Source organism: Vicia villosa, linkage group LG2 (genome assembly GCF_029867415.1).
Source record: "Vicia villosa cultivar HV-30 ecotype Madison, WI linkage group LG2, Vvil1.0, whole genome shotgun sequence".
NCBI classification, from domain to species: domain Eukaryota; kingdom Viridiplantae; phylum Streptophyta; class Magnoliopsida; order Fabales; family Fabaceae; genus Vicia; species Vicia villosa.
This window is the reverse complement of record NC_081181.1, coordinates 9,745,078-9,816,629: the sequence shown is the minus strand read 5'-3', so window position 1 is coordinate 9,816,629 and position 71,552 is coordinate 9,745,078. Positions and strand designations below refer to the sequence as shown.

Sequence of the window (71,552 nt, the reverse complement as noted above, 5' to 3'; positions counted from 1 at the left end):
CAACCTTCGGGCAAACACCGGAGCTCCACCTATAGAAATAATTACTTAAAATACTTTAGGACTGAGTCGTTTGAGATTTGGGCCAAAATAAAACTACACAAACGAGAACTCACCAATTATGCACTATAGTTTGCGGGTGGAGCTTTTCCGGAAACGCATTGAAGGTTTCTTCCCTGATAAGTTACATAAAAAGGTCGCATATAAATAGTATAGCTCTAATTATTGCTCAATATTCATAAGCATCATTAGATTAGATCCATAAATGATACCAGTTCACAGGAGTCCAATTTTTCGAAAGAGCCATGTTTTGTGCCTTCAATACAAAATATTCGTAAGCATCTTTAGCAGTCATGTTGCGACTCTGAAGCCTGCATTTGAGATAAAGTTGCGTCTGAATATTTTGCTAGATGCATGACAATAATCAAATTTATTTATTTTGACGGTTAACTTTCTTTGACCACGGGATACGGGGGAAAATGACTTTCTATGTCGAGGTTCACATTTCAATAAAATTTGAGTTTCCATTGTAAATTTACAGCTCTAGCCAATAAAAAAACCCACCTAGAATGCAATGAAAGAGCATAAAAGATTAAAATTTGTACCACTTATTCACACGAGAAGTATTGGTCCAGCAATCTGTCAAAATAAACAGCGGTTTCTTATAAATTATGATTATCTGTTCGGTTGTCCTAATAATAAAAATGATTCTTAGGACTTTGGTAAACAAATTAAAGATTTAGTTAAGAAAGTCATGCATACCAACCTGTATTCACTTCATCAGCACCCAAGTGAAATAGTTCAAAGGGGAATATTTTTCTCATATCTATAAATTTAGAAGAAAATAGTTAGAAAAGTAGAACAGCAAAAATTTATTTATAAGGTCAGTGTACATAGTAAGGTAAGTATGCACATTCGGAAATCGATGCATGTTTTATAGGAACTTAACCTGTCATAATGCCAGAAAGGACATCAAAGGTAGACTCCTTTGAAACATCGAGTGGGCTCTTACACGAGGGCGATGGCCAAACATCTGGATATCCAATACCCCTAAACAGAAACAAAATATAACAACCTTAAAACATTACATAGGTAAACTTAGTATAAACTGAAAAGACTATCAGCTTAAGAGAAAATTGAGCATTGCATAAGCTTTACCATGACTTTGTATGACCAGGAACATCTATTTCAGCCATTATATTTATACCTGTGATAAATCATGCAAATAGAAACTTCCATTATCTTGCAAAATCAAAACTGCAAAGTGCTCCTGTGAATAATACGAAAAGGAAACTTCAAAAGAATTTTGAGATTCCTTACCTCTCATTTTGGCAAAGCTTTATATTATGACAAAGTAAAACAGGAAAAGAGAACAGTGTTAGTCAGCAATAGATTGAGAAAGCCAACTGAAAGACATAACACGGAGTATCTTACTTGACAATTTCATATGCATCCTCAACTGTGTATCGTTCCGAATTTGAGTATGAACCTTGCCACAAGTTCGGATAGGAAGGTACTTCAAGAGGAAATGACTGTTCGTCTACAATGTGCCAATGTAAAACATTCTGCCATGTAAAACATTCCATATCAGCATTACATGAAAAAGAGCATGGTTTCAAACAACCAATAGGAAAGTATAAATGAACTCATGATATTTGTCTTACAAGTTTGGCATATGACATAGATTCAATTATCTGCTTAATAACATTAACTGGGAAATAGTGTCTTGATGTATCTGCAACACAAAGAAACCAAAGAATTGTGTCAATAGCTTGTTATCAAAGCATATGAACAAACCATATAAAATATAAACTCATCTCTTTTATGAAATATATTAGCTCACCTAACATGAGACCGCGAAAAGGAAATCTTGGTTTGTCTCGGATGGACCAAGGTGCCTTGTATATTTGTACCGTTTTCGTTGAATAATCAAAAGAACACAATTGGCTGAACGTCTACGTAAAAAGAAGAATGTAAGAAATAAGACACATATAACACAAAAGGATTAACAAGTTTGTTAATCATTTAGAAACTATCTTATGTGTTTTGTCCATAACACTCATTACTTACCTCTAATCCACGCAATGCACCAAAAACGGTATTTGCCTGCATTAAAAAAACACAAATTAAATGATCAAAGTTCCAATTGATTTGTTTGGTTCCATTCCAATTTCCACCAATAAGAAGTGAAACACAACAAAACTGTCTTAGTCAATATTAAAGACAATTGGTTGACCAAACAACAAAACACATCACAATCAACAAGTGCTTGATTGACTTGTTCTTGGCCATAAAAATAATCTATTGAATCAAAACTAAATATGTAGCACCATATGTAGCACCGACACATCTGAAAGAGCACGCTCGGTGTCACTAGCATTTGACTAGTTGAAATTGTTATAGATGTGTCCATGTTAGTGATTCATAGTAAACAACACTTGAGATTCACAAAACAATAGACAAAAACATCACCATCAGACATTAGAATTCAACAACAAAACCAAACCTCAATGATCACTTTGCCGGAACCTGTTGCTTTTGAAATCAACAAATTATAGCTTTCATCCACTCCAAGATGAAGCTGCAACAAAATTTCAAAGATCTCAAAAATCTCAAAATCGCAAAATAAAAACATCCAGAAAACCACAAGAGAAAAAAATATAAAAAAAAAGTAACCTACCTCTTCAATTTTGTTCTGAACAACAACATCCAACTTGTTAACATCGTAACCAGCTTTGCCTGCTCTAACAAAACCGTTACTGAACACTATCCCTTTGAATCTATCAAAACCGGCTTTGAGAATTGGCGAGTTAGCACTGTTTCCGATGAGAGAAAGTGTAGGATCAACGGAAAGAGTTTCATTACCGAATGCGAATTTAGCAGGGAGAGGCCAAATGAAAGGAAGTGAGAATTTGGCTGCGAATGATTGAGAAATGAAGAATGTGAAAACAATGATGAGTAATGTCTTGTAGTAGCAGCAGCAACCCATGGTTGAAGCTTAACTTTTACATGTAATGGTTTGGTGAAGGAGTTGTTAACATTTACATGTGAATTTGGATATGTTTTCTTTTGAAGAAACTGAAAATGTAAGAAACTTTAATGCGCAACAATTTTACATCAGCTCTTCCTAAAATGCCCTTTCAAATCACCATTGTTGGTTTCGTTTGATGGAAAGAGCGAACCAAAAAAACACGTTATCACCGTCAACAACACCCATGGTTGAAGCTTAACAAGCATGGTGAATTGCAGGAAAAAAAAACTGAGAGGAAGAGAGAGTAATGGCTTGGTTTGGTTTTAAGGCATTGATGAATAAATGTTGAGTGGATGAGTTACATTCATACGTGAGTTAGGATATGTCTTTTTTGAAGAATCTGAAAATGTAAGAAGCTTAACAAGCATGTTTGTTATTTTACTATATATACGTTTTCTCAGATTTTTGAGCCACTCTTTGGCCAAAATTAAACGAGGGGTGTTATTTGAACACCCAAAAGTGAACACTGTGTATCAATACCGTATAAAATTACATTCTATAAATATAGATTTAACATGAAGAGAGACAAAAAAACTATTAAAAAATTGAAACCATCTCTCCACCATCTAAATATACGGTGTTGGACACCTAAAATAATGTCCACATAACATTTCTCAAATAAAAGATCTAAATTATGCACGTTCTCTTCTTATTTTAGATTATCCTATTTTGAGCAAAATTAATTTTATTATATATACTTCTCATAAAAAATGTTTTTTTTTGTCTTAAAGTAATTATTCTTTTATAATATAAATAAAATATTTATTCTTTTTCTTAATTATCATACATTATTTATTAACTTTCACGCTACTTGTAGTGTTATATTTTCAAAAGACGTAACAAAGGCGAGAGGGATGTAGTCTTCGGAGGAGGCGACGACCATATGTCGCCTCTAAGGGGAATCGCCCCGCTCTAAAGTATCTTTCATTCGTCCAGTTATGGGAAACGTGGAGTAATATGTTTTTTAGGCAGAGAGATGTTAGAGTCAATAGCTGATCCACGTCTCCCTAGGAAATATGGATTCAACGGCCCAGTACTTTGACTAAATGGGCGGTTATCATTCCCAATCCCAAAGAAAACCTAGGTTCAATGGCCTCTATAAATACTTCTTCCCTAAAAGGAGAGATGAACAAGTCATAACTTAACCAGCATTAAGCGTATCATAGAGTCTCTCACCTCACGTGAGTTGACCTCTCATACAACCGAAAACTCCATAACACCACCATACAGGGCTTCTTGCCACCATGGGCAAGTCCTAACTGTTATAAACCTACTAAGACCTGTTATAAACCTACTAAGACCTCAGAGTATAAAAATAATTTTTGCATTTTCAATTTCAACATTAGTATAAATTGAAAAAACTATCAGCTTAAGAGAAAACTGAGCTTGGCATAAGCTTTACCATGACTTTGCATGACCAGGGACATTTATACATGTGATAAATCATGCAAATAGAAACTTTCATTATCTTATTCCAAGAAAAAATTACATTATCTTGCAAGATCAAAACTGCAAAGTGCTGTGAATAATACAAACTGGATACTTCAAAAGGAATCGGAGATACCTCACCTCTCATTTTGGCAAAGCTTTATATCATGACAAAGTAAAACATGAATGGAGAACAGTGTTAATCAGCCATAGATTGATAAAGCCAACTCAAAGATGTAACGCGGAGTTTCTTACTTGACAATTTCATATGCATCCTCAATTGTGTATCGCTCCCACTTTGTGAATGAACCTTTCCACAAGTTCGGATATGAAGGTACTTCAAGAGGAAATGACTGTTCGTCTACGATGTGTCAATGCAAAACATTCCATATCAGCATTATTACATGAAAAATAGCATGGTGTGCTAGTTTTGGAGACAGTTTTAGTTTCAAACTGTCACAAACAACCAAGAGGAATATTTCTCTTACAAATTTGGCATATGACATAGATTCCATTATCTGCTTAATAACATTAATTGGTAAATAGTGTCTTGATGTATCTGCAAGACAAAGAAACCAAAGATTTGTGTCAATAGCCTCTTATCAAAGCATATGAACAAACCAAATCAAATATAAACTTGTCTCTTTTACAAAATATATTGGCTCACCTAACATGAGCCTGGGAAAAGGAAATCTTGGTTTGTCTCGGATTGACCAAAGTGCCTTGTATATTTGTACTGTTTTCGTTGAATAATCAAAAGAACACAATTGGTCGAACGTCTACTTAATCATCATAAAATAAGTCACATATAACTCAAAAAGATTTACAAGTTTGTCAATCATTTAGAAACTATGGTTGTGTTTTGTCCATAACACTTATTAAAAACAACAAAACAACAAAACAACAGTTGTTCAATTTTGTTTTCATGTATCAGAATTTTTCATTTTTTTTTAAATGAGATGAATAAGGTGCAAATTCAATACTTACCTCTAAGCCACGCAATGCACCAAAAACAGTATTTGCCTGCATTGAAAAAACACAAAATTTAAATGACCAAAGATCCAACTTATTTGTTTGGTTTCATTCCAATTTCTACCGATAAGAAGTGAAACACAACACAAAACTATCTTAGTCAATTGTTAAGACAATTGGTTGACCAAACAACAAAACTATCTTAGTCAATCATAAAGACAATTGGTTGACCAAACAACAAAATACATCAATCAACAAGTGCTTGACTGACTTGTAGGGCATAAAAATAATCTATTGAATCAAAACTAACTATGTAGCACCGACACATCTAAACAAATGCATGCTCGGTGTCACTGTCTGACACCACACCGACACATTTGATTAGTTCAATTTACTTACTTTTTTAAACTCATTATAGGTTCGCAGTTATGCTGCTGCAAACTTTTATATCATAGAAAATGAGAAAATGCAGTTAGTGTAGTCGAAATTGTTGTTTGTTGTGATGTTAATGTTATTGCAGAGACTACAAAATCTATAATATTATACCTGCAATTACGGTTGCAGACTTTAATATTTAAGATTTTGAGGTTACTCTCATTGTAACAATTTTACAATTGCAATTTCGACTACATCGACTTCATTTTGTCACAATATAAATGTCCAGAGTCTAACAGCGACTGCAGTTTAAAATAGGGATTTCATGGAGTGAAATATAACTGAAGTTACAATTCCAAAAGTATATTTCCTTGCACGTACAGAAGATCAGTTCTATCATGGTCAAAAGATGAGGATGAGCAGCTCATCATCTCGAATAGTCAACAGGCAGCTATTCTCCCTTGATCAAATGAGTATAAATTTGTCGCCACTTGGTTTAATCCCTTAATCAAGTAACAAATATGGTAAGCAAATTATAAAACAAATAAAAAAATATAGAGCTTAGGGATGATGCTTACAGGCCACTTAGAATCATAGCAAACAGAGCTGTTATACTTTCCCAACTGTGAGCTTTTCCATGTGTAACCATGAACCTTCCAGCCCAGAGTTGTAATGCTCGAGAACTTTTTGCAAGCCCATACGTAAATCCAAGGCCAAGCCCTTGTACAAGACTATTTAATATACCATATCTAAGAGTAGCTTTCAGTGATGTTACATATGAATATTCAGTCAATGTTACATTTGTAAATGCATAAAAGATCCATATAAAGGAAATTACATGTGTAACAAGAAAATTATACAAACTAAGAACCAACAGCACTTGAATAATTCATCAAATAATGAGAATTTCACCATTTCTCCACTTCAACAAAATCAAATCATCAACAAAAAAAAGTGCAGCACATTCAATCTTACAATTAAGTAAACTTCAAGCATAGTACATGTCAACAGCTATGCAGCCTAGAGAAATCACATCTAGTAAGCTAAGTAATTAACAGTTTTGTTAACAACTACCAATGGGATAGATATCTGTCAAAGTTCTTGTTTATTGTAACATAACACTTAGCATACATAGAAGCCATTGTGGCCAATAAATTTAGGAGTCCTCACTCCATGGTTTTAAATTGTGGTTGCGGTCGCGGATACGGTTGCGATTGTGGCCATTGCGGTTACTGCGATGCGCATTGCGGCCGTTGCGGCGTGAATTTTGATTGAGAGATATTTGAAATACACCATTAAAAAACTCTTAATGTTAATATTTTACATTACAAATCACATGTAAATTGAGTTTTTGAGTTCTCAAATGTTGAGTTAAGATGAAAACATGTGAAGAAACATGGGTAAAGGTGTTTGATGTGAATTATAGTGTTGTTGAACATGTGATTACAAATCACACCGCAATTGCGGTCCGATGCGGATGCGAAGGATACCGCATCAGCAATATTGCGGCCGCAATTGCGGTTGCGGACCGCAATTTAGAACCATGCCTCACTCCCCACATATCTTAATTCATTCTCTCAGATTCAGAAAATTAGACATTGATTTTCGTTATCCAATTCTTATTTATTTCCATTAATTTCTCTAACTATCTCTCACTTTCTCAGAATAACAGGCATCCAATATTACAGATACCAACTAAACAAGAACAAAAATAGTTTTATGAACTCTAGGGTTGAATTGCAAGAGAAAAACTTAAACGTAAATCAAGATATTGATTACATATCAAATCTCCTTCCTGAGGAAAACAGTTGTCAAAACCATTTTTGTTTGCATAGAAGCCCTAATCAACTTGAAACCCTGACAAAAAAAAAAATACAAAATGGCATGTCAATTTAACTAACAAATTAAATACTAAAATCATGATTATAACATTAAAATCAATAGCAGAAACTTTCAAACACACACAAATTAAATATTAGAATCATACAGAAACTTTGAAACACACAAAATGTAATGTGCAAATACACAGAGTTACCTCTTCCACCCCCAAATCAACGACCATTTCCTTGAATGCAGCATTCTCTTTGATGTTGAACTTGTCAACAACGTCAATGACTGAAGTAATAGGCTGAATGACTAAGTCATCCATCACCAAGAAAGTAACTCCATCTCTCACAACCCCGGAGATTTGAGCTGTAGAGTTCGACGCTTTGCCGATTGTGGTTCGACGCTTTTCAAGTTGTTATATTAAGCGATCATGACATTGTTATGAATGGCAAAATGATCCGGCATTTTCATGGGCAAAACTGGAATTGCAATCCATTTCATTTTGCCGCCTAATTAGTTAAATTGCTATTATGTCATTTATTTTTTATTTTTTTATTTAAATTTAAAGTTTTAATTTTTCTTAAATTTTGGCTATATTCAACTTGAATTAGTATTTACAAAATTATAATACAATAATTTTTTTAGTATTCCATCTAAATTTTGGTTGATTAACAAAATATGATAATATATTAGTTTATTTGAATTATTACAAGTTATTCTGGATAGCTCTATTTATATATTTAATAGTATAATTAAATTATTAATATTTATTAATTAATAATAAAAAAAATAATAGAATTGTAATTTTTTTTTAAAAGTATAGGTGTTTACCTGTAGTTTTGACAAGCATTCACTTAATTTTAAATATATTATTTGAAGGGACAACAATTGTATTGAAAAATGTATTAAGTAAAATGTAAGTACGAGTTAAAAGGGACAACAATTCACTTGTCTCTGATTCATTTTCACGTGTCTCCGACGCTTCTAGATAAGATAAAAATATAATTATTTGGTTTGATTTTGAAATTTCCTTAATTGAATCTCCTTTGACCCATTGAATCAATCATCTTTAAACCTTTGGAAACTTCGCTAATTGTCAAACCAAATATTGGGCAGGTCGAACAATGACATTTCGCCTTGAATTTATTTATGGTCCAAAAAGTATAAAACCTTGTTTTTTGCTTGTGCAAAAATTTCCGACCACTTCCTCTTGTCGGGTTGACATAATAAAATTTCTCGGTTAACAAATTGTGCCTTAAAATGCCACTTTCAATTCATTTCGAGAGACATGTGGTATTTTTGAAGTTTCACCACTATTCAAAGTTATGTGCAGACACCACTACCATCATGGCTACCTATTAAAACGTCTTTTCGAGACGTGTGAAGTCAGAGAAAATCATCATGGTTCCGATTTCCTAAGAGATCGTGGGCCACACCCAGTATCAATTTCTTTTTTCTCATCTTTCGTGAGACACTTGTCAAAATATTTTTTGATTTTCTTGAAAAAAAAGTGATTGTACCTGATCAGAAAAATCGTCGTAGGCTGCTCGGACTGGATCTTCTAGGAAGGAGGAGGGGGGTGTACCTGCAAGGTACTCCGATGCCAAAGTGAGTAGACGAGCAAAGGAGCGCAAGTATTAGCTAAAGGTTAGAAAGAAGTGTGTACCTGACCCTCTACTGAGAGAGGGTATTTATAGCCCCCAGCGCTGGGCCATGATCACGCTAGTGGACTGGATTTCCAAGCCCAACTAGGAGACTGCCAGGTTTCCTAGGCGGAAATATCGGAGGTGCGTGATGCCCTCTGTCCTGGTTAACCGCTCCGGAATCCAAGGGAGACGCGGTCTTATAGGGGCCACGTGGACTCCGTAGTATTCGGAGGATTGGGTGTGAAGGACCACTGCACGGAGCAGGGTCCTCGGCAGTTAGATGCTCGCGGGGAGCTGTGTGCCGAGCATCCACCTGCTCGTGGAGAGCACTGTGCCGGAGAGCGGCAACGGGCAAAGCCGAGACGAGCATGAAGCATCGTCTGCCAGTAGCTTGGGTTGGTTTGGGCCTTTAAGCCTAATGGGCTGGAACTAGGTGGGCCAAATCTTGGCCCAGCCCAGAACAGGAGCCCCCCAAGTCGGAGTTCCGAGGAAGGAGCTTCGAGTTTTACTTCTGCTGACCGGCAGCCCCCGAGCAGCGTCACCTCGAGGGGAAAGTCGGAAGGTCGCGCATGGAGGGCACGCGCTAACGTGGCAGTGTAATGATTGCCTAGGGGTAGGAGGCGGCGCCTAGGGAATTTGTGTCAGCCGACGTGACGTTTCGTATTCCGGGTAAAACCTCCTATAAAAGGAACGAGGCTTCTCATTAGGGCATTTTTTCGCCTCTGTTCAAGTGCTCGGCGTCTGTGATCGATCTTCAAATCTCTCATTCAAGAATTTCTTCCAGCAATCGATTTTTCCCAAAATCATGTCTGGATCAGGTACGACTGTGTTTCTACTGGACTTTGAATGATTTCCTGCATTTTTATGTTAAGTTTAGCTATGAGTTTATGCCGTTTTTTGCCATCTAAGTCGGCATATTGCTGCGGAGTAGGGTATCTTTCTCGGGTTATTCATGCGATGCCCGGGGGGAACCAATGTAAATGTTAGATGCTATTTGTTTTCCGCCCGGCTTTTTCATGAATCAACTCGTCGTATTCATGGAACGGACGGCATGTTTAAGTTTCCAATCGGTTTGTTCCATAACGCTGCCGGCCTTATTGAGGTCCCGTTGAAATTTGCCGAGGTGTACCCGAGCGTCCTGGCCGCTGTTTTGGTTGATCCATTGAAGGGGTTTGGTCGGTGGCTTAATTGCTCGCTGTTCCACCCTTTCACTTGCCTCGCGGTGGAAGGGTGGATTTGATGACCCGTCGAATTCATTTTTTCCTTCTGCGTGCAGGTGAATCAGGTTCAGGGTCTAGCTCGGAGTCAAGCTCAGGGTCTAGCTCGAGCTCGTGGGATGAGTCTCAAAAGACGAGTGCGAGCAGCTCCGAGGTCGAAGTGGTAGAGGTCGAGAGCGTACCTCTATCAGTGATAGAAGAGGGTGACGATGAGGGGGTGTCCCCGGGGTCCGACGAGGAAGCTGGGTCCGACGAGGAAGCCGGGTCCGATGAAGATGTCCCCGTGACCCCCTTGTTCGAGTATGACTTTGAAGTGGACCTAGATTGGGTGGCCGAGGAGCCCCAAGTGGAGGTATCGCGATACACCGAGTCGCTGTCCAGTGCGTTCCGTGAAGTTGAAGAACGAGGGCCGAGCGATGAACTGAACTTTCAGGTGGTATGCCCGTCCGCCGACGAGCGCATTTGCTCTCACTTTCATGGAGATAGTTTCGCCATGTACGAGTATGTTTTTCGGGAGCTCGGATTTCGTCTGCCGTTCACCAGCTTCCAGGTTTATACAGTATTTTATGGCGTCCGGTTGTGCTCGAGTTTTCCGGGGACTTGCTCCAACACTTGATTGTTTTGATAGCAATATGCCGCAGTCGAGCATACCTGAGAGCTGCCTCAATATTTAGAATATTTGGAATATAATTGATAACAATTGAAATGTGCTCGGCCTTGGTCGGTTGCCCGGAGGTGTAGGGAACGATCCGGGGGCGCAGAGCAGGTGTGCGCTATTAGCGAGCGCGAGACCGCGGTTGTGGCCAAGCGTTCGCGGCGTGAACGATCCCATCGCGAGCTGGGGTTCTGCCATGCAGGTACTTCCACGGAGGGTCTATGTGTAGAATCCGCCGAGGGGTCGGTCCGTCCATCTGACGAGGGGGATCGACAGTTGCTGTCGTGGAATACTCACGTCCGTACCGACGACGTGGATCCGTGCCCGTCTGTTACCTGAGTTTGGGCCAGGTGCCGGGCGTTTTAGTTTATGTTTAACTGTAATAACGTCTGAGTTTTTCAGCGTTCCAAGGTCGAGCAAGTTTTTCGCCGAGAAGATTCTCGAGGTAGTAGGCGCCATTCTCGGTTTTGTCATAAACTCGGTATGGGCCTTCCCAGTTCGGGGCTAGTTTGCCCTCGCGCGAGTCTTTCATGTTTCTGCGGAGCACTAGGGCGCCGATTTCAAATTCGCGCTTTATAACTTTGGCGTTATGGCGAAGAGCTATTTGCTGTTTTAGTTTAGCTTCTCGGAGGGAGGATCCTGCTCGGATCTCCTCTACCATATCGAGCTCTTCCCTCATGGCCTCGTCGTTAAGTTCTTCCTCGAGGGGGGATTCGGTGCGCCGAGAAGGTTCTCGGATTTCCACGGGGATTACGGCTTCGGTGCCGTAGGTTAATCTGAAAGGAGTCTCTTCTGTGCTCGAATAGGGCGTCGTTCTATACGCCCAAAGTACACTATGTAGTTCCTCGACCCAAGCTTTTTTAGCTTCGCCGAGCCTCCTTTTCAGTCCTCGGAGGATGACTCGGTTGGCTGCCTCCGCCTGCCCGTTCGTTTGAGGGTGTTCGACTGAGGTGAAGTGTTGTTTTGTGCCGAGCTTGGCCACGAATTCTTGGAACTTCCTGTCAGTGAATTGGGTGCCATTGTCGGTGATTATAGCTTGTGGCACCCCGAACCGAGCGAGTATGTTTCGTTTGTAGAAGCGTAGCACGTTTTGAGACGTGATCTTGGCGAGAGGTTCGGCCTCTATCCATTTCGTGAAGTAATCCACGGCGACCACCAGGTACTTATTCTGGTATGATCCGACTGGGAAAGGGCCTAGGAGGTCCATTCCCCAGGTGGAGAAAGGCCAAGGAGAGGAGAGGGATTTAAGCTCGTTGGGGGGAGCTAGGTGCATGTCGGTATGCCGCTGACATCTGTCGCATTTCTGAACATGCTCTTTGGCGTCCTGCTGCATAGTCGGCCAATAATAGCCGGCTCTGAGGGCTTTCCTCGCCAGCGACCGACCGCCGAGATGCTGGCCGTTGATCCCCTCGTGAAGCTCTTGCAGTACTTCCAGTGCTTGCGAGCCGTCGATGCATTTAAGGAGGGGGACGGAGAAGCCTCGTCGATAGAGTTTATTTTCGATGACTGTGTACGAGCAGGCTCTCCTCTTAATGGCTGAGGCTTCCTTCGGGTCGTCGGGGAGCTCGCCGTTCGTGATGTATTTGTACACCGGGGTCATCCAGCAATGGTCGTCTCCGATGGCAAACACTTGTATGGCTTGCGTGTTTTTGCCTATGCTTGGATCGGACAAGATTTCTTGTATCACTGACTTGTTCCCTCCCTTCTTTCTCGTGCTCGCAAGCTTGGATAAAAGGTCGGCCCGCGAGTTGTGTTCCCGAGGGATGTGTGCGACGTCTGCCTTTGTGAATCCTTTCATCTTTTCTTTGACGAGCGATAGATACTCGGCTAGTGTGTCGTTTTTGGCCTGGTAATCGCCGCTAACTTGGGACGCGACCAGTTGAGAGTCGGTATAAATCATGACTTCCCGAGCGCCCACGTCCTCGGCGAGGCGTAGGCCTGCTAGGAGGGCTTCGTACTCGGCCTGGTTGTTCGATGTGGTGAAGGATAGGACTAAGGATACTTCGATGACGAGCCCCTCGTCGTTCTCCAAGATGATACCGGCTCCGCTGCCCGTGTGGCTTGAGGCGCCATCAACATAGATGGTCCACTTATTCTCGGTGGGTGTTGGGGAGTTGGAGATCGTCGTCATCTCGGCCACGAAGTCGGCGAGTGCTTGGGATTTTAACGCTTTCCTGCCCTCGTATTGTATGTCGAACTCGGACAGTTCGAGGGACCATCTCAGCATTCTCCCGGCCATGTCTGGTCGGCTGAGGAGTTGCTTGATCGGTTGGTCTGTCCGGACGATGATGGTGTGGGCGAGGAAGTAGTACCTCAGTCTTCTGGCGGCCGTTATTAGGGCCAGTGCGATTTTTTCTATCTGTTGATAACGGACCTCGGGCCCTTGTAGGGCTTTGCTAGTGAAGTACACTGGCTTCTGCCCGTCTTCCGTTTCTCGGATCAGGGTCGCGCTGGCCGCCTCGCCTGAAACGGCCAAGTAGAGATAGAGAACCTCGTTGCTGTCTGGTCGGGATAGCACCGGGGGTTTGGAGAGCACTTGTTTGAGGTGGGATAATGCTTGTTCGCATTCCTCGGACCACTCGAAAGCTGCTTCCTTCCGAAGAAGCTTAAAGAATGGAAGTGCATGCTGGGCGGATTTCGCGACGAAGCGGGATAATGCCGTGAGCATTCCGTTTAGTACTTGGATGAATTTTTTATTGGTGGGGGTAGGGAGGTCTGAGAATGCTCGGCACTTATCAGGGTTGGCTTCTATTCCTCGTTCTGTTAAGTAGAAGCCGAGGAATTTGCCTGCCCGTACTCCGAAGGTACACTTCTCCGGATTGAAGCGCATCCTGCAGGACCTGGCCTGCTTGAAGACCCGCTCGAGATGTAGCGTGTGGTCGGAGTCTTCTCGAGATTTGACGATCATGTCGTCCATATACACCTCGAGCGTGTCGCCAATTTCTCCTCGGAAGACCTTGTTCATCATCCGCTGGTAAGTTGCCCCGGCGTTCTTGAGTCCGAAGGGCATTACGTTGTAGTAATAATTGCCCGATTCGGTCATGAAAGCCGTGCACTGCTTGTCGCATTTCGCCATGGGAATCTGGTTGTAACCAGAATAAGCGTCCATGAAAGACAACAGTTTATAGCCGGCCGAGTTGTCGACCAGTCTATCAATATTAGGTAAAGGGTAGGCGTCTTTTGGACATGCCCAGTTAACATCAGTATAATCAACACACATTCTCCATTTTCCATTAGATTTTTTAACAAGTACAACGTTTGAGAGCCAAGTTGAATACTTGGCCTCGGAAATAAAATTTGCCTCTAGGAGGTCTTTTACAGCTTTCTCGGCAGCCTCCGCTTTCTCGGGAGACTGCCGACGCCTACGTTGTACTACGGCCTTGGCGGTCGGATTGATGGAGAGGTGGTGGCAGGCGACCTCAGGGTCGAGTCCGGGCATCTCTGCGGCGCTCCAGGCGAACAGGTCGGCATTGGCTCGAAGGCAGGCTACAAGTTGCTTCCTCGGCAGGTCAGGGATGCCTTTGCCGATCTTCACTGCTCTGTCGGGGTTGTCTCCCAGGGGGATCAGCTCGAAATCTCCGTCGGGGAAAGGCCGGACGGGATGAGGGGCCTTTGATTGCGTCTCTTCCCCGGTCTTCAGTTCTTCTTGTGTAAACCTTGCGTCGAGGTCGACTGAGCTGACGTTGGCCGTTGGAACCTGATCTTCCCGAGGATGCTTGTCTTCGGCTCTTGGTTTTTTGTTGGAGCTGGTCGGAGGGGCGATCAGCTCTAGTCCTTTGACGGAGGCATCGAAGATCCTCCTCGCAGCTTCAATGTCGGCGTTGATGGTGGCCACTTTCCCTGTCCTCGTGTAGAACTTCATCTTCAGATGGACCGTGGAGGGCACGGCGGTTAGCTCGGCCAGTGTTGGGCGTCCGATGATGCAGTTGTACAATGTTTTGCAGTCGATCACCAAAAACCTGGTTTTGACTTGTCTGGACGCTTCCCCTTCCCCGAAGGTGACAATCAGCTCGACGTAACCCCACGGTTTGGTGGTGGCTCCGTTAAAACCCTGGAGGTCGGAACCCACATAGGGAGTGAGGTGCGAGTCGTCCAGCTGAAGTGTTCGGAAGAGGTGAGAGTACATGATGTCGACCGAACTACCTTCATCTACCAGGACCCGTCGAACATCGAAGTTTGCCATTCTGGCTCGGACGAGGAGGGGAATGGTGGCGTTTGGAGCTCCGCCGGGCATTTCCTCCAGGTAGAAAGTGATTGGCTCTGACTTTCCTCGGAATTTCCGCAGAGTAGGGCCGAGATCGGCATTGGCGCTGAGTAGCTCGTCGAATTTTCTCTTGACTGAACTGACGGTGAGAGAGCCGGGGTCGCCGCCGTCGGAGATGACCATTGCGGTGGGGAAATGTTCCCAGGTGCTGAGGGCGGTCGTCACGCCGACTGAAGGGATGAAGTCTTCCGGTCGGGTTACGGACAGTGCGACTTGAAGCGGTCTGCTATCTGGCGAGTTCCCCTCGTCAGAGTTTCGAGGGACGTCTCTTCTGGAGGGTTCTCCCCTCTTGGTGTATTTTGCCAGGTGGCCCTCTTTGATCAGGGTCTCTATGGCATCTTTGAGATGTATGCATTCGTCGGTCATATGCCCGTGACTCTTGTGGTACTTACAGTACTTGGACTTGTCCGTCCCCGGTCTTGTAGGATTTGGCTTCGGGGGCCTGATGTTCCTGAACTCGGTGTTCTGGCAGTCGGCCAGGATTTTCTCCTGGGAGGTGTTCAGAGGAGTGTAGTCGTTGAACCGCCCTGCCGGTCCTCGCCGTTCCTTGACATCTCGGGACCTGTCGTCCCTTCTTTTGTCTTGTCCTCGGCGTGACCCCGGATTCTCGAGGTTTGAGCTGCGAGCGGCATCACTGCCCCTCGAGGCTTTGATCGCGGCTGCCTCGCCTTCCTCAAAGTCGATGAATGCCTTTGCTTTGCGGAGGAGGGCATTCATCGAGTGCACCTTCTCAATCTTAATGGCCTTCTTGAAGTCACTACCGGGGAGCAGTCCTCGCTCCAAGATGTATCTCTTCATGTAGTCGGCCGTCTGCACTTGGACGGCCTCCTTGTTGAATCTTTCAAGGTAATCCCGAAGAGGTTCGTTGGGTCCTTGTATCACGGCCTCGAGATTGGCTTCCGACTTCGGTTGTCGTCGGGAGGCTGTGAAGTGGCTCAAGAAGAGTTCTTTGAGCTCGGTCCAAGAATGGATGGAGTTCGGAGGGAGGTTCCTGTACCAATTCATCGCTCCCTTCCTGAGGGTGGTCGGGAAAATGCGGCACTTGATCGAGCCTCTGACGACGTGATAGTCCATGACCGCTTCGATGCTCCGAATATGGTCGTCGGGGTCAGTGGTCCCGTCGTATTGGTCCAATACTGGCGGCTTTTCCATCCCCCGAGGGAGGTGGGCTCTCCGGATATTGGCGGACAAGGGGCTGCGGAAGTCCTCCTCGTCGCTTGGTCCTGGTGAATCGTAGTGCCTGTTTCGTCGGGAATCCTCTTGGTTGTCATCCAACGCAGCTTTGGAGGGGCCCCGACGGCCCTGTTCGGGGGAGGGGCTTCTTTGTTCAGCGGTTGCAGGTTTCTGGTTCTTCCTGTTCTTTCTGGGTGGAGAACGGGAACGAGTCCTCCGGCGGCGATGTCTTCTCGGGGGAGACCTTGAAGAGGATGGGGAACGCCGACAGTATCTTCTCGGCGGCGAGCGCGAGGAGGAATAGGAGCGTGACCTGTAGTGCTTCCGCGGAGAGGGGCGACGTCGTCGCTGTCTTTCCAGTTCGTGAATTCGGTCGTCCTGAATTCTGAGGAGGCTGTTCGTCAATTGTATTTCTTTGAGCAAGCGGACAGTGATGGGGTCAGCGTCCTCGGGAATGTTGAGCGGTTCCTCTTCTTCTCCGTGACGGGGCCTCCGCCTCTCGGAGGTGTGGGTGAATGAGGAAGCATGTTGCCCATCTCGGAGGTCGGTCTCATTCACATTCTGGGCATGTTCTGGCCCATTGGTCGTTCGGATCTGCTCGCCGCCCCCGTTCTGAACGTGCCCTTCGGGAGGAACATGGTCGACATTCTGGACCTGTTGTAGGACCTGCAACAGCTGAGTGTCCTGGGTTTCATGCCCGGACCTTTGTCGCCGACGATCCCCCCGACGATGATTAGCTAGCTCGCGGGAGGATTCCTCGATCAGCTCGTGAAGGAGGAAAGGGTCAGCGCTTGGGATGTTGTTGTTGTTGTCAGCCATGACGATTGGAGATGATTAGCTTTGAACTTTGTTCGTTAAAGAAGGGGAAGCAAGATTCCCACAGACGGCGCCACTGATCGTACCTGATCAGAAGAATCGTCGTAGGCTGCTCGGACTGGATCTTCTAGGAAGGAGGAGGGGTGTACCTGCAAGGTACTCCGATGCCAAAGTGAGTAGACGAGCAAAGGAGCGCAAGTATTAGCTAAAGGTTAGAAAGAAGTGTGTACCTGACCCTCTACTGAGAGATGGTATTTATAGCCCCCAGCGCTGGGCCATGATCACGCTAGTGGACTGGATTTCCAAGCCCAACTAGGAGACTGCCAGGTTTCCTAGGCGGAAATATCGGAGGTGCGTGATGCCCTCTGTCCTGGTTAACCGCTCCGGAATCCAAGGGAGACGCGGTCTTATAGGGGCCACGTGGACTCCGTAGTATTCGGAGGATTGGGTGTGAAGGACCACTACGCTGAGCAGGGTCCTCGGCAGTTAGATGCTCGCGGGGAGCTGTGTGCCGAGCATCCACCTGCTCGTGGAGAGCACTGTGCCGGAGAGCGGCGCCGGGCAAAGCCGAGACGAGCATGAAGCATCGTCTGCCAGTAGCTTGGGTTGGTTTGGGCCTTTAAGCCTAATGGGCTGGAACTAGGTGGGCCAAATCTTGGCCCAGCCCAGAACAAAAAGGAAAAAAAAAGTCTTTTTCTTAAAGCTATAAATAGATTTCTTCTCCATTTCCTCTCTTTTCTCTTAGTTTCTCTTCTTCCTTCAGCAAAAAAATTCAGAGAACTTCAAGCTTTTCTCTACAAAAAACTTCAGAGAACTTCAAGCTTTTCTCTACAAAAAAAACTTCAATTTTCTTTATAATTCTTACTCGCTTCAACTCAAATGGCACCCAAATCAACTTGAAAATCATGTATTCCTCTTGCTGCATCTATTAGAATATCCATTCTTGTTAGAAATCAACTATTTGTTCCTAAACCTCCGCATAAGGAAGAAAAAGTCTGAGTTATTGGTTTAGAGTTTAACTCTTGATGGCTCTATTTATATATTTTATAGCATAAATAAATTGTTAATATTTATTAATTAACAACTAAAAAATAATAGTTTCTAAAATTTTAAAAAAATTGTGTAGGTAAGTAGTATCTTATGGTAATCAAATAAAAAATTTATAATTTAAAAATCTTACGGTATTTAAAATATATTACTTTCACTGTTTCAAATTATAAGTAATTTTGTAAAAAAAAAAAATACTTTCACAAATTATAAGTTAATTTTTTCCTAATATACCATCTATTATTTATTATATTTAATTCTTTTAATTTCTATATTATATATAATTAATAGATGACATTTATATAAAATTATATAAAATTTATCTTTTCCTTAAAAAATGATATCATTTTTTAAGGAGTGGGGAATACCCAAAACATCTTATAATTTAGAAATGTATAATTTTAATAAATTATTTTAAAAATGAAATTTTGTAAGACTTTTTAATTAATTTTACTTTTAAACATATTTATTAAAAAAGTTCAAAAAATGAATTTTTACCTTTGAAAAATCTTTCGTAATTTTTAATTTATAAATCAATAATCATGCATGAAAAATTGATAAATGAAACAATGCGTAATAATATAACTTTAAACCCTTCAAACCCCTCCATTTAAAATTCTTATATTCTTTTCACATTCTTTTCACTCAATTGTTCCATTTTTTTTTCAAACTCTCAAAAATCCATTTTTTTTCAAACTCTCAAACAAAGCCTGCCATGTCATGATAAAAATATCAATGAAGCCAAAAATATGGACAATTCCATGAGGGCATTATGGTGTCAACGTCTATGTTTTTAACGTTAAACTCAATGTTCAATATCTATTTAAACTAGGCCAAAAATATATTAATATTATTATTGAATTGAATACCACAATAACTTACAACATCATTACTGTCCACGGCTCTAGAATTCATCAACCACTACCAGGCAGGCATAGTAGATAAACATGAGCTACATTCAGCACCTGTCTAGAGACCTATTAGACAATATTACAAGTATGCTAAAATTATTGCTCAAAGCATGAACCTGGTCCAGTAGGAGGTGTTCTAGCATAAAAATTTCTGACAGGAGCAGCTGGAACACCTCTTCTATTCAGCAGACATCTGAAGTATTGCAGCCGCGGCAATGCAGTTAAGTTACCATTTTTGCCTGTAGTATATTGTATCGGACTCCACAAACGCTCTGTGCGAAACATGCAATTAACTGTTAATTTTTCATATTCAAAGTGTGTCTGACATTGACACGATACTGACACGTTATCAATGTCTAGATGTCGTTATCAGTGTCGTGTCTGGTGTCTATGTCTGTGTCATTACTTTTGGATTAGTAAGATAACTAACCTGCAGCTGCTGCAGCTCGAGGCCATATTGTTTGCTGAACATCTGATGTATCGGCTACCTCACCCCACATGCAAACTTCTCCTCCAATCACAAGTTTTTGTTGAGAAGCTTCATGTATTCCTTCTAGTGGATCGGCGTTATAGACAATATCCCAAGGTACATCTACATGGTCAAGATACCATACACCCTGGTTACTGAAAATACACCTCAAGCCTTTCGCAACAACCTGCGGGCAAACACCGGAGCCCAACCTAGAAAAATAATTCAAATACTTTAGGACCGAGTCATTTGAGCGACGGGTCAAAATAAAACTACATGACTACATGGACGAGAACTCACCAGTTATGAATTACTGTTCGTGGATGGAGCTTTGTGGGAAACGTATTGAAGGTTTCTTCCCTGGTAAGTTTCATAAAAAAGGATGCATCTAAATAATATGGCTACAATTATTGTTCAAAATATTCGTAAGCATCATTAGATCTATATATCATACCAGTTCACAGGAGTCCAGTTTTTCGAAAGAGCCATGTGTTGAGCCTTCAGTACAAAATATTCGTAAGCATCATTAGCAGTCATGTTGTGATCCTGAAGCCTGCATTAGAGATAAATACACGTCTGAATATTATGATTGATGTACGACAAGAATCAAATTCATTGGTTTTGATGGTTAATTTTCTTTGACCACCTGATATGGGCGGAAAACGACTTTCTATGTCGAGGTTCACATTTTCAATAAAATTAGAGTTTCCATAGTGAATTAACAGCTCTAGGCAATAAAAAAAAGTCATCATAGAATGTAAACGAATGAGTATAAAAAAGGTTAAAATTTGTACCACTTATTCACACGAGAAGTATTGGTCCAGCAATCTGTCAAAATAAACAGCGATTTCTTATAAATTAGCATTGATACAAAATGGCTTATAACTTGCACAAAAACAAATTTCTCTATGTTATTATAATTATTACTCTATCATTTTGGTTGCTATGAAGCCACGGACATTGTTACACATTTCCACATCTTAGTCAATAGACTATAGTGACAAAATTAGATCTGATAATAAAAATGATTCTTAGGACTTTGCTTTACAGATTAAAGATTCTTTGTCAAGTGGTTATTTAGCAAGTTGCAAGAAAAAGCCATGCATACTGACCTGTATTCACTTCATCACCACCCAAGTGAAATAGTTCAAAGGGGAATATTTTTCTCATATCTGTAAATTTAGAAGAAAATTGTTAGAAAAGTAAAACGGCAATAAAAATCATTTATAAAGTGTACATAGTAATGTAAGTATGCACATTAGGAAATTGATGCGTGTTTTATAGGAACTTAACCTGTCATAATGCCAGAAAGTACATCAAAGGTATATTCCTTTGAAACATCGAGTGGGGTCTTACACGAGGGCGATGGCCAAACATCTGGATATCCAATACCCCTAAACAGAAACAAAAAATAAGAATCTTAAACTATTACTACTAAGGTAAACTAAGGTTTCGTAAAAATTGAAAACACTATTCGCTTAAGAGAAAATTGAGAATTGCATAAGCTTTACCACGACTTTGCATGACCGGGGACATCCACTTCTGCCATCACATTTATACCTGTGATAAATCATGCAAATAGAAACTTCCATTATCTTATTCCGGAAAAAAAAATTAATAATATGAAATGAAAACTTCAAAAGAATTTCGAGATACCTTACCTCTCAATTTCGCGAAGCTTTATATCATGACAAAGTAAAACATGAAAAGAGAACAGTGTTAGTCAGCCATAGACTGAGAAAGCCAACTCAAAGACGTAACACGGAGTATCTTACTTGACAATTTCATATGCATCCTCAACTGTGTATCGTTCCCACTTTGAGTACGAACCTTTCCACAAGTTCGGATATGAAGGTACTTCGAGAGGAAATGACTGTTCGTCTACAATGTGCCAATGTAAAACATTCTGCCATGTAAAACATTCCATATCAGCATTACATGAAACACAGCATGGTTTCAAATAACCAATAGGACAGTATAAATGAACTCATGATATTTGTCTTACAAGTTTGGCATATGACATAGATTCAATTATCTGCTTAATAACATTAACCGGTAAATAGTGTCTTGATGTATCTGCAACACAAAGAAACCGAAGATTTGTGTCAATACCTCTCATTGTAGCATATGAACAGATGAAATAAAATATAAACTTCTCTTTTACAAAATATATTGGCTCACCTAACATGAGCCCGCGAAAAGGAAATCTTGGTTGGTCTCGGATGGACCAAGGTGCCTTGTATATTTGTACTTTTTTCGATGAATAATCAAAAGAACACAATTGGCTAAACGTCTACGCAATCATCATAAAAAAGAAAGGCTGTAAGAAATAATTCACATATACTAACTCAAGAATTCACATATCTTAGAAACCATGTTACTCCCTCTGTCCCAAAATAAGTGTCACATTTACCTTTTAGATTCATTGAATATTTAATGTATCTGGTCTCTATACAGACTAGATACATTACATATTCAATGAACCTAAAAAGTAAATGTGACACTTATTTTGGGACGGAGGGAGTATGTGTTTTGTCCACAACACTCGTTAAAAATAACAATGCTTACCTCTAATCCACGCAATGCACCAAAAACAGTATTTGCCTACATTTAAAAAAAAACAGCCTAATGTTAAAATGACCAAAGATCCAATTGATTTGTTAGGTTCCATTCCAATTTCCACCAATAAGAAGTGAAACACAACAAAACTATCATAGTCAATTTTAAAGACAGTTGGTTGACCAAACAACAAAACTATCATAGTCAATTTTAAAGACAGTTGGTTGACCAAACAACAAAACCCATCACAATCAACAAGTACTCAATTAACTTGTTCCTAGCCATAAAAGCAATCTATTGAATCAAAAATAAATATGTAGCACCGACACATTTGAAGAAAGGGCACACTCAGTGTCACTATCTGTCACTATCAGACATGACACCGACACATCTGAAGAAAGGGCATACTCGGTGTCACTATCTGACACGACACTGACACATCTAATTAGTCTAATTTACTTTCTTTTTCTCAAATCATTATAGGAGTGCCCATGTATAGTAAAAACAACACTTGAGATTGACACAACAATAGACAAAAACATCATCATCAGACATTAGGATTCAAACCACAAATGTCGGTGGCAAAAACAAAACCAAACCTCTATAGTCACTTTGCCAGAACCAACTGCTTTTGTAATGAACAAACTATAGCTTTCATCAACTCCAAGTTGAAGCTGCAACAAAATTTCAAAATCTCAAAAATCTGAAAAATCTCAAAATCAAAACATCCTAAAAACCACAACAAAAACAAAAAGTAACCTACCTCTTCACTGTTATTACGAACAACGACATTCAACTTGTTAACATCGTAAACAGTTTTAGCTGTTCTAACAAAACCGAAGCTGTAACCGTTACTGAAGACTATCCCTTTGAATCTATCAAAACCGGCTTTAACAATTGGCGAGTTAGCACCGGTTCCGGTGAGGGAAAGTGCTGGATCAACGGAAAGAGTTTCATTACCGAATGAGAATTTAGCAGGGAGAGGCCAAATGAAAGGAAGTGAATGGTGCGGTTGCGAGATTTTTGCTGCAAATGATTGAGAAATGAAGAATGTGATGAAAGCAATGATGAGCAATGTAGGTTTGTAGCAGAAGCACCAACCCATGGTTGAAGCTGAACTTTACTATGTGAGAGAGAGAGAGAGAGAGAGAGAGAGAGAGAGAGAGAGAGAGAGTAATGGTTTGGTTTGGTTAACAAAAAGTGAAGGAGTTGTTACTTTTGCTTTACACGTGAATTTGGATATGTTTATTTTTTTGTTTGAAGAAACTGAAAATGGAAGTAACGTTAATAAGGGAAACAATTTTAAATTTAATGTGCAGCGAAGCATTTTTGTTATTTTAATATATAGTACTTTATTGATTGATTATATACTATACTCTTTTTGACTAAAATTTATTTTACCATGTATACTAGTAATAAAAATGTTTTTTTTCTTAAAATAATTATTCTTTTATAATATTAATATAGTTGAGTTAATTTTATAAAATTGATTATGTTTAAAATGAAATTAAACTTGTAACATTTTGAATAAAATTTACTTTACTATGTATACTTCTAATAAAAATGTTCTTTTTTGTCTTAGAATAATAATTCTTTTATAATATTAATATAGTGGAGTTAATTTTATAAAATTGATTATGTTTAAAATGAAATTAAACTTGTAACAGTAAAGGAATTTCTTTCTGAAGCAGTATTTTAAAAATCGGATCGAACCGGCCGGAACGATTGAACTGGGAACAGGAGGGGTCATCGGTCTGGTCTGATTATTGGACCAGATATGCTATTGAACCAGTGAAAATCGACAAAAACCAGAAAAAGTCGGTAAACCGGCGATTTTAGAAAACCGGCTATCCTAATGCATGGTCTCTTTTTTCCGCACAAAATAACATTGTTTTCATGATTTTTTTTTTAAAGTAAAATTAAAATATAACTAGACTCTATTCAAATCTTATTTGGAACAATTTTTCTACTGTTTGCAATTAGACCAGGTTAAAAAAATTTAAAAATTTATATTTTGTATTATTTTTTTGTGAATTATTATTATATTTAAAATTTGAATGTAAAGAATAAACATGTGAAATTATGATATTTTAAAATTTTGTAGGTGTTTTGATTTTTTTTTATACTGAGTCATCCGGTTCAACCGATTTAATAAATATATAATACTACAATAGAGACTGATTTATTCAACCGAGTTATCTGGTTTAATCCGATTTAGTCATGCGATTTGACCAATGACCCAGTGGTTCAACCAATAAACCAGTGATCCAATACTCTCACCGGTTTGATGATCGGTCCGGTTTTTAAAACACTGGTATGAGGTAAAAGTTAATATTGAATAGTAAATGTTGATATGTAAATACAAAGTCTAATATTAAATTAAAACAAAATGTTACCCGGTCCTGTAACACCCGTATAATTTTATTATTAATTTAAATTGGAATATTTAATTAATAATTAGAATTATTAAGGATTTTGAGGAAATAATGAATAAATAATGGTTTAAAGCATTTGGGCCATGTGAGGAAATAGTAAAGATGGGGTGTAATTTAGTAAAGCTTTCACTAATCTCAATATTATTATTTTTCATAAAATAATTGGAAATTGGGAAACAAAGAAAGAACGTGAAAGAACAGAATTGGGAACAAGGAACGTGAAGGAGAACTGTAGAGGGAGAGACCAAGAACCAAGACTTTTATCTGAGGTAAGGGGAGACTCTCCGTTTAATCTCTTTTATCGTATTATGGGTGATAGTATGGATTAGGAGTATGATTGGATCCATTGATTCTATATTCTGAATTTTCATCTGTGTTCATCATTGAATTTGGACTGTTAATCCCTAATAACTGATAGATTTAGGGTATGATGCATGAAATTGATTATGGGATCATATACTATGGTTATGGACGAATTCGTATACTGTTTAGATGTGATTTTTTCTAGTTTTTAGACTCAAAATCGTGGACTGGTATGAGTAAAAACGAATGGGTTTTGGACTGTTACGAATTCTGCAGGTTCTGGGCATTTTCTGGTGTTTCGCGTATGAAACAGTGCCATACGCGTATGGGATGAGGTCATACGCGTATGGGGGACACTCCCAATGGGCTATGCGCGTATGATACGCAGTTGCCCTGTCCCAAATACCACGTACTGGTGTTTTGCGTATGAGAGCGTATGAGGATGCTCATACGCGTATGGAAATTTTGAAAGAGGAAAATGATTTTGGTGATACGCGTATGGCAAGACTGATACGCGTATGATGTTGCTTATAGGCAAAATCTGATTCTGTTGAGATGCGTATGATACGCGTATGAGGCAAGGGGATACGCGTATGGACGCGTATGGGCCCTATGATACGCGTATGGCTTCCTGTATGTGAAATTTCTGTTTTGTGATTTTTCTGGAAAGTTCGATGATGTGTAACTTTCGATTTGTAGGCCTGTTTGTATGCTGTTTGAGATTGTGTAAACCTTGTGATGTGATTCTGTGGTTTACTGATGATTGATTGTATTGAATGATGTCAATGTATATATGAACATGCTTAGTATTGACGATGATGATGATGAAATGAGTATAGATGATGCTACTCATAGAATGGTAATGATGAAAGTATGTTATATATATGTTGCATGCATTCATACACATGGGCTGAATCCTATATGATGAGAGGATTCAGCGAGGGGCAGAATTCCCATTGTGAGGAATTTGTGCTGGCAGGGCCGTATCTGGATGATGATAGATCGGTCGGTGGATGATTTCCACTGGTGACGATTGGTACCACATGCATAGTTTCAGTTTCATACATGTGCATGATTTGTTTATAGCATGATGATATATGTTATATGATGACTTGTCTGTTTATTTGTGGATGTGTGAATGACGTTTTGTCTGGATATGAAACAATTGGGTGAATGATATAACTATGAAGTGTTATTATTTATGATGCAATAACATTGGTTAACTGTGATGAGACTCACCCTTACTTGTTGTCATTTTTCAGATTGAGGATAGCGGCGTGACTTGGTGAGGATTAGCTCATAAGTCGGTTTTTAGTTATAGTGTCGGTGTCATGCTCTGGTAGATGTAACACTGGGAACACGTTTGTTTTGAGTTGATTATAACTCTAATTGGCTTTGTTGGTTGAGTCGGATACATTAATGATGAATGTTGACTCTGTGCTTTTAATTCCGCTGTGTATAACATGATTTTATTTAATGAGTTATAATTTCAGTTGTTTCAGTGAATGCATGATATGTACCAACGTGTGTTTTCTTCATTTTATGAATTGTGACACCTCTTGCATGTTTACTCTGATTAATACTTATTTAACTGCCGCGGGTTATTAGAGGGGTGTTACAATAGTGGTATCAGAGCATACTCGGTCGTTGTGACCAGAGTCTTAGTGTCAGTCTTTCTGTGTATGCGACTAATACGAGTTATTTGTCGATACTTTTGTTCTGACTGGATTGTTTGTGTAAGCAGAACAATGGCTGGAAGAGGAGGAAGAAACGATGATGCTATCGCTGAGGCTCTGGGCATGATTGCTGGTGTGCTAGGAGGGAATGCCAATGGAGCTGTGATTGGTGCTGACAGACAACTGAACAGTTTCCAGAGGAACAATCCTCCATTGTTCAAGGGCACGCATGATCCTGAGGGTGCTCAGAAATGGCTTAAGGAGATCGAGAGGATTTTCAGAGTCATTGACTGTGCTGAGGATCTCAAGGTGAGATATGGCACTCACATGTTATCTGAAGAAGCTGATGACTGGTGGATGTCAACCAGGGCTGAGCTTGATGCTGGTGGTACAGCAATTACCTGGACTGTATTCAGGAGGGAATTTCTGAGGAGGTATTTTCCTGAAGATGTCAGGGGAAGAAAGGAAGTTGAATTTCTGGCACTGGTTCAAGGCAATATGTCAGTACCGGAGTATGCTGCCAAGTTCGTGGAACTGGCAAGGTACTATGTGCACTACAATGATGACGAAGCCAGTGAGTTCTCGAAATGTGTCAAATTTGAGAATGGTCTTCGTGATGAGATCAAGCAGGGTATCAGGTACCAGAGAATCCGGAGGTTTGTTGATCTGGTAGATTGTAGCAGGATTTTTGAGGAGGATAACATCAAGCTGAGGTCATCTCACTCTCGCGAGTTGGTTGACAGAAAAGGAAAGAAACATATGGATAGAGGTAAGCCATATGGTAGAGGTAAACCTGTTGATTGGAAGAAACCCAGTGGGGGAGATTCCAGTGCTCGTATCAGGTGTTACAATTGTGGTGAGATGGGACATCGTAGGAATGAATGCAAGGTTGATCAGAAGAAGTGTTACAAGTGTGACCAAGTGGGTCATATTGCTGCTGACTGCAAGAAGAGGGTTGTGACTTGTTACAACTGTGGAGAAGAAGGTCACATCAGTCCTAATTGTCCTAAGCCAAAGAAGAACCAATCAGGAGGAAAGGTTTTTGCTTTGAACGGGTCAGAGACTACTCCAGAGGACAGGTTGATTAAAGGTACGTGTTTCATTCATGGCACACCTTTAGTTGCAATTATTGATACTGGAGCAACTCATTCTTTTATTTCTTTGGATTGTGCTATGAGGTTGAATCTTGAGATATCTGATATAAATGGAAGTATGGTTATTGACACTCCTGCGTCGGGTTCAGTAACTACTTCGTCTGCATGCTTGAATTGTCCGGTTGACATTTTGGTAGAGAATTCGGGATGGACTTAGTGTGCCTTCCGTTGAAGCAACTTGATGTAATCCTGGGAATGAACTGGTTGGAATTCAACCGTGTTCATATCAACTGTTTTGCGAAGACAGTAATTTTTCCTGAAGAGATTAGTAATGATGATCTGGAGATGACAGCTAGACAGGTGAATGAGGCTATCGGAGATGGTGCAACAGTGTTTATGTTGTTTGCATTGATGAATGTGAAGGAGAAAGTGGCGAGTAGAGTAGCGAATTACCAGTAGTGTGTGAATTTCCAGAAGTTTTTCCAGAAGATGTGAATGAATTGCCACCGGAAAGAGAAGTGGAGTTTTCTATTGATTTGATTCCGGGAACTAGTCCAGTGTCGATGGCACCGTATCGTATGTCGCCGTCTGAATTGGCTGAACTGAAGAAGCAGTTAGAGGAATTGCTTGAGAAGAAATTTATTCGTCCTAGTGTTTCACCGTGGGGTGCGCCTGTGTTACTGGTAAAGAAGAAAGAGGGTTCAATGAGACTGTGTGTAGATTACAGACAATTGAACAAGGTTACTATCAAGAATCGGTATCCATTGTCGAGGATTGATGATTTGATGGATTAATTGGTTGGAGCACGTGTATTTAGTAAGATTGATCTGAGGTCTGGGTATCATCAGATACGTGTGAAAGATGACGATATTCAGAAGACTGCTTTTAGAACGAGGTATGGACATTATGAGTATTCTGTAATGCCGTTTGGGGTTACAAATGCACCCGGTGTTTTTATGGAATATATGAACAGGATCTTTCATCCTTATCTCGATAAGTTCGTGGTGGTATTTATAGATGATATTATGATATATTTTAAGAGTGAGGAAGAACATGCAAAGCATCTCAGAACTGTGTTAGAATTGTTGAAAGAGAAGCAACTTTTTGCCAAACTGTCGAAGTGTGAATTCTAGTTGGAAGAAGTCAGTTTTCTTGGACATGTGATTTCTAAGGATGGTATTGTTGTTGATCCTACAAAGATAGAAGTTGTGTCTCAGTGGGACAACATCTCAATGGATTTTGTGTCGGGCTTGCCGAGAACTGTCAGAAATTGTGAAGCTATTTGGTGGCATATGCTGATCGAAGTGGTGGTTATAGCAATAATGGTGGTTGTATTATTCATGAGCAGAGACATATAGAATGAAGTGGGCTTGCCCCAACACAGATACACAACTTCACTAAATTTCGCCTAGTAGCCCAACACTTTGAATAATTTACCTCTTACTCCTCCTCAATTTTAAACTCCCATCTTACACATTATCAAAAAATTATTTTACCATTTTAAAATTTCTGAAAAAAATAGTTATTTTAAAAATTAAATATTTAATAAAAGAATTACTTTACCATTTTCAGCTTTACATTATGTTTTAAATTAGCGATTAAATCTTTTAAAATAATTAAAATTCATTTAAAAAATTATTTTTTATCACTACATGATTATTAATACATGTAGTGATAAAAAATTTAAATATATATCATTTATATTAGAATTTAATTGAAATATATTAACCGTGTAAAAAAGTTTTATGCTGTCAGTAAAAATTAAATAATAAGAAATTTAAATATATATCATTTATATTAGAATTTAATTGAAATACATTGACTGTGTAAAGAAGTTTTATGCTGTCAGTGAATCTCAACCGTTGATCTGTTAAAATATTTAACTTTTATTTTAATTTTTATTAAAGTAATTCATTTGAATGATAATGATGTATTGTTGGTGTAAAAGTTTTTACACTATCAATGCATACCAATTAAAATTTCTGTAGATATTCTACCGACAGTGTTAAGCAATTCTACTTCAAATCATAACCGTAAATTTTTATAGATGTTTGGTTTTTTGAATTATATAAAAGATTACTTATAAATAGTACTATAACACCTCGTACATATACGTCTAGAATAATATGTAGTGATGCTAAAAATTGGTAAATGAAACATACATAGGCGGAAAAGACAAGGAAAAATAAAATCGTATACAAATAAATTCATGTTCAAAATGTATACAATACACTTGTCCATAACACTGCACAACAGAAAAATATCGTCTGATTTCATGTATCTTGTAGAACCGAGTCAACTCATAAGATAGGGGAACTCACTGAGATTTAGTAATCTCACTTCAATCCTATCATTTTTTCAGGAACAAGTTAGAATTAGAAGAATTGCTATGATCCTTATTGAAGACGGTGGACTAGCAGATATCAGAGGATATTTTTCTGCTGTGCAGTGTTATGAACAATGTTATGAACAAGTGTATTGTATATATTTTGAACAGGAATTTATTTATATACAATTTTATTTTTCCTTGTCTTTTCCGTTTATGTATATTTCATGTACCAATTTTTAACATCAGTACATATTATTCTAAACTGATTGTATAAAATATTTTACACTAAAAACATATAATTATTCTCTCTATAGATAATACTACGTAGTAGTATAAGACAAATATAATGGTCATTTAGAATCTCCTCTAATCCTCTCCCAACCAATTAGCACTTATCTCTCACGTGGGGCACTGGGTCCCATGCATCCCCACCACTCTCTTCATGCATCAGCTCACAGCTTCACTTACTTTATATTCTATACATTTTATTTCTTCTAGCTCTACACATTTAGCACAACAAATCTTGTAACATAATACAATACTAAAAGCTATAGTTTGAATCATGGGAGACTCATCTTCTTCTTCTTCGGCTTCTTACATTCACTTGGTATATATATAGTTTTGTGTTACTCTATATCTATAATTATCTTTTTGTTGTGACCTATAGTTAGTTAAATGGTGATCATATATTCTCATACATGCAAGTTGACAGAGTTTATTAATTATAGGTGCAGCACCTGATCGAAAAGTGTTTGATCTTTCACATGACTAAGGAAGAATGCATGGAAGCTCTCTCTAAACATGCAAATATTAATCCAATTATTACATCCACGGGTATGATCTTAATTTAATTATACTGATCCTTGGCGTGAGAAAATCAAGAGATACAATTCAGATCATAATTGGATTAATATGACACTTTGAAAGAAAGATATGATGAGAAGCCTAAATGAATTTGATCAAAAATTGAAATTATAATACTTTATGGCATAAGTCATTTTTTTCTTTATGGGGAATAGTATTCTTAATCTGAAGTCTACTTAGAATTTAATAAAATTAAATAAAAGTTTATTTTATTCAAAATTTGAATGTGAGCTCTTCTGAATGATTTGTCTTCAAAAATTCATTAATTCCTTGCATTAAATTAGTACGTTAATAAAATGCGATAATAATTTTTTACCATATAATATAATGTTTCTATTGTAAAAAAATTAATATATACTATTTTTGTCCATTAAAGGAATCACAAATCATATATTTTATGACCTTAAATACATGTGAAAATTTAATATTAAATTTGTTGATAATTTTAAATACATTTAAAATTTTGATTTGTTTCTTAATCTTCAACTCTATATATAAAACACACAAGCCTAAAACGACTTCTCAATCCCCTTGATATTTTCTAGGACTTTTTAAATTCTAAAAACTAGAATGAATTGTACCCTTGCCTTTTTTTTGTTTTTTAATAGAATTCATACTCTCTTCAGCTTTAAAGTCATGAAGGATGTAAAGACAATAATGATAAAGTCATATTTATAATTATTGAAATTCAACAGATCTTTAACGAATCTAAAACACAATCCATTAACGAATGGATACGCAAAACAAAATAACCAAATCTAATACAACCGAGCCGACTAAACCAGACCTGATGTCGGACGAACATAAACTGCCTTGTCGAATTCAATATGGTGTGGCAACCGTCTGACCTTCATCGGACTCCTTGGCTTCATTGCTTGCGATCGCAGCCTCCGCCGCCTGCCGACTTCCAATCAGCCTACGGTTTACCGCCCCCGCGACTCAGGTGTCTTCCGTCGACATTCATGTTGTTTTTCTACTTTTTTATTTTTAGGAATCTTGAAATTTGTTTCATTTCTCTTCATCGTTCTTGGTTTTAAGGAATACTTATACAATTCTCCACCTTGACTTAAAATATGGTGATACCAATTTACCCTTCAATCACTTTGCTACTCTCTACCATGTTGAAATCATTATTCAACAACTTGATCAAGTTCAATCCATGCCCAAACCTTGATCCAGTCACTTACATTCACCTGATTCCAACCATATTTTCTTGCTTATGTAATCTAACAGGTTCATAAGCATGGTTTTCAACCATGCTTAACTCCACTTGTTTTTCAAATGCCTCCTTGAAAGTCTTTGTTTCTCAGCTTTGCAACCTTTCAGCCACATTCAAAATATAACACCCAAGACCAACATAATCATACCTTTGAAATGATATAACATACCTTTTTACCTCATCATGAGTCAAATAATAATCAACAACCTATGTAATCATTCTCTCATTACTACCAGTATCCATAACATGAAACTCCACCTTAAAATGAGTTTTTTGCGCCATAGCTTCTAAAACTTTCATCTTAAAGTCATTACTCTTCCTCCCATGACAAAACTTGCTAAAAGTTATACATATATGAACGATGAAATTTGATCTTATAGGTTACATTTGCCACAGCTCATAACCCTTCTCACCTCTTAAATAGACATTAAAGATACAATCCATAATTTTACCATCAAGTTGGACAAACTTGAGCTGCGCAATAGGATAAATAGCATAAACTATAAGGTAAAATACAAACATCAATACATGTATCACAGCATTCACACAACTTCATTCTCACACTCAATCCATCAACATACTCAATACAATCACATATTCATCATTTAAATTATGCATTGAGACTCACAACATCAACTCGACTCATATGCATGTGGTACCATATCATTAACAATTGGTTCGCTCAGGAACGAGGTTCACCCTACTCGAACCCCAAATCCACCCTAATTTGATTGGGGACAAGTCACCAGTCCACCCTGTTGAGATTTGCAACTTGCCTCTTTTATCAACAACAACTACATAAGGATGCATTTCAAATACACGTTAATGTAACAACAACATAATGTTTAAAGTACCTTCCGACAATGAACAACTTGCATTGACCTGACGATAATAGTTTCTCACCCCCCCGAACTATTATCTTCCAACAACAACAACATAACTCATCAGCCATCATGATCATACAGCAGCACATCAACCTCATCACCACATTCACACATATTCATCATTCATCAATTAAATCATAATTTGATTAAATTCAGGTTTAATCATCAAGTCACACTAAAACATCATCAAACATTAGTTAACAGTGAGCCAACAACCAAAACAAAACTCAAAGAATCAAAACGGCAAGCTAATTTCAGTAATTGGGCGAATTACGCCCTTCCCGGTATCATATCGATTGCTCGCCACCACCATGGTGCCTGTCACTGACCTCAAAATATCAAATTGTCACCTATGTAATGAATGTTAGAAAGATCCTAAAGTCCCATATTGGTTGGAGATTCCTTAGCTTACCAACCGATTTTTTAAGGATAAGTTAGGTCAAACTCTAATATGGTATCAGAGTCTATCGATCGGACCATAGGCCTTCCACCGTTAATATCCATGCACCAAGCCCTAAAAGAGTTCTGGGTGTGATGGGGTGTGTTAGAAAGATCCTAAAGTCCCACATTGGTTGGAGATATATCATTGAAAGAGTTTATATAGATGGACATTCCTTACCTTACCAACCGGTTTTGTAAGGATGAGTTAGGTCAAACTCTAATAATGACCGACTCCACAAACCGATCATGGGCTTCATGACGGTTTACCCATCACGGGTATGACATCCGTCATCGCCTAAAGGGCCATGGCGACTTGGTCTCCATGTCGATGGCGCCCGTCATCGACATTCAGTCACACCAGAACACAATTTTGATTATAGAGACTTGGGCAATCTCCCAAAATCACTTCCAACCATCCAAAACATAACCAAAATGCAATATACATGTTATAATACACTTTAAGAATATTAATTCAACGGTTTTCACATGTTCAATCACTTATTTTCATGAAATCATAATTGTTCTGAAGCTTTAAAACTCATCAATGGTGTAAACATAGTAACACATCAAAATAGAAAATATAACCAATCAAAGTGCATGAATTTCATCAATAATCACAAAACAGATAATCAATTATTATCAATTTACATAATTGAATCAAAACCAGACTTCCTATTGGAGGTTAAGGACTTTTCATTCTACCCCTCATGCATATACCCGTTATTGAATCAACTCTTCCCCTTACCTAATTATCCTAACAGTATAAATTATGGTTTGATGAATCTTCTTCTCCCCCAAGTCCTAAGATCTTTCTCTCCTCTTAGTCTTCTAGCCTCGAGCCTTTCTTTCTCAAGTTCTGGTTTTTCCACGTACTGATAACCAAAAACTCCTAAACTTAGGTTATGCCACTAATTTATATCATTAGGGTAAATCTTATTATAATTATAATTTTAACCCAAATGTGTATCCCTCTTACTCCTTTCTTCCTTCCACTCCTCATAATTTTCACTATTTGCCCAAACCCTTTATTTTTTCATTAAATTAAATAAATCTAATGAAACACTCTTAGTTTAATTATTAGAATAAACTCTAATAATTTTAATGAAACTCTACCAGCCTCTAATTACTCTCCACACCCCTACCTCAAGATCACACACCTCATCACCCATATTCATTTAATTAATATTACCCCATGATTAAATAAACACAAAATAATTATACTAAATTAAACAATTTCAATAAATCAAAAGCTCGGGTGTTACAAATTGCATTTTTATCCATAATATTCTTCAAAACTCATTAAAGTGATCTAAAATAACTTCAGACATCGACCATGCCTTGATCTTAAATCTCATAGCTTGTTATTGTCATGAAAGTCTTCACTAGATGATGAATGAACAACAACATTGAAACCTTCTAAAATATATAACTCACTTATTTTAGACCTTTTAGCCATGATTATTTCACCATGCTAAATCTTCAACACCACATGTTCAACTCTAGTGGAATAGCCTAAATCATTAAACATACTTATAGATAAGAAATTTCGATCGAGCTCTAGAACATACCTCATGTAGTGTAGACGAAACTAATGATTATTGAACATTTGAAGCTTGAATGTATCAGTACTATAAACCTTCAAGCCTTATTCTCACCTAGGTGAACTATTCCATCTTCATCCAGCTTCAAAGTGTCAAAGTACCATTTGTTGGACACGTGTGATAAAAGCAACGGGAGTCCACAACCCAACTTTATTCGATCCCTAAAATTCCCACCACTAGTCCACTAGCACTCATATAACTATCCTCATCTAAGGTAATTGCAATCTAAACATAATCGTTATCGCCCTTCCTCTAAGGACAATCCATCATGAAGTGACTGATTTTTTAACAAGTGAAACATTTTAATTTTGTCTTGTCAAATCTCTTTGATTTGGACATCCTTTTAATCTCATTCCTTATCTTAATACACTCAATCATTCACCAATATAGTCATGTCCCCATCATCAATCTTCACCTCAATGTTCTCTAGATATTTAAGGATCTTGTGAAAATTCGTAAAATGCTCTACTATGGATTTATTATCTACCATTTAAAATGAATACAATTGTTGTTTCAAACACAACATGTGAACCAAAGACTTGGTCATGTAGAATGACCCAAGTTTTACCCACATCAAAGTTGCAGTCTTCTCCCTGATGACTTTCCTTAAACTTTATCCTTAAATCACAGGATAATTATACTTTTGACTTTGTCCATCATCTAAATTTTCTCTTATTGTGTTAGGTGTGCAAGCATAGATGTCTCCCAATTTCATGCTTCAATACACTTTTGTTGAGTTAAGAATGCTTCCATCTTCACTTTGCATAATCCAAAATCTTTGTCTCTGGAATACTTCTTGATCTTCCATTTAGAACTCATGGTGCTCACTAGTAAACAAATTCTATTTTCCCCATGGTGGACATCACTTGTTGTGAAAACTCTAACAGTTCTAGTGAAATTTTTTTATAGTTTAAAAAACTTCAAAAAATTTGATCTGTGGGAAAAAACAATGACAATCAAAATCCATTCCTTCGAGCAACACACTAACATGCTAAGAGTGAAGACAAATACCCAACAAGTTAGATGAAAATAAAAGACAAGAACACAGTAAAAATTGTTTACTCTATTAATCAAATTGAGCTACCATAGAGGAGAACAACTTTGTGATTCCAAAAAATATTTCAAGAGATTACAAAATAGTTACGAGAAAAAAATGATCCATTTCCCCAAAAAAATACCTATTTTTTACCTAACTATTCTCCAATCACTTCAAAACTCTCTCACTCTCTCTCTCTCTCTCTCTCTCTCTCTCTCTCTCTCTCTCTCTCTCTCTCTCTCTCTCTCTCTCTCTCTCTCTCTCTCTCTCTCTCTCTATCTATCTATCTATCTATCTATCTATCTATCTATCTATCTATCTATCTATCTATCTATCTATATATATATATATATATATATATATATATATATATAAGAATCACATAAACTGAATGGGTTTATAAGTGCTTTCCAATCCCCTTAGATAACTCTAAGGGTTTCCAAATTCCAAGAACTTCAAGAAATTTCTATCATTGTTTCTCTAAGTTTTTCAACAAGATTCCTAACTCTTATTTATGTCTTCAGCTCTGAAGTTCTAAAGTTTGTAAAGAGAAGAATGATGGAAATGTATATTTACAATTTTTGAAATCCAACAGATCCTTAAAGAATCCTAAACACAACCCATTAACAAACATATCCGTGAACCGAAACGACCAAGCTTGACGATACACGTGAACTGAATTAACTGCATTTGATACTCAAAGAGCATGAATTTTCCCCATGAGATTCGGCCTCTATAGTCGCCACTGAACGTATGCCAGACTTCTCGGATCCTCCAATAGCGACCATCAAAACACCTCCATCACGACTTCGAAACTGCCATTAGGTTGTCACCCAATAGATAACCCCCACGAGTTCTATGGATATTGTTGTTGCCGCCTTTAAGATATCCAAAAATCTCGAAACATGTTTCTTTTTCTTAATCACTAAATATTCTAAAACGACAACGGCACAAATTACATCGTTCACGGTTTAAAAAAACTTTTCATACCCCTTATTGTCGGCTTGTAAATTTGCTAGCTCTTGTCCCAACGAGCCTCTAATTGGTCATCAAAGCCCATTAAATTAGGGAATTTCTTAATGCACCTTATGTGTTACTAATACACCACGTGAAATAACAATTATACCCTCATATTTCAGAGATGCATTTGCAGACACGCTAAACGCACACTACCAAGGCTGATTTTGAGTCAAGCATTATGATTGTGTATTATTAATCCGGAGATGCATCTCCGTAAACCTCGTGGAGATGTATTTTTGTAGCCTACTGAAGCAGATACATAAAACTAAAAGTTGACAAAATGAAATTACCATTGATAGCATAAACTCGACATTACATAAGGGATGTTAACATCAATCAAACATTACATTTCAATATCCAGGTAGACATTGCGACATCTTCTTAATATCTTAGAACGATCTTGAAATCGTCACATCCGCCTCGATCAGAACTTTTATTTTTAAACCAAAAAAGTATTTCACATAACCCTTAAATCTGCATCCGTCTTCAGCTCAAAGTTTTTGAACTCAATCTTTCCTTCGTTGTCAATCGACGACGAATGGTACTCGATCTTCACAATTTTTCAATTGTCGCCATATGGTAGGAGATTTTGCAGTATGTATTTCAGATCTGCAAGAGGGGTGTACTCATTGATCTTAAATTCAATTGAGGGTTTTGCACTGTTAAAGTAGACATTGCGACATGTCAATTGATGTTCATTATGGTGTAATGTGTTTTGGTATGAAACAATGAGACAAGTGCCTCATATATATAGTGGTTGTAGAAAAATACGGACCTCTAAAATTCTATCTTGTATCAGGGGATATTCTTTGAAACACATTCCTTCTCTTCTGGCATGAGGTGACATGCAATTGGATGAGCGGCTAACTTTTCACACAAATCATGGTTATGTAAACCACATATCATATTAAATCTCCATTCGTTATTTGCCAACAGATAACTATGCAACTTAAAGGGACACTCATATTTTCTTGAAGTGGTCATCTCGTTTGAAATTCCTGAGAGGGGGTCTATACTTCTCACTTCTTTCGCATGTTATCGTCTCAAATGCACCTCTTCAATCACAACCATTATCATACCTTCCGATTGCAACACAAAACTCCAATTTGGATGCCTTCGTCACGAAATTCAAACTCTTTTTTATTTTTAAATAGGTTACCAACATCTACCTCCTCCACAAGGACCACAACAGCACGTTTGGCATCCAGAGACACAATAAGTTTTGGGAAAACATTTGCGTGCCCTATATCTAATGAAAACAATAACATAAAATACTAAAAAACAACTAAAATTGAAAACAGGCAGCTGGAAAATGAAAAGATACAAGACCGGAAGATGCATTTTCGAAGAAATTCAAACAGGGTCCAAAAATGTATTTCCGGATTAAACAAAAGTTTTTTCATCTTCAAAAAAATGTTAATGTGAGCAATAAAACTTGAAATAAATGAACATTACCTTGAATTTCAGCTTCTTTTGCTCCTTTTAATGTGTTGAAACACAAGAATGGAGTTTTGGAGTGAAAATCTTGATTGAGAATTGAAGTATTTTTGGGAAGGGTTTGAAGACAAAATAGGTAACGGGTAGATCATGCATATGGTTGTTTTATTAAAATCACGTTTGATATTTCTAAAAATACATCTCCGAAAATGCCTGACTTGCAAAGGTGATAATTTTTCAAATTCCCACTTCATTACTCCGGAAATACATTTTATGAAACCTCACTGGGATGCTCATTAAACAATATATTGAATTGATCTATTCATATATACATTTCCGAAACTAAATTTAGTTTTGAAATGGGGTGACAGAAATTTTGCGCACCATTGAATGATGCATAGGATGGTCCAAAAATAAATTTCCAAAAATAAGATAATTTCTTTATCCACATCCCTATTTTCTTGGTGACCTCTGGTGAAAAACTAAAAATACCCCTACTTCGGAAATGCATTTCCGAAATATTTTTTTTTTCAAATTTTTTCCAGAATTCGGAAATGCACTTCCAAAAAACATCAAATAGGGGTGTTTTCGGAGATGCATTTCCGAAAACACTCATTTTTTGGTGTTTCGGAAGTATACTTCCGAAAAAAGACTTGGTGAAGTCAAGAAGTATTGAAAAGTGTGATTAGTAGATGCAATTGATGAGGAACTAACCTGCAGAAAAGATGCAATTAAATGTCATTGTACTATGATAGATAGGTAATGATGAAAAGCAGTTCCGAATATCTTTGGGCAAGAATTTTGGCATAACTTAATTTATGAAAAGATTTGAAAGCCAGAAAGTATGTGTACTACCAGTGATTTCTTAATTTTAGATTGGAAAGCTTTTTTACTTTTCACGGACATCAAAGCCAGAAAGTATGTGTACTACCAGTGATTTTTGGACTGTCATGGCTAGATGTGTACTACCAAAAAGTATGGCATAACCTAATATAATAGTGATTTTTGAATTGCATGGTTAGAAGTCTAAATATCATATTGAATATATTAAAGGATGAGTTGGTACACGGAACAATGATGAATAGATTAAAAAAATACTTATATTGCACCCATTTAGCATTTTTTCGGAAGTATACTTCCGAAACTCAAAAAAGGGTGCTTTCGGAAATGCATCTCCGAAAACACCCCTATTTGATGTTTTCGAAAGTGTACTTCCGAATTCTAAAAAAATTTTGAAAAAATATTTACTTCGAAAATACATTTCCGAAGCAGGGGTATTTAGGGGTTTACGCTGGGGTCACCCCCTTAAGGGATCAATAAAGAAATTTTCAAAAATAAAGGGTATTTTTCAAATTTTCATAGAATGAATAGGGTGGATAAAAAATTCCTTTAAATTATGCCAAAGTCTCTCATTGGAGTGAAGATGAGATACACTTCATGTTGTAGTTTCGTACAAGACACAAATCAAATTCCATGAAATCTACACAAAATCAAATCCGAAATTATATAAAATCCGCACAAAGTCAAATCCCATCAAAGAAAAACTCAACCTTCATACCCACTAGACAAACCAAGAAAACATGATTATTCTTTTATTATCCTAAATATACAAATGGTGCAAGACTATGTTCTCCTAATTAACCCATATACTTTGTAACTCGTCGGATAGATTACAAAGATTAACTAAGGGTGTGTTTGGATTGGCGGTGGACAGAATTAATTTTAGTAGAATTGAGTTTGGTAGAATTGATTTTAGTAGAATTGAGTTTAGCAGAATTGATTTATGTTTGGATACATTTTTGTAAAAGTGAGTTGAATAATAAATTACAGTGTAAAAATCATCCAGAATCAATTCTGGAGACAGAAGCTACAAATTCTAGCTTCAAGTAGAATCAATTCTGGAGACAGAATCAATTCTACTTTTATCAAACCAAACATCTTAAAATTACCCAGAATTGATTCTACGCCTCTAGAATTGCTTTTGGCATTTTCAAAAGCCAAACCAAACATGCACTAAGCTTTAAGGATTCGAGCATCATAAATGGCTAGATCTACACATATCTCATCATGTTAGGCGTATTGTAAAAATGAGGAACGTTTCTTGTAAAACCCTTCTTTCAAATATCTATCAAATTTTCCTCGATCTCAAATATTCTTAAGGAGAAAAAATCATGAGAAAAATAAACATGTACCCAAATAGAAAAAAAAATTGAATGTGTGTGAAGCGGATAGAGGTACAAATAGGTTAGGTAAGACTTTAGAATACCTGAGTCTGATTTACGATAAATTTAAAAGGTTTAAGTCTGACATATGATCTATCATAGGTTCAATTTTTTAATCTGGTCTGACATTTTTAAAAGTCTGATTTAGTCTGGTCAGAAAGCCTAATTAAAAGTCTATATTTCATTAAAATTTTCAATTAATCTATATTAGTTAAAAAGCTTTAAAGGTCAACCTATATATGCATATATAAGTCGACATGTTTAGACTTTGTTCTTTTTTATATATATATATATATATATATATATATATATATATATATATATATATATATATATATATATATATATATATATATATATATATATATATATATATATATATATATATATATATATATATATATATATATGGGAATGTATCAAGTAGGAAGGTTTTTAAATAAGAGATAAGAGGATTCAATGCTAATCATTGGATTAATCAAGAGAGAGAAATAATAATTATATTAATATTTTAATAAATAGTTTAATTTCTCTCTCTTGATTAATCCAATGGTTATGATTGAATCCTCTTATCTCTTATTTAAAAATTCTTCCTACTTGATACATCCCCATATATATATATATATATATATATATATATATATATATATGAATACATAGGCTATATTTAAATTTTTTTTTAGTATATATATGCATACAAATGTCAACCAATTTAGCATATTTGATAGACTTTTTTAATAGTCTAAATTTGACATATTTAATAAAATAGGTTTTTATAAAAACCTAAACTTGACATCTTTATTAAATAGGTCTGATCTTAAATAAGTTAGGTTATAGGACTCCGCAGGTCAGTATGACATATTCTCATCTCTGAGAGCGTCCACCCCTAAGAGCGGACATGGAATTATGGAGAATGCTACCCTTGCTCTTTTTTTCTTCTTCTTTTGGATTAATAGATATTTTACCATACAAATTAAAAAAAAATGGTTCACCATGGTATGGTAAGGGAAGTCCATTAGAATTAAAAAATATATATTCCATCCGTCCCACAATGACTACGATGAGTGATCCATTTAAAAATAAATGACTCATTTTAATTTTCAATACACTTTTTTCAATTCTACCATCTTATTTTTTTACACTTTTTTTAATCTGTGTGAAATGGATCTTATTTTTTTACACTTTTTTTAATCTGTGTGAAATGAATGGCTAGATCACTCATTGGGACGGATGGAGTATTTAAAAGTGTTTCAGAGTCTTGGGTTAGGTTAACATTTGTATAGAATTTGTTTTGTCGGTAGGAATTGGGAGTCAGATTATTATTTTTTAATAACATATTAAATAATATGTCCAAATAATTTAGGTTGCACTGAAAAAATTTCACAAGCAAAAATAAATGCCTAGTAAATATTTTATGTCAATTCTAGTTTATGATTATTATGAAAAATCGGGTCCTTTTTATAAGAAAAATTTTACTTGATACATTAGTTACGTATTTAAAAAAAAAAAAAACAAATTTTTTCTATTTCCACCTCTACAAGATACAACATAAAAGCAAACACAATCATGCACGTGCATACATAAGTTGAATTGACATAACATTATGAAACGCAACAATAAATATTGACATAACATTATGAAACGTAATAGATGACACACAAGTAGAAAGTTAGTTAGGAAGTTAGTTAGTTAGCTGTTAATTCTGTTATACAGTTAGTTACTATATACCCTATATATAGTGTGTGTAATATACTTTCATTCAATAAGAGAGTTATCATTTTCACTCCTCTTATTCTTCTTCTCTTAAGCTCTCTATTTCCTCTTTCATGGCTTCCATGTATGAAGCATAATATGGTATCAGAGCCTCGTTTAAGATCCGGTGGGCTACCTTCTATGGTTTCCGCTATCGGGCCACCCGTCATTTATTTCCACGCTCCAGTTGTCTAGTCCTGGGCGTGAGGGGGTGTGTTAAGAGTCCCACATCGGACAATATATGGCCTGAACATGTCCTTATAAGTGGGGGCAATCCTCACCCTACAAGCCGGTTTTGTAGGGTTGAGTTAGGCCTAACCACATTTCTTAACATGGTATCAGAGCTTATGATGAAGCAAATACACTTGTAAATGCTTATGATTCAAAGAAGTTTCCTGCCAAAGCTTTCAATTCTCATGGTGGAACTTCTACTAACAAGAAAGATGGTAGAGTATGCACTTTTTGTCACAGAACTGGCCATACCATTGATGTTTGCTATCGCAAACATGGATTCCCTCCTAATTTCACCAAAAGACAAACATCTGCCAATGCCTCTACTACTGCAGACAATCATACTCAGTCTATGAACAACAATGGATCAGAAGGTTCTCACAATGATTCAGGTACTAGTATCACTCAAGAACAGTATGCCCAACTGATTAGTTTGTTACAACAAACAAATTTGCTGTCTATCAACCATCCTGTCAACCCTAGTGCCAATCACATTTCCACTCATATTGGTCATACACCAAATGAGGACTCAGGTAAATCCTTTGTTTCTACAGTCTCTTGTTCCACATATGTTAAACCTGATTTTTGGATTTTAGACTCAGGTGCCAATGATCATGTGTGTTTGTCCCTTCAAATGTTTAGCTGTTATCACAAAATAAAACCCATAAATGTCTGTTTGCCCAATGGCTCAGTTGTTTTAGCAAAACATGCAGGAACAATTCAATTTTCACCTCACTTGCAGTTGCATAATGTATTGTTCACTCCTGAATTTTCTCTTAACCTTGTGTCTGTTTCCAAACTGTGTCAATCCACTAATTGCAATTTCATTTTTACTGCTAATGATTGTTATATTCAGGATGTGAAAACCAAGAAGATGATTGGTTTGGCTAATCAAGTGGAAGGTTTGTACAGACTCAAGACAAGTATTGACCTGATACCTGCTGAAACAAGCATTTCAAGTATATCTTCATCCAATCCTCATGCTGATATTTCGATTCCCAATAATTGTAAATTGATACCTAAGCAAGCTTTGTGGCATTTTAGATTAGGTCATTTGTCACATGATAGACTCTCTAAAATGGCTCACATGTACCCTGATATTTTCAATGACAACAAAGCAGTTTGTGATGTGTGTCACTATGCCAGACATAAGAAACTGCCTTATAATCTAAGTCATTCCAAAGCTTCTCAAAATTTTGAATTGTTGCATTTTGATATATGGGGTCCTATATCCACAAATTCCATTCATCATCATAAGTATTTTTTGACAGTTGTTGATGATCACAGTAGGTTTACTTGGATCATACTACTTAAGAACAAATCTGAAGTTTCTAATCATGTCCAACAATTTGTGACTCTCATAGAAAACCAATTTCAAACCTGTCCTAAGTTCATCAGGTCTGATAATGGACCTGAATTTCTCCTAACTCAATTCTATGCCTCTAAAGGTATTTATACATCAAAGATCATGTGTTGAGTCCCCTCAACAAAATGCAAGAGTTGAAAGAAAGCATCAACACTTGCTTAATGTAGGTAGAGCCTTACTACACCATTCAAATTTACCCAAATCATATTGGTCTTATGCTGTCAGTTATGGAGCCTTTATAATCAATAGGGTTACTTAACACTCCTTTACTCAACAATAAATCCCCTTATCATATACTGTATAGCAAACCACCAGACATTAACCAAATCAAGGTCTTTGGATCATTGTGTTATGCATCCACCTTGTCCAATCAAAGAACCAAATTAGATGCAAGAGCTAGAAAATCATTGTTCCTTGGATATGCTGTTGGATATAAAGGATCCATTTTACTTGATTTAAACTCATACAGCATTTTTATCTCTAGAAATGTTACTCATCATGAACACATTCTACCCTACCAACAACAATCCTCTTCCAATAACCATCCTTGGGAGTACTATAGTACTGCAGCTCCCAATCAAAACCTTTACCATGACATACCTATTCATACCTCTCCTACTGATCAATCCAACATTTCAAATGTCCCAAATTTATCTCCACCCACCACACCTGACTCAAATCAACCTTCTCCTATCATTTCTAACCAACACACCACTGACTCCAATCAACAAAATCCCATCCGTGCCTCTAGCAGAATCAGAACTTTACCTTCCTTTTTAAAGGACTATGTCTGTACAGCCTTCACTGATCCAGAATGCCAATCATCTTCAGGTAATCCTCACTCTATTTCAAATTTCGTTTCTTATCATAATTTGTCTCCTTCTCAATATCGTTTTACTCTTTCGCTCACCACTAACCATGAACCTAAGTCATACTCCGAGGCAAGCAAATTTGAATGTTGGAATCGGGCTATGAAAGTTGAACTTGCTGCACTTGAGCAAACTGGCACTTGGAAAATCGTGGACCTTCCACCTCATGTGAAACCTATAGGTTGTCGTTGGGTTTACAAGATAAAGCATCATTCTGATGGATCCATAGAAAGATTCAAAGCTCGTCTTGTTGCTAAAGGATACAACCAAATTGAAGGACTCGATTATTCCGACACCTTTTCACCTGTTGCTAAGCTAACCACAGTTCGATTGGTTCTAGCTTTAGCTTCAATACATAGCTGGCATCTTCACCAATTGGATGTGAACAATGCGTTTCTTCATGGAGATTTGAATGAAGATGTTTACATGTTGATCCCACCAGGTGTCCAAACTTCCAAACCTAATCAAGTCTGCAAACTCATTAAATCCCTTTATGGATTAAAGCAGGCGAGCAGACAATGGTTTGACAAGTTGACTTCAGTTCTCACTTCCAATGGCTACTCTCAAGCACCTTCTGATCATTCACTTTTTGTCAAACAAACATCATCGACCTTTACAATCCTACTTGTGTATGTTGATGATGTTATTCTGGCTGGCAATTCCTTACAAGAGTTTCAAGCCATGAAGGATATCCTACATCAGTCATTCAGAATTAAGGACTTGGGCATTCTCAAATATTTTTTGGGATTAGAGGTAGCACATTCTAAACGTGGTATTTCTATTTGCCAAAGAAAATATTGTCTCGACCTCCTCAAAGATTCAGGTTTTATTGGCTCCAAACCAGCTAACACGCCATCAGATCCATCATTCAAACTCTGTCAAGATGCTAGCCCTGCCTACCATGATGTTCCTTCATATAGACGTCTCATTGGCAGACTGATTTACCTCACCACCACCCGTCCAGATATCACGTTTATCACACAGCAACTTAGTCAATATCTTTCTAAGCCTTCTACTCAACATTATAATGCTGCCTGCAGAGTCTTGCGATACCTCAAACAATGTCCCGGCCAAGGATTATTCTTTCCACGAAGCTCATCTTTGCAAGTGACAGGCTTTTCCGCGCAGACTGGGCTGGCTGTGTAGACACACGTAAGTCAGTTTCAGGATCATGTTTCTATCTGGGTAGTTCCCTTATTTCATGGAGAACAAAGAAACAGACCACTGTTTCTCGTTCGTCCTCAGAGGCAGAATATCGTGCCTTGGCTGCAGCAACGTGTGAACTTCAATGGCTCTTGTACTTGCTTCGTGACTTGAAAATCACATGCACTCAAGCCCCAGTTCTATTCTGTGATAGCCAAAGCGCCCTCCACATTGCTGCTAATCCCGTTTTCCATGAACGGACGAAGCACCTTGATATTGATTGTCACATTGTTCGTGAGAAATTCTCAGCCGGCATGATGAAGCTTCTCCCTGTGACTTCCATCAATCAGTTAGCTGACTTTTTCACCAAACCGCTCCTTCCTAAACCTTTCCATTTTCTCAAGGCCAAGTTGAACTTGATCAACATCTACCAAAGTTCAACTTGTGGGGGGCTAATAGATGACACACAAGTAGAAAGTTAGTTAGGAAGTTAGTTAGTTAGCTGTTAATTCTGTTATACAGTTAGTTACTATATACCCTATATATAGTGTGTGTAATATACTTTCATTCAATAAGAGAGTTATCATTTTCACTCCTCTTCTTCTTCTTCTCTTAAGCTCTCTATTTCCTCTTTCATGGCTTCCATGTATGAAGCATAATAAAACGCAACAATAAATAAAATAGGTTTAACGAATGCAGTGTGGAATGAGCTAGAGAAGGAAAACAAAGAATTCTTTGAGCCATACATGAAGTTGAAGAGTACTACTATTGCTAAAGAGGAGATGATGAGGTCCAAGGAAGAAACAACTCACGTGATAAACAATATGATTTCAACTTTGGATTCCTCTCAAAATCCACAACAAGACGACAAATAACATAATAATTCATCTGCTATAGTAAATTCCTATGTCCTTTGCAACCAGCCAAAAAACTCAGAGCAAAGGTACTCTCTACTTTATCATCACTAGCTAGTGTCACTTTATGTCAATTATTGATTATGGTATTGTAATGTTCAAGAATATCTATCATCCATATGATTTCAGAAACAACGTATGTAAATATTCATGTCATGTATATATACATGTAATTTGCTTTCCTTCAATCAGTTCTCTAAGTTGCCATAAATTGCGATTTGTGTCTAAAGAGAAGTTACTACTTGATAATCTAAAATTTGGCGCGTTAAGGAAATCTTTCAGGAACATCATGTTAATACACGATGTTCCTGATTGACGGAAAAATACCTGCCATGGATCGACAAAACACACGTGAACAAACCACGCATTTATTATAGAAGAGAACAACATACTACTTCAACCGTTTAAAATGATAAATTACAACATACTATTCTTATTTCTTAACAAACTTCATATCATAGTGCATGTCTGGTGTTGTTCATTAAACTCATAGTTTCGAGCTACTTCATGGATTGACCTTTGGTTCCCATCCGGCGATGACATATTTCTCTTCAGCCTTGGTTTTCTTAAATGATTCACGGGCGAAGAGCAGCTGCAATATAACATTATTTATCTATCAACCAACCGAATCATATACAGTTTGTGCCTCATTATGTGGAAAAAATTCTCATAACGCCCGGTTTTCACAGACGTTCAATGGATTGGCAACGTATAAGATAGTACCGAAAACATTACATTCTTTACATAAAACAATGGCTTACCTTGACGTAGTTGTTAACATTAGTCAAACTCTCTGGAATAGTCCATTTCTTGAAGTGGCCAAGAGCAACCGTTAGATGGTAAAGTTTTGGTGCCAAACTCAAATCAACAGCAGAGACCTTCTCACCAGCAACATATGGACCCTGAGTTACCATACATAGCTCCAACATGTTAGTATGGCTAATTAGCTGTTACCATAGGGTAAAAAAAAACTTGAAAACTAAGATTGTTGATTATAAATTCACATAGATATACATTGGCCTTAAGATGTTCCTCCAAAGCATTCAGTTCAGCAAGCAAAGCTTGCTCTGTTCCATCATTTGAATCCTTGCTCTTCAAAAAGCTCACAAAAGTCCCAAATATGTTTGATCCACTGCAATTATGAACATGGAGTACAGCCAAATTCAGAAGCAATGAAGAAAAACTTTTTCAATTCAAATAATATATAAATAATCAGAACACAGCTTAAGTTGAGTATGCTTTTTCCATCACAATATAGCTTTGTTTGATTAAACAACTTAATTAAGCACTTAATCTATCCAAGAGATTTTATAGAAATAAGCTGAATGTTCTTTATGAACAGATCATAAATTGTTTCCATAAGCTCTCCTAAAGAGTTTTACAAGTGTTTAAGCAAGTAAATAAGCTCAAATAAATCAATCCAAATAGTTCTTTGTATTAATTTGACTGTTTTCCACTCACATCCCCCACTTCACAAAAGAAGAACAATCATAAAAGATCATAACCAACATCAACATCAACATCAACATCAATGCAGTAAGTAACATTCACATGAAGATAAATATCAGTAATAATTTTCAACCACCCATTTTCTCCAACAAATAACATCAGAAAAATATGGTTAATTCAGTTGAGTAGACAATTAATCCAATTCAAGGTCAAAATTGTAATTATCTCAACTACATAATTTACCATAATTTCACAATTTTATACATGATCTAAATTAACCATCACCTCAATTAAATTAACCATAGATTTGCATGAGATTTTCAAGTTGGTGCAGGTGTAGAAAAATTAAGGGTCCATGAAGCTTTTTTTAGGAAAATTGGACCCCAAAAAACAGTGACAGCCTGAATAGCACCAACACCTCTGAAAAAATTGAAATTATGTTCAATTTATTCAAATTTTAAAATTATTTTCAATATCAACATGTAAGTGTGTTTCCGGTGTCCATGTCAGGGCCGTCTTTGAGGGTTTTTGAGGGCGTGCAAGGCAGGATACTGCGCAGGGCCTCAAATTTTTTACAGTTAAACCGCAATTAAATAGAGCCTCGTACATCTTTGCCACTGTTAGAATGAGGCTAAATAGGGCCTCTAATTATTTTTTCAATTAAACCATGACTAGTCTACACAGGGCCTCCAAAAAATTGAGATGGCCACGGCCTTAGTCCATGCATAGGTGATAGCAACACAATGAAAAGAAACGGTGTCAAAAGAGTAAACACTAAAAGGACAAAAATAGAGAGGGTCAAGTTGAATGTTGGTGCAGGTGTAGAAAAAAATTAAGGGTCCATGACCATGAAGCATTTTTGAACAAAATTAGAGCAACAAACAACAGTGACAGCAACAGAATGAAAAAAAAAAAACGGTGTCAAAACAAAAAGTAAACCCTAAAAGGACAAAAATAGAGAGAGTCAAGTTGAAGGGCCATACACTGATGAAAATTGAGGAGGAGTAACAAGTGGTGGTTCAGGGTATTTCTCTTCAAGAATCCCCACAATAACATCAGAATCAGGAACCCATTTTCCATCAAACTTAACCACTGGAACCTTCCCTCCTGGATTCACTTCCAAAAACCTAACAACAAATCAACAAATTACCCACAAATTTCAACAAAAATACACACAAACAACACAGAAAAAGAAGAAAAAAGCCATAATCATAGTTGATTTTATAGTACCATGCAGGTTTGTTAGAGACATCAATTAGGTGAATATTGTATGGGACCTTCTTCTCTTCCAAAGTTAACAGTGCTCTTTGTGAAAATGGACCTGCAATCAAAAGAAATTGAAAAATGAGAACAAGTAACCAAAAACGAGAGACAGAGAGAAAGCGAGAGAAGCGTACAGTCTCCGAGAACAGTCGGAGCACCAACGGCGGCCTTAACAGCGATCTCGAGAGCCATTTGCGATGAATGAAAGAATGAATGGAGAGAAATGCGAAGAAAGAATGGTGTGTGTTTTGTGATCGATAGGTGGTGTGTTTTTATAATGAGGGAATGTTGGTTAAGGAAATTGTTAGAGTCTTCTTAATATATTTTAATGTTTGTTAAATTTACACATATGAGATTAAGTTTGACATGGTACTATTGCAAAAGTGTTATATTTATTGATACATTCACATCAAATATAAATTGTATATTTGCTCGGTCTCATAAAGAAATCATTTAAATTGTAGGAAATTTGAAAAAAAGAAATTTCTTGATTTAAATGATAAAACTAATGTTTCTTTTTGTCATTATTATAAATAAAGTTTTGTGTTTAGGTTCTTTGAAAATGTGATGTATTTGGTCTATATATAGACTAGATACATCAATTATTTAATGAACCTTGTTATAGTTGGTCTCATGGTCTAACTGATTGTGATCCTACATAATAAATAGTCCACTGAATACGAGTACGATTGTGTGAAAGGAGTTTATAGATGGTTCAATGTCGCCATCACAAGATGATGATGTCATCACAATGACATCATCTTTTTTAGAGTTGCAATCTAAAAGACGGTTTCAGCACCGCGTAACTTAAGATGAACTTGCTTTATTAGGGGGGCATCTGACCCAAGCAAATCATTGGAGCATGACCTACAACTGGTGGTCTTTTAACATTTTTTCCCTTTTTACAAATCCTAGAAGGTTCTAGGATCCAAAAATACTAACACTCCACATTAAAAGGTCAAATAAATACTCATTTTTCTAACCTTAAATATCTTGTCACTTTCGATTAACAGCGACTTAAGTGTCTGAGTGTTTGCAAATACCCGTGTCCTCAGACCGGAGCACCAAAGCACATTTCAAATACTAATAGACTGCTAGATATAAGTTCACCCATCTTTTGTGAATCTCATCGGTCTTCACAAATAAAAGTTCTGAATGTTTCTGCTCCAGTTCTTGTTTTGTCGTGTCTCCATTCTTGGTTGATCTGACTAGTTGGTTTTAACCATTCTGGATTGAGTCAGCTACACTTGTTTTGGCTTTGATTTTGAATGTCTTCAATTAAGCATATTTCCTTCTTTCTGATGTCTTGAGCCACCTTAAGATTTGATGTTGATCCATAAAACTCCTTTAGATATGTAGAATATTCTCAGAGTATTGAGATATTCGCCTTGACATCTTCTGATTATACTGAGTATAGGAATATGACGTTGATTTTCTACTCAGTGTGGTTTTTCTCCTTCTGGATCTCTCTATACGGTTAAGTGTGTGATCTTGAGATCAATAACAGAGCCATGCTCTGATACCAATTGAAGGTGGAGAAAAACACAAGAAAGGGGGAATTGAATTGTGTTCTTTGTCAAATTAAAATTCCCTTTCTCCAAATTCTTTTCTTTCTCTTAGCATCTCATCTTCTGGATATGCTTTAAATTTATGGAAGCATGCTTGGCATGGAGTTGCATAACCAATGAGATATTCATTTTAACTTCTTTATATCATCAGAACTTCTGACTTGTTTCAGTACAGTTCTAAAGACATTTTGCATGAATGTTCTAAGTTAAATGAATTATACAGAAAGTAAAAGACACATTCATTTTTATCCTGGTTCACCTTCTGAATAAGGCTACCTCCAGTCCACCTTCCTTAGGTGACTTACCTCAACAGAGGACTTAATCCACTATAATCAAACTTGATTACACCTGCACGATCATCCATCGTGACTAACAACCTGCACAGTCAACTGCTGTGACTAACCCTGCACAGGCTACCCACAAGTGACTAACCCCTAGATGACTCAACCGTTCAGTGATCTCAGCGAGATATAACGTTCATCAATCTAGTAACCCTACACAAGCCAACTGCTCGTGACTAACTGCAATGGACTGTTCAGTGATCTGATCCACATATATAACATCCATTGACTCCTGGACTTCTGACCTTCACTTGGTCTCCATGAGAATTTCCACAATGACCACCATCATTGTCTTCTCAAACTTCTGACCTTTTCTCGGTCGCTCAAGGCATCATCACCAAATTAAATTGGTTTCAATACAGTGCTTCATAATAAGCAGATATTCTAAGTATAAACTATATGATACAATGACAAGTAATCATTTTTTTAGTGAATAATCGTTGGAGTCTTCTTGTTTGCATCTTCTGGTGAGATCCTGACTTGGTATGAGTATGCAGAGTAAGAACACTAGCTTCAGTTATTGAGAGTTTCTTCAAGTTGATCTTCATCTTTAATTCTTCTTTAAGAGCAGATTATGAACATAGTATCTGTGTAGAGTTGCTTTTTGTTTTGATCTTCTATTCTTCTCTTCAGGCGGATTAAGAACAACAGTTTTTATTCAAGGATGTTTATTGTTTTGATCTTCTATTCTTCTCTTCAAGCGGATTAAGAACGATAGTTCTTATTCAAGAATGCTTCTTGTTTTGATCTTCTATTCTTCTCTTCAAGCGGATTAAGAACAACAATTCTTATTCAAGGATGCTTCTTGTTTTGATCTTCTATTCTTCTCTTCAAGTGGATTAAGAACAACAATTCTTATTCAAGGATGCTTCTTGTTCTGATCTTCTATTCTTTTCTTCAGGCGGATTAAGAACAACAGTTCTTATTCAAGGATGGTGTTTCATATTGCTTCTGTTTAAGCTTTTAATCACTTTAGTGATTTTTCAGTTTTGAGCACTACATCTTTCTGAGCCGCACATTCCATGGTAGATCTTTCTTCTGTTTGTACCCCTTTAGATTGTATCCGTTATCTTGATCTTCGGAGAGCACGTTAAATGCTTACGTGTTGCTTTCTTACTTTTGTTTTCTCCAACAAATTGCATGTGGGTTGCTTTCTTCAATCAACCTCGGGAGTTGTTCCATTGAAATGTTGTAGTTGTTTGGCTAATGATTATGTTTTTAACGACTTTTTCCCTTGATTTTGAATGCTGTTTTTTATTTGTTTTGTAGACTGAAGTTGTATCTTCTTTCAAGGTTCTCATGTGACTTTGTTGTTTGTTGCTTTTATCTGTTTTCTACGTGCACCTTTAGAACTTCTGATTATCTTCTTCCGAAAACTCATGTATTATTTTCTGATACTGTTATTGTGAATGTTGTATACGGCTTTTAACATAATATTTGCATACTTCAAGGAAATCATTAGTAATAAAATTGTTACCCACAAAATATATGCTTGTTATCATCAAAACCAAATTCTGAACATAGATTCTCAATCTTGTTCTAACAATCTCCCCCTTTTTGATGATGACAAAAACCATGTATTTTGATGGAACAATTTTATGAGGTGATAATAATTAAGCAAATGTATTTCATCCCCTTTTATATGTTCAATCAAGCAACTTATTTTTCAATAACTTATTCATCAAAACCTATTATTCTTTCTCCCCCTTTTTGTCATAATCAAAAAGCTTTTAAGAGGGTTGGATGAGATTAGTCAGACTTAGGAATAATTTTCTCCCCCTGAATTAGATAACCCTATGAATTAATTTATGATTTATGGCTCCCCCTGAAATAAGTACTTAAGTTTGTTTCTTCAGAAGATTGATAGATGTAGCTGTGCATGTACTCTTCTGCTAGAAGTTTTTAAGATTTGGATTTTCCTGCACACTTTCAAAGCAGATACTACTTGTCTAGGAATATCCTGTCAATTTTCAAGTTTCTCTAACTTCACACTTTCTAATATTTCACCTATATGGTAACTTATAAGATTTTTAAATGTTGTAATTGATTGCAAACAATAATCAAGTAGCATAAAAACGAAACACACACAGATGTTCATAAAACAGTGATCAAGACAAACCACACAATAAGCAAAGTATTAATATACACAAAACTAGGACTATTCAAACAGAAACCTAATATAAGGTTGCTTAGGGACAAGAGATAGCAGAAGATTTTTTATTTCATTCTTAGACTCCTCTTGCCTCGTCATTCAGGATTTGAATTCCCTGTTGGTTGCATCCTGTCTGGCTAGTCGTTTTCTGACTTCTGCATTTTCCTTCTTGAGTTCATTTAGCGTTTCAAGCATCTTATCAGATTTATCACTAGCAACACTTGCAAGCACAGAAGAGACCATGAGAACATTAGGAGATAACTGATTTGCATTAACTTTCCAGGTTGATATTCTTCCTTCACAAATCTCTTCAGGCACTTCAATTGGAATTTACTTTATCAAGGCAAAGGAATTTGTTTGATTATCATCAATATCCATATGCTTAGAAGATGTAGAACAGGGAGTGTTGCTGATAACTAGTGGAGGTTTTAGCACCCAGAGATCCATCACAGGAGTGATGACAGCATTCAGATATTCAGAAAATTTCTCATTAGCATGAGTGCGGCATACTTCTTTGAGTTTAAGAGACTCAGAGTTGAATCTCCTTCTGAATGCATCCCAAAGGGCTTCTGAGGCCACTGGACTTCCATTTGTGGCACAGTTAGCTTTTAATCTTGCAATCCATCCTTTCATATCTATTTCAAAATTCTTGAATAATATGTCAATATCTGTTGGGAGGGGTTCAGGATGATGAGGTTCATGGGAAGGTTCTAGTTCTGGTTCATATGTTAGTTCAGGTTCAGGTTCGATGGTTTGTTCTTGTTGTTGGTTAGGGGATTGCTCTTGTTATGGTTGTTTTGTTTCTGGTTCAGCAGACTGTTCTGGTTCCAGTTCAGTAGTTTGTTCAGTTTGAGGTTCATTGATTTCGGTTGGCTGAGATTCTGGAGTTGAAACTTCTAAGACTATTGGGGGCGAGTTTGATGTGTGAACTGGTGAATTTTGTGGTAAAGGCGAGACTGAGATGATTTGTACTTTTGGTGAGAATGCGCTGACAAAATCTTTTGGGAATGAGTGTGGTGAAACGGTTTTAGTTAAATGTGGTGGTGTTTGTGTGATTGATTCAGCAAGGGTGTTATATGTCGGAACATTGGGTAATATTGTTGCTAAGGGGCTGGTAATCCTAAGAATGTTCCATTATCCTTTATACCACTCATAAGGTTTTGCAATTTGGCTTATAGGTTGAGGTCTGATTTCAGATGATTCTGAACAGACATTTTCAACACAGAATGGTGGATCATTTCCTGAAAATGGTGAAGCTTCTGGTTCAAAAAAGGCTGTAGATACAATTTCTTTTGGTGGTGGATTTTCTTTTTCTTTTGGAGGTGAAATTTCAGGTGGGTTTAGATTTGTTGGTGTGACAGAATTTTCTTGCTGGATTTCTGGTGAATTGATTTTTGTTTGGGTTTCAACAGATTGTATGGGTGAGGATTCTTTTTTATTGGAAGTTTGAATATCTGTTTCTTTTGGGTTTTCTAGAGTACTGGAAATGGTTAAAGGAGCGAGGGTCTGAGTTTCTTGTTTTTGGGTGACAACAATGGTTTCTGTTTGTTTGGATGATTCAGTTGATTTTGAAACAAAATTGTCAATGTCTGACAACAGGTGTACTATGTTTTGATTTTCTAGAGGACTTGTGGGATTGGTTTCTAACGTTGGGATAACAAGAGATTTGGAGGATTGGTGGACAGAGGATTCAATGGTTTGAGGCTCAAGTAAGACATATGTTTCAACATTATCGGAATTAATAGCAGAGATGGAAGTAGAAGGATTACTTGAGCGATTTTTCTTCTTTCTCTTCTGATCTTTGGAAGTTTTAGTAGAGGTTTCTTCTTCTGCCACCTTTCTTTTCTTAGATTTCTTCTTCTTCTTCTGAACTTCTGGAATAGGATCATTTATGTCCTGAAACCAGGCTGGATCAGTTGGTATGCCTGCCTGCTTGTTTAGTTCGATGAAGTGAAGAATGATATCTGGAGTATCTCCAATATTGAACAGAGGGAAGTCATTGACTTGGACTCTCCTTTGATTAATGAAGTTTTCTGTATAGGAAGTGGGTGGAAGGACAATCTCATTGATGATCTTCATTTTCTTAAGGTTCTTTCCACTTAGAGTTTTTCCACATATTGGTTCTAATTCTTCCACCAGGTTTGTTTATGCTAAGTGAGCAACTAGGCCATTTTCAGTCAGAATGTCTGAAATCAATCTTGAAAGAGGAATCCAGTTTCTATGAACCTTAACCTTCCGATTTTCTATGGACTCGTTGACATGAGCCCACAAATGTTTGAAGAGAATTTATGATAAATCAATTTTGATGTCTTTACCTAGACAGTAAAGTAGAAATTGTTGATCGGTATTAACATAATCTGAGGAGCTTGTTGATTTCCGATGGAAGATACATCCTAGGAAGATTTTTGCCCAAACTTGGTAATATTCCTTCAACTTTTTGAATTTTGGGGAAGGTTCCCATCTTTAAAGATTTCAGTATAAACTTCTTCCATATCTGGTCTTCCGTCAGTAACTCCAACGACTCCTTCTCCTTTAAGACCGAGTAATTTTCCAATTAGGTTTTCTGTAATAACAATTTGCTTGCCCATAACCATTGATAGAATTGCCTTGGGTGTAGTAACTGCATGAATCCAAAATTCTTTGACAAGAAGAGGGAAGACTGGTCCGATTAATCTGTCAAAGAAACTTTCCCAACCTTGAAACCTAACTGCTGGCAGCAAATCAATCCCATTTTTTTTATGTTAGACAGGTCAACCATGTACTCGCATATAACTTTTATTTCATCCACAGGAAGTAGCATTATCCTTTGTGGTTCAATATAACCTTTGGGTAGAGGGTGGTTTTGATAGGATGATGATGCGGACGTCGTTAATGAGCGGTTGAGATAGTTGAGAGAGACAAAGAAGCGTATAGGGTTTTGAAAAGACGAGGGAGGGAAAGAAAGGATGGACGGTTTTACATATTATTTATAGAGAATATCCAGTCAGTTAAACAAAAGAAAAGAATAAATAAAAAATAATCATGGTAAACATTTAATGGACTTGACAAACATGAGAAGGGACGAGACTATTGGATTTATTGGAACAGTTCCCTAGAGTTTCATCACCATACCTTGCAAGTGCGATGTTTCATAGACTTACCACGTGTTAACCATCTTGGAAATAGTGTGACACCACACTAAAATGGATCTTCTGACCTATGATCTTCTGAACCCGGAGTTCAGATGTGTTTCTTAGCAAGTATTTTTTTCTTCTAAAACCTCAAAAGTTTATTGTTTTTCCTTTCAGAGTTCAAGAATTTCTAGCAATAGATAGTTTACTTTCTTTTCTTTTATCTGGTTTTGCCTAAATATTAATTCTGAGATATAGTATATGTATAGAGAATGTGACAACCAGTAGAGTAGATGACAGCTAATACTACGCATGCAAAAGAGATTTATATATATTTTTATTTCTAGGTCAGCAGAATTATAAAAGAGAGGTTTTAGAAAGATCTAACTGTATTGAAGATAATCTTTCTTCATGTCTTTCTGAGAGAGAGTCTTCTTAAATAAAAGTTATGAATGTTTTTGCTCCAGTTCTTGTTCTATCGTGTCTTCATTCTTGGTTGATCTGACTAGTTGGTTTTAACCATTCTGGATTGAGTCAGCTACACTTGTTTTGGCTTTGATTTTGAATGTCTTCAATTAAGCATATTTCCTTCTTTCTGATGTCTTGAGCCTCCTTAAGATTTGATGTTGATCCACAACACTCCTTTAGATATGTAGAATATTCTTATAGTATTGAGATCTTCCCCTTGAAATTTTCTGATTATATTGAGTGTAGGAATATGACGTTGATTTTCTACTCAGTGTGATTTTTCTCCTTCTGGATCTCTCTATACGGTTAAGTGTTTGATCTTGAGATCAATAATAGAGCCATGCTCTGATACCAATTGAAGGTGGAGAAAAACACAAGAAAGGGGGGATTGAATTGTGTTCTTTGTCAAATTAAAATTCCCTTTCTCAAAATTATTTTCTTTCTCTTAGTATCTCATCTTCTGGATATGCTTTAAAGTTGCGGAAGCATGCTTGGAATAGAGTTGCATAACCAATGAGATATTCGTTTTAACTTGGAAAAATACCCTTTTTGGTCCCTTAACTATACCCAAGGTCCATTCTGGTCCCTTATCTTTAAAAAGTGTCAAAGTGGTCCTTTAATTGTTCAAAAAGGTCCACGTTAGTTCTTCCGTTTGGTTCCGTTAGTCAAAGTCAAAAAAAATTCTAGGTGGCATTGTTTTATGCTGATGTGGATATTACATGAATAAAGAACCATTAATTTATTCCATTTATGATCTTGGATGTAAGACACTTGGCAAATAAACATCCAATGGTAACATGTTCAAGATATGTTCTTTATTCCAAACCAGATCAGATACATATGAATAACTTAAAATCAAAACGGTTCTTCAAAACTTAAGTTCCATCAATGAATCACTCTTCATCAGCACCAACACCCTTGGAGGAACCACCAACTTTCTTTGGGAGCAAAAGGTTGTGGATATTGGGCATAACACCACCGTTAGCAATGGTAACATCACCAAGAAGGTTGCTCAATTCCTCATCGTTCCTAACAGCCAATTGAATATGTCTCGGCACAATTCTAGTCTTCTTGTTGTCCCTTGCAGCGTTTCCAGCCATTTCAAGAACCTAATCACAAATACACACAAATTAAGCCCCAAATTTCAATCAATTAGAAAATTCGTGAATCGTTAACCTAAATTGAGAAAAACCTAGATCTGGCGATATCAATATGAAATTTGAATGTGAAAGAGATGTATGAAGGAGGAAATACCTCGGCGGCGAGATATTCAAGGACGGCGGCGAGGTAAACAGGATATGAGAAGCCAAGATGATGACATCGAAAATGAGAAGCCAAAGAAGAATATGAAGTCACAAACATTTTCAATTTTAGAGTCACTGGCATGACCACATATGTCTTTGGATATGTTGTGTTGGACGAAACTTCTTCAACCTTTCTGACCCCAATTATTCTTCAACCTTACATGAACGGAGTGAAAAAGCCAAACAATGTCGCTGAAAAAGAAACTTCTTCAACCTTTCTGACCCCAGTTATTTTTCTTTTTGTTCAATACCACCACCAAAATTTCCACATCTAAGTTATCACCGCTGCCGCCGCTGCAGATGCTTCATGTTTCATCTTTTGATTTTCGCATTAGAGTTTGAAATGTTACTGGGTTTTTTAGTTTGTGGTTGTTGTTGCAAGCTGATTTTCCAGATCTGATTTCGGATTTTTAGAGCTGAGGATCAAAATGGGTAGGTTTGGAAAGAGGGGTCGGGGAATGGGTTGCCAAATCATTGTGTAAGACATATAATCAAATCATTTTGTAAAACATATAATCAAGTGTGAAATGGTGTAGTGGTTTGATATGTTATTGATCGGTCACGATTCTCACTATGTCTTTGTCACTTTCCTGATGATAATCCAGGTATTTTGCACTGCTTAATGTCATAGTATAGTCTTTTTAAGCTGTTTAAGTAATTTTGTTTGTTTTTGCAAGTTTTATCCGTTTGTTAGTTTTCGAGTTTATTTTCCCATTTTATGCGTTGGTTTGGTTGTTTAATGGTATTTCAGATCTAGGAGATTCTTCACGCGATCCAGTGCAAGAAATGTCGGAGGTAAAGAGCAAGATAAAGAAGAAAGAATGAAATCAGTGGTGCAACATGGGCGCCCGTGTTGAGTAACACGACCCGTGTTGCTGGGCATGCATGGAAGTAGAAAAAGTGGAAAAACAGTGGTGCAACACGGGCAACCGTGTTGCCTAACACGACCCGTGTTGCTGCTGCTGAGCGCAAGTTTGTTTTTAAGGAATCCAGAGGACCAACACGGGCACCCGTGTTGCCAAATACGACCCGTGTTGGCTTGTTACGCAGATTTTCTTGTTTTTATGATTTTCACTCAAAAAGTGATCCAGAAGGGCGTTTTGGTACTTTCCGACTTAAAAAGAAGGGTTTGCATTATATAGTGAAGGATGGAGTAGAGAAGGGTATCTTTTACACAACCAAAGGAATTGAATCTAAAGCAGAGCAACGTATGAGATTATTGGAGAAGAGAGATCCTTCATGAGCAAGAGCAATTGAAGATCACAAATTCCCCAATTATCTGTAATGTTTAACTTTGATACTTTTGAATTTCTTTTGAACAATATGAGTAGCTAAACCCCCCAATGCTAGGGGGGTGTCCCTGATTAACATTTGTGATGATTTTGAATTCCGAATTTCAATAACATATTTCTCTTTCATGTTCAATTTAATGGTATAAGGTTTTTAATGCTTTCCTCGTCGGACCAACTGGATTGATTTATGACTGACAATTAGGATTGACCTCCATTGTTAGGGTTTTTATACCATTATACTATAGTAGATATCACCTAGGACTAGGGATACCTTATAGTAACTGGATTGTTCTTGATTATAATAATACTTGATTTGATCACTAATTTCGAAGGACTTTGGGATTAGGATTTCAATGTTCAAAGGTTTGCCCACTAAGGACTTAGGAGCAAATACCCTTAAGAACCGATAATTGATAAGTTGAATTTTGTTAATGAAACAAGGGTTCAGAATTGTTACATGTTAATGCACACACCTACCCTGGCATGTTACTCATATTTGGCTAAATCAACCTTTTTAAGTTTATTTGCAATTTAATTCGTAATCATAAAAACCAAAACCCCCAAGGCTTTTTGTTTAATTGAATTCCTACTAACTCTATAATATCACGCAGTCCTTGAGATCGATATTGTCGCGGGCGAAAAATCGTTTGTTCCTTTTTTTCTGGATGAGACACCTGATGCCTTCTTTGGGCTCGAGTGCTCAAAAAAATGATTTTTCTTTTGTACAGACCAAACTTTTTATTGTTTCCAAAAGAGGAAAAGGAAAAAAGCTGCAATAACCTTAAAGTGGGGGAGAGATTCCGGGTAAGAGGGTTGGTTATACGAAGGGAAGGTATTAGCACCCAACGTATCTATAGTACTCTATAGGTTTCTTTGTTTTGTTTATTCCATTCTTGTTGTGGTGGAGGTTCTTGTGAAATAGGTGGGACCTAAGGTGTTTGTTTGATTATGCTCGCAAAGATCATCGCGATCCTCTGCATACATATCCCTTAGAGGGAATCAGAGCATCTGTAGCTCGGGGTCTACGGGTGCTAAGGTTTGAATGGTTTTTTTGTTTTGTTTTGCTCGCCAAGGATCGACCTTGTGCCTACGTATTCTCAAAGGGATGTTGAGAAAGTCAGAGCAATCGTAGTTCCCACTTATGCTAGTGGAAGCAAAGGAAAATAGGCAAATGTCGTCTAAATGCTAGATGTATCTAATCTATATCATCACATACATCTGTTTGATTTTTGTTTGAAAATCTTTTCATTATAAGCCCGGGGCCATGCCACTTAGGGTGCTTAGAATGATAAAGATGTTTTTGTGTTTAACCAGCCTTGTGGCAAAAGTTTCAATGAAGTCAGCCTTGTGACAAAAACTTTGATTAATCAGCCAGCCTTGTGGCAAAAGTTTCAATGAAGTCAGCCTTGTGACAAAAACTTTGATTAATCATCCAGTACGGTGGTAAAACAGTTTGATTGATTAGCCAGCCTTGTGGCAAAAAAGTTTGATTTTGATTGATTGATTGTTTGTGATGATATAGAAGAGATACTCCTAGCATAGAGATGAAAAATGTCTAATCTCCTAGGGTATTTGTTTTGGATTATGGGGATGCTTATAAGAAGCCCGTGGGTCCTTGTACGAAGCCCAAGAGGAGGCTATCCGAGGGTCCTTGCATTGTAAGCCCAAGAGGAGGCTATGGGAGGGACTATCGAGGGTCCTTGCATTGTAAGCCCAAGAGGAGGCTATGGGAGGGTCACTCGTTTGTACAAAGCCCAAGGGGAGGCATGGTATAGCTGGTCTGAGCTCTTAGAGCGATTTCACCGGGAAACCATACTCTATGTCCTAACCTAAACTAGGGGAGATTCTTTGCACGAAGCCCAATAGGAGGCTATGGGGAACCTAGTGTTGTACTAAGTTGAACAAGCATATATAACACAATCACAAGTATGAACAAGTACAAACAAACATGAACAAGTACATGAACAAATATGAACAGTTATACATATATGACAAAGTGTGTGTATATAATGGAGTTTATGAAGGAAATATACCTGTAAGCATGATCCATTTGTATACACAGGGGTTCGGGACTCACACTCGAGGAGAGGTCCACTTGAGTTTATTCAAAGCTATGTAAACAGGTTTTTACAAAGGGGCTCGGGACTTATACCTATGTGGAGGCCCATGGTATTTTTGGGAAGATTTAAAGAAACCTTCATTTTTGGTTTGTTATTCAAAGTAAAAAACGCATTGATTGAGATATGTACAAAAAGCGTACAATGAAATACCTAATTTCATGTACTGGAAGGGGTATGTACAAAAGGGGCTTGGGACTTATACCTACGTGGAGGCCCGTGTTTTATTTTATAAAACATGGTGGATGGTTTTATTTACAGACGCGAGGTTTCGTCGTTTTGAAAACAGTTTGAAAAGTATTGTTTTGAAAGAAGTTTTCTGTACAAAGAAAAACTGTATAAAAAAAGGAGTGGGTCTTATACTCTCTAATATTCGAGAGGCCCCACATCGTTTTGAAAATCAATTGATCAATTAAAAGATTTAATCAAAAGTTTCAAAAAGAAATGGTTCATTGTTTTTGAAAAGAACCGCGATCGCTCGTTTTAAAACGATTTGAATTTTGAAAGAAGTCAATTTAATCAAAAGATCATCCTCAATTAACACTTAGATGATTAGGATTTGCTTCAAAAAATATTTACAAGTTACTAAGTTTGAAAATCAAATGAAAAATAGTATTTAAAAGTATTAAAATTACTTAAAAACAAGTCATTTTAAAACTATTTAAAAATGTATCAAATAAATATTTTTTGATGATTTTTTTTGATATTCTTAAAATATATATATTAAATGAGAGGTGTGTAAAAAATGAATGAAAAATGAATTGATTTGGTTAGTTAAATAATTAATTGAAGTTTGTTAAAAAATGAAAGAAAAATAGTTGTAAAAAAAAAATGGTTTTGGTCCCTAGAGGTGTTGAACCCACGCCCTTGTGTTTACCAGCCAAAACACTTGCCAACCCAGCTGCGCGCGCAGCTTGTTATTATAACAACTTCGTTTAATTATATTTGAAAACTGATATTTGAAAATTATAAACAGAAAATGGCGCCAAGAACACCATCCCCATTTGATTTTGAAAATTCTTGAAACTGAACCAAATTGATCAAGTGAAGGGTCTATCTTGCTCGGTTTTGGACGAGGAACATGATGATAGCATTTAATTTCATTTATTTTCACTCTAAGACTATCAATTTTCTGATGAACACGAAGAACCCTAGAACTGAAATTCAATGTGAAATCGTGTATGATCATGTTATGATGCAATTGATTGAGGGTTAATGATCCTCATAGGTGCAGAAACAAGATGGTATGCTCATATTTCATTTATGATGCGTGCAAGTATGAGTTTGAAGTTCAAGTGCACTTACCTCAAAAACGGCCAAACTGAGAATTGGATTTTGATCTGGAGATGTTACAGATGCTTTGTATCAATCTGAATAGCTTCAATGATGATTATGGAAGGTGTCTGGATGCTTGGAACCATATGAATTCATCTGTGCTAAGCTGTGGTACCCGAACTGCATAACCTTGGAGTGTGAATCGAATCTGAAGATTATGAGGTTACAGATCATATGTAAGTGTTTGGATAGTTCATATGTGATATATGTGAGGTGTTAGAAGTGTTATTTTGGACAGAAATGATCTTGAATGGATTTTGGCATGATAAGGCTTAGATTATGCATATTTGAGAAGTGAGGTAGTGATTTTGAGTTTGAGATGTTTTTAGAGTGTGTGAGTGGATCAAACACATCCCATATGATGTTTGGGGTTTGTGGGAAGCATCACTTTGGTCAGAAATTCAAAGGTTTAGAGGTTGAGCATTTTACCTCTTTGAAACTTAAGAAACTTGCATTCTAAGAAAGAAAGAGAAAGCCTATAATTTGTGTGACTTTGGTGTGATTTTGAATGGAGTTTGGACCTCTATTTATAGGCCAAAGAGTCTGCACTCAGAGCTTTGCAACTTGCTTCAAAGTTTGATGATTTGGCTTAAGGGATAGAAAGGAATCTTTCACATTTAATGCAATGGTTAAAAGTAACTAAACCATGGTTATTTTGGCCAAGCTTCTTATCTCTTTCCTATCTGATCTTAAACCAGAAAATATCATTCAATCATTGCTTTGGTGTGTCATTACTTGCATTATTTGGCAAATTGGTTCATAACTTTGCAAAAATGGCTTGAAATTTCAAGTGAAAATGGTCACTAATGTCAAAATTCAAAACCATAGCTACACTCCATATTTTTTCATGCTCTTGGACATTTTGGAAAGCTCATATTACATACTTCAAAACCCTAGTTGAAAGTTTCTTCAAGATCTTTAAGGAAGTGGGTGAAAAAGATCCATGAACTTTGAGAAAAATGAGGTTTTAAGTGAAATTTTCATAAGATGCCAACTTTGAAGCTCCATATCTCTTAAATGGTTGATCTTATGGAAAAAAATTATATGTGTCAAAGTTGTTTATTGGATCAAAATCTACAACTTTCATGTTGGAAGTTGTTTTCAGTTTGTAGGTGAAATTTTGAGAAATTCCCTTTCAAAGTTTGGAAAAAACCATTGAAAAACACTTAGAATTTTTCTAAGTATGGAAAGTCAAATTTTTTACTTTTTGATTCTTGATTGATTTTCTTGATTTTTCTTGATCAAATGACTTCATATATCATATATTGATGATTCAAAACTTCAAAAGTCATGGTTGACCAAAATTCCCAAAAGTCAAAGGTGTTCTTGTACAGTTGACTTTTTCAGACGAATCGCGTTTCTGGAGATTTCAAATGAAACAGGCTACCCTCATCAAATGAATGGTATGAATGAATCATATTGAAGCATTAGAGGATATTGAGCCATGGTTTGAGTTGTGGCACCATGTCCTGATTAAAAAGTCAGTGGTTCAGTGAATTAGGTCAAAAACCCTAATTGTCGACCTGATGAAATTGATGACTGTGGATCTTGAATTGAGATGTAATTTCCATTGGATATTGTCATAGGGATTATTTGAGGATGATTGAAACCTTTGATTGACTCCCTGGGGATTTTTAGGGTTTCCCAAATGTGATCCCTGATTTCAGTCCCTGATAGTTCAAAACCCTGATCTGAGGATTTGTCTGATCAATCTTTGTGTAGGAGATGTTATGAGCCAATGGATTAGGTCAAAATGATGCACTTGAGGTCTTGATATCATGTCCCAAGCCATTAGGTCAAATTCTGAGCAAAAGTCAGGAGTGTGCTGTCTTCAGTCAAAACCCTAATTCAGTCGACTCAAAGCTGTTAAGCTTGTTGAAATGAATCTCTGAGGACCAAATGTTGATTATTGATGAAGATGATTCATTTGAGATGAAGGGAGAACAAAACCCTAATTGAGTGTTATTTGCACTGATGAGTGATTTCCTGATTAAATCCTGCTGAGTCACAAGTAGCAAACACAAGCTATGCAATTTGTTAGAGATGCAAATGATGCATATGCAAATGATATGAGGTGGTATCTTAGGTCAAAAATTGGGGTATGACAGATGCCCCTATTTAAGTTTCTTCAACCTGAGACATGAAGATTGAAAATCTTCGTTTTGATAGGGTGGAAGAGACTTAAATATCAGAAGACGCGAATTTTGGACCTAAGATACCAAAATTGCGAATGATGCAAGGATATATTTACCGAGGGGATATCAAGAACTGACTCCACTGGGGAAAGAGTTTGGGAAGGATATCTCAATCCGTTTTTCGGAAGAGAATCCGTTTTTTTCTTTTTTTTCGGGAAAGCAAGTGTATGCTTCACCGGGGAATGATAGCTTTGTAAGAAAAGCTTACCTACCGACATTATCGACTATCAGCACGGGGATAGACTTGTTTAATAATGCGAAGGTGAAAGGTATGAAACTGTATTACCGACTACCAGCATTGTGATAGACTTGACAAGGTAAAAAGAGTTTCAAAGGTTCGGTTAATATTACCGACTATCAGCCTTGTGATAGACATGCTTAATAATATAACCGGAACAAAAGGGTTACCGACTATCAGCCTTGTGACAGCGGTTTTGAAGACATGATCAATTATCAGCCGAGTGATAAAATGATCTTGGAGACTTTGCTAGGGAAATTACTGGTTATTCAGCCTTGTGAACAGTAATAAGGCCCTGATTTGTCAAATGGTCTTCATGATTGATTTCCTGGAGAGGAAAAATCTTTTGAAAGAGAAATAAACCGCTCAGATGATGAGGCTATTGCTTATTGTCTGTTTTCAACGACTCTGTTTGGTGGAATCGGAATTTGAATTTCTGGCAAAGACAAGGTTCTAACTGTCATACCCCAAATTTGTCCTACCCTTTAACTTCTAACTGGCTTAGGTTTTGAATTCATGTACATACATCACTTAGGTCATAATCCATACCCATGCATTCATATCATAGGTGCTATTCAAGGGCTAGCAAGAAAAAGCTCCGTTGCAAAGAAGTTTGATCAGAGAATGAGAAGACTGAGGTATAATCATGTGGTTCTATGTTTATGGAAGCTCCTGGATTGGGGTGTCTCTGCTTCAAATCAGGGCATTGATTAGAGGGTACAAGCTTGCAAATCATCTGGTTCTTTAAATCAGGGTTTCTTTGACCAAAGTCAACCAGTTGACTTTCTGGTCGACATTTAATCAGAAGTGGCTTCTATGTGTGGAAAACTTCTCATACGGACTGTGTGGATGTGTTTGTTTGACTGGATGTGAGTGGAAGAGATTTAATCGGGAATTTCATCAATAGTCGGAAAAATCGGAATAGTTGACTTTCGGGTCAAAATCAGAAGAATTATTCAGATATCGACTTTTGGCGAAAGAATCGGTCAAAGAAGAGTCAAAGAAGTGAATAAAATCAAAAATATTCAAAACTGCCATTTTTGGAAAATAGTTGAAATTGGGAATTTCTAAAAATAGTAAGTTCTACACTTAGAGAAAATCTTGAGGTTTTTGGAATGAATGAACAGTCAACTTTGCAGCCTGATTACATGTGGATTCAGGTACTATTTTAAGAAATGGTCAACATCAATATTATCCCTCTCATGGAGATGGACAAGATTGTAGTTGAGTGTTTTTTCATTAGAGCCATGGATTAAGAGTTATAGAGAGGGAAAGTATGGAAGATAACACTGAAGGCGAGACAAGCTGGGCAGATTCCAAGGCACGCCCACAAGCTTTTTGTCGAACAGGTGGCATGCCAAATCTCAAGCTAGCTTCAGAGGTGTATGAATGCGCTAAGAATGCAAACTCGATATTCATCTCTTCTCCTCCATGCCCTCTATACACTGAAGCAAAAACCAAGTCAATTAAGTGGGCATTGAACCAATTGTGGAGCTCCAAAGCCATGCCCTCACCAAATTATGCTATGCCGAGGATTTGGGCCAGTACGCAAGGCACAACGTGAGCATATGATCGAGCACATGGAGTGCCATTTTCCAGCGTAATTTTAGAAGTCTATAAATTCCCATTGAGATCAATCTTTGTTTTAAACCCTTCCATGCCACGTGCTCTTTCCAATAAGCTATGGATTATGTCAACTGGACATGCATGGACCAAGGCAGGAAGACTCAAAGTCATGTCCTCGGCTAGTCACGTTTTTCCAAGGCCAGGGGTTAAGAGCTTGTCATGCGTACGCTTGTCCTTATCAGTAGTGATACCACATATTCATGACCATTTCATTACACCTACAAGCCCCATATCAAAGACCCGTCAACATCAAAATCCTTTAATTCCACTTCCTCTTTGCAATGATACCAAACTTGACTCAGATGGTGGACCATAGGGAGAAAGAGATGACTTCAAAGTAAACTGCATGGGCACTCTTAGCATCCATCTTTTGCTGCAACACAAGAGCAAATCACCATCATGTTTCCATATTAAGCTATGCATACACTGCCATGTAAAAAGTCAGTCGAAAGCTCACCAAGCAAAGACATACTTGCTCACTAAGCATTGCCCTCCAGGTCCCACACTCGAGAAATCAAAAAAGCTCATTGCAAGCTATGATTCAAGCTCCACACTCAAGAAAACCTCACCATTCATCACACACTCACACTATAAAAACAACCCTCTCCCTCACTTCTCATTTTTGACGATGCATTCATAATCAACCTCACACGTCTCCCTCCCTCTCATTCTCATTCTCTTCATACTCTCACTCTACCTCATTCTCTCTCTCACTCTTTCACCGTCCACCACCTCTCACCACCGCAACAAACTTTCTCCGGCCACCCTAACTAACCATAACAACTTTCTCCGGCCACCACAACCTCTCTTAGCAGTCACTCCTTCTACTCTTGCCTTCGCCTTCCATCATCATCATCCTCACTATTCATCCGTACTCATCGCCACCAGCGCTGCAGGAGAAAGAGGAGAAAGCGGCTCTCCGAGAAGAAGAGCTCTCTTATCTCTCAGTTCAAGATCTCTCTAAGTAAGCCTTATGAACTCACTTTGCATCCATAAGCATGCCACATGATGATGCTACTTAGTTTACTATGAATGTGTTCGATGAAAATGCATGATGATTATGGTATGAAGTTCATTTTCTTTGAATTTAGTTAAGCTGATAATCTGGCTGTGTGAGTGATTCTTCTGGTGATTATGCATTTTAGAATGCGTGAGGACTTTGTTAAGGCGTTTATCTTGAGCTTTAGCATAGATCTTGAATGTTAGGGTTTTAGATTCGTGCTCGGTTTTGAAGTATGAGGAAGAATCAGAGGAATCTAACGTCAGATTCGTGACCTATGCGAAAATGCGAGCGAGGCAGTGGTGGTTTCGTATATTTCTGGACGTAACCGGTATGGCGCCGCCGGAGAAGATGACCGGAAGGCATCTCCGGCACTTGACTTTGTTTTAATTGTTTTTCATCTGTTGCAAACGTGGCGCGACCTCACTGGCTTCCGCTCCCAATTACTTGTTAATTTTGTCCTTAGTGCAATCATTAGCTGGTGAGGTGGCGCATCATTACTGGATCTTGGATTTAGTTTTGTCTTATATGACTTAAATTCTGTCATGACCAATTGATATAATGTCACATGTGTCGCGGGGAAAAATCGTTGTCCTTTTTTTGGATGAGACACCTGATGCCTTCTTTGGGCTCGAGTGCTCAAAAAATGATTTTTCTTTTGTACGGACCAAACTTTTTATTGTTTCCAAAAGAGGAAAAGGAAAAAAGTTGCAATAACCTTAAAAGTGGGGGAGAGATCTTGGGTAAGAGGGTTGGTTATACGAAGGGAAGGTATTAGCACCCAACGTATCTATAGTACTCTATAGGTTTCTTTGTTTTATTTATTCCATTCTTGAGAGGTTCTTGTGAAATAGGTGGGACCTAAGGTGTTTGTTTGATTATGCTCGCAAAGATCATCGCGATCCTCTGCATACATATCCCTTAGAGGGAATCAGAGCATCTGTAGCTCGGGGTCTACTGGTGCTAAGGTTTAAATGGTTTTTTATTTTATTTTGCTCGCCAAGGATCGACCTTGTGCCCACGTATTCTCAAAGGGATGTTGAGAAAGTCAGAGCAATCGTAGTTCCCACTTATGCTAGTGGAAGCAAAGGAAAATAGACAAATGTCGTCTAAATGCTAGATGTATCTAATCTATATCATCACATACATCTATTTAATTTTGTTTGAAAATCTTTTCATTATAAGCCCGGGGCCATGCCACTTAGGGTGCTTAGAATGATAAAGATGTTTTTGTTTAACCAGCCTTGTGGCAAAAGTTTCAATGAAGTCAGCCTTGTGACAAAAACTTTGATTAATCAGCCAGCCTTGTGGCAAAAGTTTCAATGAAGTCAGCCTTGTGACAAAAACTTTGATTAATCATCCAGTATGGTGGTAAAACAGTTTGATTGATTAGCCAGCCTTGTGGCAAAAAGAAGTTTGATTGATTGATTGATTGTTTGTGATGATATAGAAGAGATACTCCTAGCATAGAGATGAAAAATGTCTAATCTCCTAGGGTATTTGATTTGGATATTGGGGATGCTTATAAGAAGCCCGTGGGTCCTTGTACGAAGCCCAAGAGGAGGCTATCCGAGGGTCCTTGCATTGTAAGCCCAAGAGGAGGCTATGGGAGGGACAATCCAGGGTCCTTGCATTGTAAGCCCAAGAGGAGGCTATGGGAGGGTCACTCGTTTGTACAAAGCCCAAGGGGAGGCATGGTATAGTTGGTCTGAGCTCTTAGAGCGATTTCACCGGGAAACCATACTCTATGTCCTAACCTAAACTAGGGAGATTCTTTGCACGAAGCCCAATAGGAGGCTATGGGGAACCTAGTGTTGTACTAAGTTGAACAAACACATATATCACACATATGAACAAACATGAACAAGTATGAACAAATATGGACAAACATGAACAAGTTATGAATAATTATATATATGACAAAGTGTGTGTATATAATGGAGTTTATGAAGGAAATATACCTGTAAGCATGCTCCATTTGTATACACAGGGCTCGGGACTCACACTCGGGGAGAGGTCCACTTGAATTTATTCAAAGCTATGTAAACAGGTATTTACAAAGGGGCTTGGGACTTATACCTACATGGAGGCCCATGGTATTTTTGGGAAGATTTAAAGAAACCTTCGTTTTTGGTTTGTTGTTCAAAGTTATAAAACAAACTGATCGAGGTATGTTCAAAAAGGTGTATGTACAAAAAAGTGTATGTACAAAAAGGCGTACAATGAAATACCTAATTTCATGTACTGGAATGGTATGTACGAAAGGGCTCGGGACTTATACCTACGTGGAGGCCCATGGTATATTGAAAAGCTTTGAAGTTTGGAGTTTTGTTGTTTTGGAAATGATTTGAAAATTGTTTTAAAAAGGTTTATTTTGAAGAAGTTTTATTGTTTTGAAAACAGTTTGAAAAGTATTGTTTTTTTGAAAAAGTTTTCTGTACAAAGAAAAACTGTGAAAAGAAAGAGGAAAGGGACTTATACTCTCTAATATTCGAGAGGCCCACATCGTTTTGAAAATCAATTGATCAATTAAAAGATTTAATCAAAAGTTTCAAAAAGAAATGGTTCATTGTTTTTGAAAAGAACCGCGATCGCTCGTTTTAAAACGATTTGAATTTTGAAAGAAGTTAATTTAATCAAGATAAACAAAAAGATTGTCTTCAAATGACACTTAGATGATTAGGGTTTGCTCAAAAAAATATTTACAAGTGATTAAGTTTGAGAAATCAAGTGAGAAACAATATTTAAAAGTATTAAAAAACACTTAAAATATGTTATTTTAAACTTAATTAAAAATGTATTAAACAAATATATTTTTGTGATTTTTTTTGATATTCATAAAATACATATATAAAATAATAAGTGTGTAAA

At 37.4% G+C, this 71,552-nt stretch overlaps 4 protein-coding genes across 4 annotated transcripts in view; 1 reads left to right on the top strand and 3 right to left on the bottom strand.

The window, feature by feature from the left end:
* The window catches only part of LOC131649078 (beta-hexosaminidase 1-like), an 8,721-nt gene extending 671 nt beyond the window's left edge, over positions 1-8,050 (bottom strand). The window contains exons 1-22 of the mRNA XM_058918823.1: positions 7,839-8,050; positions 7,583-7,660; positions 6,382-6,534; positions 6,185-6,306; positions 5,444-5,479; positions 5,124-5,192; positions 4,945-5,015; positions 4,712-4,817; positions 2,678-2,913; positions 2,504-2,578; positions 2,068-2,103; positions 1,841-1,952; positions 1,662-1,732; positions 1,432-1,562; positions 1,318-1,334; positions 1,156-1,204; positions 947-1,047; positions 764-823; positions 603-636; positions 270-368; positions 114-173; positions 1-29 (exon numbers count right to left, since the gene is read on the bottom strand). The exon at positions 1-29 is cut by the window's left edge and continues 222 nt beyond it. Of these exons, the coding sequence (XP_058774806.1) occupies positions 1-29; positions 114-173; positions 270-368; positions 603-636; positions 764-823; positions 947-1,047; positions 1,156-1,204; positions 1,318-1,334; positions 1,432-1,562; positions 1,662-1,732; positions 1,841-1,952; positions 2,068-2,103; positions 2,504-2,578; positions 2,678-2,913; positions 4,712-4,817; positions 4,945-5,015; positions 5,124-5,192; positions 5,444-5,479; positions 6,185-6,203 (1,411 nt within the window). The 5' untranslated portion in view covers positions 6,204-6,306; positions 6,382-6,534; positions 7,583-7,660; positions 7,839-8,050. The remainder of the gene's footprint in view (positions 30-113; positions 174-269; positions 369-602; positions 637-763; positions 824-946; positions 1,048-1,155; positions 1,205-1,317; positions 1,335-1,431; positions 1,563-1,661; positions 1,733-1,840; positions 1,953-2,067; positions 2,104-2,503; positions 2,579-2,677; positions 2,914-4,711; positions 4,818-4,944; positions 5,016-5,123; positions 5,193-5,443; positions 5,480-6,184; positions 6,307-6,381; positions 6,535-7,582; positions 7,661-7,838) is intronic.
* An 11,184-nt stretch (positions 8,051-19,234) lies between these two features.
* LOC131645840 (beta-hexosaminidase 1-like) lies at positions 19,235-23,568 on the bottom strand. The gene is made up of 15 exons (XM_058916039.1): positions 23,151-23,568; positions 22,987-23,061; positions 22,397-22,432; positions 22,010-22,121; positions 21,834-21,904; positions 21,604-21,734; positions 21,490-21,506; positions 21,340-21,388; positions 21,122-21,222; positions 20,941-21,000; positions 20,623-20,656; positions 20,283-20,381; positions 20,129-20,188; positions 19,790-20,040; positions 19,235-19,631 (listed from the first exon to the last, which is right to left on the bottom strand). The coding sequence occupies exons 1-15, from the start codon at positions 23,490-23,492 to the stop codon at positions 19,456-19,458; spliced, it is 1,614 nt and encodes a 537-aa protein (XP_058772022.1). The 5' UTR covers positions 23,493-23,568; the 3' UTR covers positions 19,235-19,455.
* Positions 23,569-30,711: 7,143 nt separating this feature from the next.
* On the top strand, positions 30,712-47,490 carry LOC131649077 (uncharacterized). Its single transcript, XM_058918822.1, has 3 exons — positions 30,712-30,831; positions 30,953-31,058; positions 47,009-47,490. Exons 1-3 carry the CDS (start codon positions 30,787-30,789, stop codon positions 47,182-47,184), a joined length of 327 nt encoding a protein of 108 aa, XP_058774805.1. The 5' UTR covers positions 30,712-30,786; the 3' UTR covers positions 47,185-47,490.
* Positions 47,491-47,575: 85 nt separating this feature from the next.
* LOC131649076 (glutathione S-transferase DHAR1, mitochondrial-like) lies at positions 47,576-50,225 on the bottom strand. Its single transcript, XM_058918821.1, has 6 exons — positions 50,070-50,225; positions 49,903-49,993; positions 49,656-49,799; positions 48,238-48,355; positions 47,985-48,125; positions 47,576-47,815 (listed from the first exon to the last, which is right to left on the bottom strand). The coding sequence occupies exons 1-6, from the start codon at positions 50,125-50,127 to the stop codon at positions 47,729-47,731; spliced, it is 639 nt and encodes a 212-aa protein (XP_058774804.1). The 5' UTR covers positions 50,128-50,225; the 3' UTR covers positions 47,576-47,728.
* Positions 50,226-71,552: the final 21,327 nt, after the last annotated feature.

What these genes read in the sequence shown, in the direction of transcription:
- LOC131645840 (XM_058916039.1), bottom strand. Translation starts at nt 23,492, where the DNA reads ATGGGTTGGTGCTTCTGCTACAAACCTACATTGCTCATCATTGCTTTC. An exon ending in ACTTTCTGGCATTATGACAG is followed by an intron (nt 21,001 to 21,121) that starts GTTAAGTTCCTA and finishes CTAAATTTACAG; the next exon opens with ATATGAGAAAAATATTCCCC. An exon ending in AACTGGACTCCTGTGAACTG is followed by an intron (nt 20,189 to 20,282) that starts GTATGATATATA and finishes GAAACTTACCAG; the next exon opens with GGAAGAAACCTTCAATACGT.
- LOC131649077 (XM_058918822.1), top strand. Translation starts at nt 30,787, where the DNA reads ATGGGAGACTCATCTTCTTCTTCTTCGGCTTCTTACATTCACTTG. An exon ending in CGGCTTCTTACATTCACTTG is followed by an intron (nt 30,832 to 30,952) that starts GTATATATATAG and finishes TATTAATTATAG; the next exon opens with GTGCAGCACCTGATCGAAAA. An exon ending in TCCAATTATTACATCCACGG is followed by an intron (nt 31,059 to 47,008) that starts GTATGATCTTAA and finishes TAACGAATGCAG; the next exon opens with TGTGGAATGAGCTAGAGAAG.
- LOC131649076 (XM_058918821.1), bottom strand. Translation starts at nt 50,127, where the DNA reads ATGGCTCTCGAGATCGCTGTTAAGGCCGCCGTTGGTGCTCCGACTGTT. An exon ending in TCCGACTGTTCTCGGAGACT is followed by an intron (nt 49,994 to 50,069) that starts GTACGCTTCTCT and finishes TTTTGATTGCAG; the next exon opens with GTCCATTTTCACAAAGAGCA. An exon ending in CCTCCTCAATTTTCATCAGT is followed by an intron (nt 48,356 to 49,655) that starts GTATGGCCCTTC and finishes TCATAATTGCAG; the next exon opens with TGGATCAAACATATTTGGGA.